At 38.2% G+C, this 72,089-nt stretch overlaps 2 protein-coding genes across 3 annotated transcripts in view; both read right to left on the bottom strand.

The window, feature by feature from the left end:
* Positions 1 to 20,284, bottom strand: part of hyou1 (hypoxia up-regulated 1) — a 42,002-nt gene extending 21,718 nt beyond the window's left edge. The window contains exons 1-14 of one of the 2 annotated variants that reach the window (XM_061898027.1): positions 20,097 to 20,284; positions 15,191 to 15,267; positions 15,005 to 15,098; positions 14,823 to 14,901; positions 14,526 to 14,680; positions 13,690 to 13,766; positions 13,411 to 13,592; positions 10,211 to 10,326; positions 5,895 to 6,081; positions 4,770 to 4,904; positions 4,330 to 4,412; positions 4,044 to 4,176; positions 2,325 to 2,509; positions 2,061 to 2,199 (exon numbers count right to left, since the gene is read on the bottom strand). In XM_061898027.1, coding sequence (XP_061754011.1) covers positions 2,061 to 2,199; positions 2,325 to 2,509; positions 4,044 to 4,176; positions 4,330 to 4,412; positions 4,770 to 4,904; positions 5,895 to 6,081; positions 10,211 to 10,326; positions 13,411 to 13,592; positions 13,690 to 13,766; positions 14,526 to 14,680; positions 14,823 to 14,901; positions 15,005 to 15,098; positions 15,191 to 15,260 — 1,635 coding nt within the window. In that variant the 5' untranslated portion in view covers positions 15,261 to 15,267; positions 20,097 to 20,284. Of the gene's footprint in view, positions 1 to 2,060; positions 2,200 to 2,324; positions 2,510 to 4,043; positions 4,177 to 4,329; positions 4,413 to 4,769; positions 4,905 to 5,894; positions 6,082 to 10,210; positions 10,327 to 13,410; positions 13,593 to 13,689; positions 13,767 to 14,525; positions 14,681 to 14,822; positions 14,902 to 15,004; positions 15,099 to 15,190; positions 15,268 to 18,278; positions 18,335 to 20,096 lie in introns of those variants that run through there. The other variant, XM_061898026.1, reaches the window with a different exon arrangement.
* Positions 20,285 to 26,721: 6,437 nt separating this feature from the next.
* Positions 26,722 to 64,582, bottom strand: vps11 (VPS11 core subunit of CORVET and HOPS complexes). The gene is made up of 16 exons (XM_061898025.1): positions 64,400 to 64,582; positions 63,704 to 63,852; positions 60,699 to 60,834; positions 60,445 to 60,608; positions 58,147 to 58,394; positions 57,753 to 57,948; positions 54,580 to 54,731; positions 52,078 to 52,264; positions 51,825 to 51,968; positions 50,792 to 50,992; positions 46,707 to 46,868; positions 45,025 to 45,158; positions 36,896 to 37,098; positions 36,607 to 36,778; positions 32,383 to 32,605; positions 26,722 to 27,429 (listed from the first exon to the last, which is right to left on the bottom strand). Exons 1-16 carry the CDS (start codon positions 64,539 to 64,541, stop codon positions 27,265 to 27,267), a joined length of 2,778 nt encoding a protein of 925 aa, XP_061754009.1. The 5' UTR covers positions 64,542 to 64,582; the 3' UTR covers positions 26,722 to 27,264.
* Positions 64,583 to 72,089: the final 7,507 nt, after the last annotated feature.

The raw sequence follows: 72,089 nt of genomic DNA, 5'->3' as shown, positions 1-72,089 counted from the left end.
ACTAGGGCCAATTTAGTGTTGCTGAACAACCTATCCCCAGGTGCATGTCTTTGGAGGTGGAGGAAGCCGGAGTACCCGGCGGGAACCCACACTGTCATGGGGGGAACATACAAACTCAACACAGAAAGATCCCGAGCCCAAGATGGAACTCAGGACCATTTTTGTATTGTGAGGCACATGTACTAACTCCTCTTCCACCGTGCAATCTGCTCCAATTAAATGGACAGTGATAACTAAACACTAGTAGTATTCTTATCATTGAGACTTGCTTTTCCCAAAAAGCCCGATTCTTTTCCTTGCAACATCCTTTCCAGAGTGCAAAACCACACAAATTATTATTATTTTTTTTACATTTTCATTTAGTTCTTGTATTTCATCTATTACTGTATTTCATGCACCCTTCATGTGCTCTGTGTACAGTGCAAGGAACATAGCCGTTATTTAGAAACTAACTCAGATGAACACTAAAATACATCACTGTTTTAGAAACAAAAGTAGACTGAGGAGCCTCTCTACAGACAAACAACTGTGGTTGAATAATGTGAAGTCACAGTAATTTTATACCAATGTTAAGCAATTATACAATGTCAACAATCCAAATAGTTAGGCCAAAGAAAATGGAGCCTGTGAACTTCCTACATTAAATCTGCTGTTGACTGCAACACACAAAAAAAAGGCAGTTAAATGATAAATGGGTTGTACTTGTATAGCGCTTCTCTACCTTCAAGGTACTCAAAGCGCTTTGACACTACTTCCACATTTACCCATTCATACACACATTCAGACACTGATGGAGGGAGCTGCCATGCAAGGCGCTAACCAGCACCCATCAGTAGCAAGGGTGAAGTGTCTTGCCAGGACACAACGGATGTGACGAGGTTGGTACTAGGTGGGGATTGAACCAGGGACCCTCGGGTTGCCCACGGCCACTCTCCCAAGTACATCTGGAGTAATCACAGCGCTTCACTTTTTCCAGATTTTGTTATGTTACAGCCTTGTTCCAAAATGGAATAATTTCCTTTTTGTCCCCACAATTCTACAAACAAATCCCCATAATGACAATTGAAAAGTTTGTTTTTAATGAAATTGAAAAAAAAATAAAAATAAATAAATAACATATGTACAAGTATTCACAGCCTTTGCTCAATACCTTGTTCACGCACCTTTGGTAGGAATTACAGCCTCAAGTCTTTCTGAATACGATACTACAAGCCTGTGCAGTTTCATCCATTCTTTGACTATTGTTCTTTGCAGCACCTCTCAAGATCTATCAGGCTGGAGAGGAAGCATTGTTTTCATCCAGTTTGTCTCTGCAAATTGCTGCATTCATCTTTATTTCTATCCTGACAAGAACCTCAGTTGCTGGCACAGAAAAACACCCCCACAGCATTATGCTGCAAAGAGGAATAGGCAAAAACTGCCCAAAGATAGGCATTCAAAATGACTTGAGGCTGTAATTAGTACTGAGCAAAGGCTGTGAATACGTATGTACATGTGATTTTTTTAATTTTTATTAAATTGCCCAAAAAATACAAATAAAACAATACATTTTCACATTGTCATTATGGGGTATTATCTGTAGAAATCTGAGAACAAAAATGAATTTATTGTGGAATGACTAACATAAAAAATTTGGAAATAGTGAAGCGCTGTGAATTTCCAGATGCATTGTATGGTAAATGGTAAATGGGTTGTACTTGTATAGTACTTTTCTACCCCATACTTTGACAGTATTTCCACATTCGCCCATTCACACACACATTCACACACTGATGGCGGGAGCTGCCATGCAAGGCGCTCACCAGGGCCCATCAGGAGCAAGGGTGAAGTTTCTTGCCCAAGGACACAACAGAAGTGACTAGGATGGTAGAAGGTGGGGATTGAACCAGTAACCCTCAGATTGCTGGCACAGCCACTCTACCAATTTCGCTATGCCGTCCCCCGTAGCTAATTACAGTAAGGTTTGTATCCATGTATTACAACTTGTGGTTATACTTACAGTAATAGTCAAATATTTATTGAATGTTTGTGAAATACTAGTGATCCAATTAGTCACAAACCCGATCGAGTTGAAGGATTCCACTTTCATCCATGTTGAAGTGGGCTTTTATGCCCTTTGACTCGGCATCGGTGTGCTTCTGAAAGCTGCTGCCCACTCCAGAGAGCTTGACTGTTGTCAGATTAAGTGATCCAAACACACTGCAATACAACATACATTGTTAGGGGTGACAACATATGTATTATTCAACATAGCATTCAGTATCAAATATAAATAAATACAATTTCAATGGGATCTGCAAGTCACAAAATAGCAGGTAAGTGACCTGAGGTCTTGCTGGGACAGGAAGTTGAGGTCTCCATAGTTTATGTTGAAAGCAAAATCATCCGTGTAGCGGTTAAATGTGATGACCTTTCGCTGGGGGTAGGGCGACATCCTCTGAAATAGGATGCGTTTGTTGTGTTTCAAGGCTTTGGAGCCTTCTTCCTCAACCTCACGGTTGAACTCCACCTGACAAAATGTAAATACTCTATGTTCAGGGTATTTTGTAAGAGTAAAAAAAGAAGCATGGCAAAAAGAAATGAAAAAAATCAACAGTCTAAAAAAAGGAATACAATTTGATTTCTGTGAAGCAGACCTGCAAACCTAGAATTTTTTTCCCCTAGCACCCCCTACCTAAAGTGGCCATGTCAATATTTCTATATTCAGTGGTAACTTGGGTGCCTCATATCTTACGAGGTGTTTGGAATACGAGCTGTCTCTCGGCTAATTCATTAATATATAATTAAAAAATAAATAAATAAATAAAAAAAGATGATTACGAGCCTACTCACTGCTAGTTGGCGTCAACACAATACAGGTAGTCAGTTTGTTGGCGTCAACACAATACAGGTAGTCAATAGTTTGCATGCAGGTTAATCAGGTTTGTCTATCAGATTGTGTTTTTGTTTTATTTGGAACAAACAGTTTGCTGTTCTTTGTGCTGTGTCATCCGAGCACTTACTGTAATATCCATATTTTGCCAAAGCAACTACCGCATATCACCACATTTTAGTACAGCAAATGTTTCTAAAATGTGCAAAGCATACCAGTAGTGATTATAGTAACAGTACAGCAACTACGAAATATTGTCATATAAGCTTTGACCAACTTAGTTGTGATCATGTCATGAATCGCCTGCTGATGGGATCATAGCGTCAGAAGTTAAATTTGTTCTTTTTCTCCAAGGTGTACACATTTTACAACCTGGAACTTGCTACAAAGCAATGAAAGCATGCAGTATTGCTTGGCCGGTGAAAAAAATCCCTCACTCACAAAGAAAATTATCTGATTGGATGTCTGTAACTCACTTCTGGGCTTGCTCTCGTTCCCTGCTAAATAAAGAGTGTTCCTAATTTAATATGACTGGATATGACTCACCAACATTTGTGGCCCATTTTTATGTTGACAAAACTTTGTGTCGTCGTCTCAGTTAATGTGCATTTGTTTTGGTTAAGTTTTAAAATACTGGTGACCCACTACAGTAAATCTCTTGACTTGATAATGTGGGTTTCCTAGAGCAGTGGTCCCCAACCTTTTTATAACTGTGGACCGGTCAACGCTTGAAAATTTGTCCCACAGACCGGGAGGGTAGGGGGGGTTCATAAAGAAATACAATTATGTGTGCTTACGGACTATATCCCTGCAGACTGTATTGATCTATATTGATATATAATGTATATATTGTATTTTTTTATGTTTATTTAATAATTGAATTTTTTTTATTTATTTTTTTATTTTTTGTGTGGCCCGTTACCAATCGGTCCGCACAACTGGTTGGGGACCACTGTCTTAGAGTACCACTTATTTTATTGCTTATTATTTCACTAAATCAAATACTAAATTGTTTTTCTAAAAAAAAATTTTTTTTTTTTTTAAAACAATATGTCTCTGTTAATTAACATGCCAAACGTACAAAAATCAGCAAGAGATAGTTTCTTCCCCCACTGTATGCGGATACTGTATATTAAGTAATGTGTCACATTATATATAAAACGGAACTCACCTGAATAGGGAAAACAGCTGCATCTCTGACCAAGAATGGTGTGACTTTGAAAGCCTTACTGAGAACAGCAGCCTGGTATACTGCCCCCATGGCTGCTGCCTCATCCGCATTGATGTTTTTACCCAACTCCTCTCTATAAGGATGAAATATGTGTTACTACTTAGATAAAAGTAACAACATACTATATTCTGCTGAATTGACAATTAAATTCTAGAAGTATTACATATGTAATTCTTTTGTAAAAAAAACTGTCAAATTTAAAGCTTTATTTCAGGTTGGCACTTACTTCCCAACTGCTTTGAGCAACACTTCCTGAACCTTGGGCACACGAGTTGATCCACCCACTAAAATCACCTGTTCAATTTCATCCTGTTGGCACAAAGTGGGACTGAGATCATTTCCCATCCTTAAACTGATGTTCAATATTCAGTTCCATTTTCAAAATATTAGAAACCCGGCAATTGAGCAACTATTTGTTGTCAGAAGACCGTTCTGAAGCTGTCAAACAAAGTGTTTAACTGCAAAGGCAGTTGACTTTTTCAGTTAAACGCTACTCTGACTGAAGGCCAAAAATTTGGACAAAATTCCAAGGATGCACATATTTTGCAGGGATGGGTTCAGACTAGAAATGCACAAATAATTGGAAGGCCTGCCTTCCTTTAATATGTTATTAGTCTATAAATACTAAAACTTGAAATTGCATCATGTGGAAGAGGATATACTGACCAGATTCATTTCTGCAGCAGTAAGGGCATCCTGCACGGGGTCAGGCACTCTCTCAAATAAATCAGCACAGAGCTCTTCAAAATTGGCTCTGGTCACCTTAGCTTTGAAGTCAATTTCATCTATCAAACCTTCCACCTGAAAGACATTTTTCCAGATTGATAGTGCTATTGTAATTGCTATATAGATACTCAGACGTAGATTTATTAAAAATGTAACTACCGTACGTGTATGAACTGTGACATTTTCTCCAACCTATTAAATACAAGCATTCCACTGATAAAGCTGTGGGTGTCTCAAACGTCTACAGCACGCTTTCCGTTAGCTAATGTCTGGACTTAAAATAGATACTTTATCAGTTTTTATTGAGTTGACAATTGTCAGTTGCAAAAATTATGTAAGTCATTTTTGACAGTGAGTTAACATTTTACTATTTCTTTTTATTCAATATGTATTGTAATACAGTAGTTAAATGCCCGTAGAGTGTCTTATCTTTTTGCAGTGAAGATAACCTACTGTAGGAATGCTATAATATAATTTAAGTTCAGAAGAGATGAATCTCATCCTATCGCTGCCAAAGGATCTGCCTCACCACACAATGCAAGAACATGTGCAGGTGGACGAGCAAGCCTGCAGAGTGCAAAATGCTTCCTTGACACAGGGTTATAATCCAGGCTTTAAAAACAACTTAAAACGGCAACCAACAAAATGTGTACCAGAAGAGCAGCTCAAGTACTCATGAGTCAAAATATGTGTAGAGTACAAAAAATGCATACATGTTGGAAGGTCTGCTATTCCAGCTGACTTTGGGTGAGGGATGGGGCTACGACTAGGCTGTACGGCTTTTGGTATCAAATTCCGGTTATAAACATATATGCGAAGTCTAAATGTTTCCCCCTTTCCACTGGTTTACAAAGCCATATTTCAAAACATGCATGTAGGCTAAATCGAGCCTCTGTCCAAACCTCTTACCCAAAGGTGGGATAGGCTCCAGCTAACCCATGACCTTGACTAAAATAAGTGGTTAAAAATGATTAAAATATAATAAATGGCAGACTACACATGACTGGACAACCGCCAAAAATGAACATGTTTAGTTGAACTGAAGCTTAAAGTTGTAAAACTCACCTGGGCCATGAATTCCATATTTGCACTAAGCACAGTTTTTAGCCTCTGTGCCTCTTTGAGGAGCTTGGCCATGGCACGGTGGCTTTCCCGCACATCTTTCTTTGTCTTCTTCTGATCTGTAAAAAGTTTAGCCAAATGATCCCGTAGACGCAAGTCCATCTCGAACCCACCCAAACCACGGTCAAACCTAGAGAACACAAAATATACAGCACAATCTGGGCACAGGTATTCCACTTTGTTAAATCCAACCCCCCCAAAAAAAAAAGCTATGACAGTTTCTTCATTATTTGTTGTAATTTCTGAAAAAAGGCAAATTGCAAAATAAAAATATGCAGTCACATGTGACCACATTGTATCGCATCAGGCATTCTTCAATTCTTGGGAGTCTTAAATAATGCGCCATAATAGATGTTTTGCAAAATTAATGCTTTCTTTTTACTTATACACTGACTGGACAATCTAAACTAACAGGTTTCCATGTGAATGCTGGTCTTGGCATCAACACAATATGAAGAATATTGTGGGTACATAATAGTACCGCTAATCTACAGAAGTGGTCCCCAACCACCGGGCCGATTGGTACCGGGCCGCAGAATATTTTTTTTTATAAAATTTTTTTTTTTTATTAAATCAAGATAAAAAAACACAAGATACACTTACAATTAGTGCACCAATCCCCCCCCCCCCAAAAAAACTCCCCTTTTCATGGCAAAAACTTCCCTTTTTCATGACAAAGAGAAAAAAATTAATAAATTTGTCGCGGGACAAATTATCAAGTGTCCGCAGCTACAAAAAGGTTGGGGACCACTGATATACAGTACCTTAAATTAGCATTGTTAATGCAGCAATAGAATTTTAAATTAGCATTGGATGTAGTAATGTCAATTAAAAGTACCATTAGGTATGGTATAATAAATATTTTGTATTTGTAACTTTTTGGGATTAAAAATACCTAAATAATACAAAATTAAATACAATTGTGGTCAAAAGTTTATACAAATTTGTAAAAAATATGTCATTGCGGTCTTGAGTTTTCAATAATTTCTATAACTCTTATTTTTCGTGATACAGTGATTGCAGCACATACTTGTCACACAAAACATTCATGAAGTTTGGTTCTTTTATGAATTTATCATGGGTCTACTGAAAATGTGACCAAATCTGCTGGGTCAAAATCTATACATACAGCAATGTTAATATTTGGTTACATGTCCCCTGGCAAGTTTCACTGCAGTGAGGCGCTTTTGGTAGCCATCCACAAACTTCTGGTTTAATTTTTGACCACTAGTCTTGACAAAATTGGTGCAGTTCAGCTAAACGTGTTGGTTTTATGAAATTTACTTGTTTTTTCAGCATTGTCCACACGTTTAAGTCAGGACTTTTGGGAGGCCATTCTAAACCTTAATTCTAGCCTGATTTAGCCATTCCTTTACCAATTTTGATCTGTGTTTGGGGTCATTGTCCTGTTGGAACACCCAACTGCGCCCAAGACCCAACCTCTGGGCTGATGATTTTAGGTTGTCTTGAAGAATTGAGGTAATCCTCCCTTTTTATTGTCCCATTTACTCTCTGTAAATCACCAGTTATATTGGCAGCAAAACAAGCCCAAAGCATAAGACTACCACCACCCTGCTTGACACTAGGCATGGTGTTCCTGGGAATAAAGGCCTCACCTTGTCTCCTCCAAACATATTGCTGGGTATTGTGGCCAAACAGCTCAATTTTAGTTTCATTTGACCACAGAACTATACTCCAGATGGTCTTAACATTGTCCATGTGATCAGCAGCAAACTTTAGAAGAGCCTTAAGGTGTTGCGTCTGGGACAAGAGGTTCCTTCTTGCACGGTAGCCCCTCAGTCCAAGGCAATGCAAAACAAGCTTCACTGTGGACACTTACACCTGTGTTCCAGCAGCTTCCAATTCATTGCAGACCTGCTTTTTGGTGGTTCTCGGTTGACTCTTGATCATCCTGACCAATTTTCTCTCAGCAGCAGGTGATAGCTTGCGTTTTTTTTCCTGATTGTAGAAGTGAAAAAACTGTGCCATGCACTTTACAGTGGGGCAAAAAAGTATTTAGTCAGCCACCGATTGTGTAAGCTCTCCCACTTAAAATGATTACAGAAGTCTGTAAATTTCATCATAGGTACACTTCAACTGTGAGACAGAATGTGAAAAAAAAATCCAGGAATTCACATTGTAGGAATTTTAAAGAATTTATTTGTGAATTATGGTGGAAAATAAGTATTTGGTCACTTCAAACAAGGAAGATCTCTGGCTCTCACAGACCTGTAAATTATTTTTTAAGAAGCTCTTCTGTCCTCCACTCATTACCTGTATTAATGGAACCTGTTTAAATTCGTTATCTGTATAAAAGACACCTGTCCACAGCCTTAAACAGTCCTACAATGGCCAAGACCAAAGAGCTGTCGAAGGACACCAGGAAAATAATTGTAGACCTGCACCAGACTGGGAAGAGTGAATCTACAATAGGCAAGCAGCTTGGTGTGAAAAAAATAAACTGTGGGAGCAATTATCAGAAAATGGAAGACATACAAGACCACTGATAAATAATCTCCCTCGACCTGGGTCTAGACGAAAGATCTCATCCCGTGGGGTCAAATTGATCATGAGAACGGTGAGCAGAAATGCCAGAACCACACGGGGGGACCTGGTGAATGACCTGCAAAGAGCTGGGACCAAAGTAACAAAGGTTACCATCCGTAACACACTACGCGAACAGGGAATCAAATCCTGCAGTGCCGAACGTGTCCTCCGGCTTAAGCCAGTGCATGTCCAGGCACATCTGAAGTTTGCCAGAGAGTACATGGATGATACAGCAGAGGATTGGGAGAATGTCATGTGGTCAGATGAAACCAAAATAGAACTTTTTGGTATAAACTCAAATCGTCATGTTTGGAGGAAGAAGAATACTGAGTTACATCCCAAGAACACCATATCTACTGTGAAACATGGGGGCGGAAACATCATGCTTTGAGGCTGTTTTTCTGCTAAGGGGACAGGACGACTGATCCGTGGTAAGGAAAAAATTAATGGGGCCATGTATCCTGAGATTTTCAACCAAAACCTCCTTCCATCAGTGAGAGCTTTGAAGAGGAAACGTGGCTGGGGCTTCCAGCATGATTATGATCCCAAACAGACCGCCCGGGAAACGAAGGAGTGGCTCCGTAAGAAGCATTTGAAAGTCCTGGGGTGGCCTAGCCAGTCTCCAGACCTCAACCTCATAGAAAATCTGTGGAGGGAGTTGAAAATCTGTGTTGCTCGGCGACAGCCCCAAAACATCACTGCTCTTGAGAAGATCTGCATAGAGGAATGGGCCAAAATACCAGCTACTGTGTGTGCAAACCTGGTAAAGACCTATAGTAATCATTTGACCTCTGTTATTGCCAACAAAAGGTTATATTACAAAGTATTGAGTAGAATTTTTGTTATTGACCAAATACTTATTTTCCACCATAATTTACAAATAAATTCTTTAAAATTCCTGGAATGTGAATTCCTGGATTTTTTTTTTCACATTCTGTCTCTCGTAGTTGAAGTGTACCTATGATGAAAATTACAGATCTGTCATCATTTTAAGTGGGAGAACTTGCACAATCGGTGGCTGACTAAATAATTTTTTGCCCCACTGTATACTTACGAACAAATGTCTGCACAGTTGCTCTTGGGACCTAAAGCTGCTTTGAAATGGCTCCAAGAGACTTTCCTGACTTGTTCAAGTCAATGATTTGTTTTTTCAGATCTGTGAAGAGTTTCCTTTGACTTTCCCCATTGTCACGTTTGTATAAGAGTCTAATGACTGCATGACATGAGCCCTATTTAAATGGGCTCAGAGAAGTCAACAGGTGTCGTCAATCATAATCACTCACATGAAGTTAGGAGGCCATGCCATGACGCTAATTTGATTTGATTGTAACGTTTTTACATCACCAACATTGATACTGTATGTATACTTTTGACCCATCACATTTTCAGTAGAGTAAATTCATAAAAGAACCAAACTTCATGAATGTTTTTGTGACAAACATGTATGTGCTCCAATCACTATCACAAAAAAATAAAGAGTTGTACACATTATTGGAAACTCAAGACCGCCATGACATTATGTCTTTCACAAGTATAACTTTTGACCACAACTGTACTTATACAAACGCTCTACGAATGTTTATGAAATATAATTGTTGCAGGACTGCAATATAGTCGGTCAGGCTGTGCACATGCATGTGTTTGTCAGCCATCCATCACCTATGCAAACATATGACAAGATAGAAAAAAAACTTTCCAGTTTTGGGACTCACCCAACACCTCGGATCTGCAACTGTGGCTGGGACCCAGAATCCTTTGTTTTTACAGTTTGATATGTGACAATGGTGGCAGTTGTGCTCCCTGAGCCCATATCATAAAACATCACATTCTAAAAAAAAAACCATTGAGACCTTCAGCAATTTGTTATTTCTTAGCTGCACTTAGGCCCTGTTCACATAGGAACACATGGGTTTTTTTACTTTTTTGGGGGGGGAGTGAAAAAAAAACAAAAAACAATTTCCATCGACGTGTCAGATCAATACATTGACGGGAGGGCAACTTGATCAATCTCATGATGTAGTGGTTAGTTCAACCACATTAACAATGACGAGGTGGCCTTGCCAGATTTGGTTACACTGTAACCTGTTTCCTGAAAAGAATCGTTGTCTGGCACCTAGACCGCCATTGCCATGTGGATGAAAGGCTGAAACAATATACCGTATTTTTCAGACTATAAGTCACGTTTTTTTTTTTGTAGTTTGGTGAGACTTGGCCAAACTATAGAAAAAAAAAAAAAAAAAGAAATAAAATGTTTTATTTTTGGGGGGTTTGGCCGGGTTTCACCCCCTGCTGGACTGTGGAGTAGACTGCGACTTATAGTCCGAAGAATACGGTAATACTTTTGAACTAAAATGTTCCCATGTGGACAGGACCTTACTTTCAGTTAGACAATGTTACAAAACAATTAATTGAATGAGAACAATGGTTTGTTTTCTCCATTTCTGCGACATCCCAGCATTTCATTCCTCTAACACCGGCTACGGTCTCTGCTCATGCGCTGTTCATAGCCATACTAATTGGAGGCCTGGCCTGCCAAAGCCTGTTGAAAGTAACCTGCGCCTCGCTGACTCCCAAGGCTATAACCCACCCTAGGGAATTAAAGGGGAACAGCACTTTTTTAGGAATTTTGCCTATAGTTCACAGTCATTATGAAAGACATGACTGATGATTTTTTTTTAATGCATTCTACATAATTAAACATATATACAGCGCAGCCAATGGGAGGTCCTCTATTACGCCCATAAAATCCAATAAATAATTCAAAAAGCACCTACAATACTTCATTTACATTTTGTGACTTCAATGTTAACCAAGCATTAGTGATATTGTTATTATAAGCGCTAACACAGAAACTTTAGCGGCGACGTGATCACCACCGTGTGTCCTTATGTTTACATCAAATGGTTTGCAGTTTCCTCGCTTCCCTGCTCCTTGGAAGTTTATTGTAGTTCACAAATCATTCCTCTCACCTGAAAAGTAAATGGCTAAGAATTTAATCCGACAGTTGGTACACTTTGACAGCCATTTAGGACCCAGTACTGGCGAAAACAACACAAAAACACACTTGGACCCCCCTAACTCCCCCACCCTGTTTCTCAATGGAGGAATATGAGATATTTTTAATCCAAACAGGAATGTATGAACATCCCAGCAGTCGGCCTCCTAATGACAGCAGACCTTGTACAGTAAGTGATGTTTTATTATGTTTGTTTGTTCTCATGAAGTCTGCAGTGAGTAATAATCAGTGTTAAAGAGAAAGCAAACAGTGATGCATTTTTTAAATTCATGTGCCGCATATGCTTAAAATGATCAAAATGTAAATATTAAATGTTGTTATAAATGTGCCTGCTACTACATTACATACGTACATACACTAACATATAGTATATGAAACTCTAATGGAAGTGTTTGGATGTTTTAATGGCAATATAGGAAGAACTGAGCAGCTCCCAAAGGCTCCACTGTAAGACTTTTGATCGCATTTATTTAATATCTGTAATGCATTTTTTAAAAATCCATCATTATGTCTCTCATAATGATTGGGAATGACAGACAAAATTACAAAAAAAGTGCAGTTCCCCTTTAAGGAGTGAAAGGGTCATTTTGCTGTTCTAGCTATTTGACCAGGGTTTGCACAAGTGCTTGTAACCCTGCCTGTAAAATGTCATTGAGGATTCATAAAATGAACTAGCGTCTTTCTGTACGTTTTGAAGCCGGATTGTAACAAAATTTCAAAACAAATGTTTTTGTAGCCTCCCAACGTGCCACTAACTTATAACTGTTGTAATGTATGCTGTATATTTTATGCTTTATTATTCTGTACTTATAATCCAATACCAATTTAGGTTGGTTTATGGACAGGTTTTGCAAGAATTTACTCATTTACGTGCAGTGTTTCCCATTCATATTTTTTTTTACTGTTGAGGATTACATTTTAAATATTTTACACTTTGCGTAACAGGAAAGTACACTTCACCTTGCAGATGATACATAGCAAATCCACAAAGTATTTACAGCGCTTCATATTTACCACATTTTATTTTGCAGCTTTATTCCAAAATGAAATAAATGTATTTTTTTCTCAAATGTCTATAGACAATACCCCATAATGACAATGTGGAAAAGTAAAAAAAAAATTTTGGGGAAAAATAAAAAAAAAGGCAATGAAAATACACAAAATCACATGTACTTAAGTATTCACAGCCTTTGCTTATTACTTTGTTGAAGCACTTTTGGCAGCAAATACAGCATTAAGTCTTTGAAAACAATGCCACAAGCATGGCACAACTATCTTTGAGCAGTTTCGCCGATTTATCTTTGCAGCACCTCCCAAGCACCATCAGGTTGGATAAGAAGTGTTGGTTTTCATCCAGGATGTCTCTGCACATTGCATTGTGAGACTTGAGGCTGCAATTGCTACCAAAGGTGCATCAACAGACTATAGAGAAAAGGCTGTGAATACTTATATACGTGTGATTTATGTATTTTTATAAATTTGCAAATATTTACAAAAATAATAATACTTCACATTGTCATTATGGGGTATTGTGACTATAATTTTGAAAAACAAAAATGAATATATTCCATTTTGGATGAACGCTGTAACTCAACAAAAGGTGGAAAAAGTGAAGCGCTGTGAATACTATCCGGATGCACTGTACATGCATCATAACCAATTATGCAAATTACACAATGTCATACTGACACAAGTAGATTGCTGATATATCTTTTTGAGTGTGGAACGCGGTCAGAGTAAACATTTTAATTATGTTCTGCGAGTACATTAACACAAAAGGGATCGACAATAAAATGCTAAATAAAGTGCTAAATAGTTCAACAAAGTAGCTCAAGTCAAAAGATTTAACATTTTAGAAACACCCACACACAAGTTTTAAGACTGCTGAAATTGTACCTTTCCTGTGCTGTCAATATCTTTCCTTCTGAAAACCCCGTAATTTAAGGCCACGGCCGTGTTGTCATTGATGAGCTGAAGGACCTTTAGACCTGCCAAATGTGCAGCCTGCATGACAGACCTGCGTTCTGCCTGGTTGAAAAATGCTGGCACAGTGATGACTGCATCTTTAATCGGCTGTTCTGCAAGTTGCAGAAAAAGTAGAGGGGGAAATTGGAGTAGATTGCATGTTAATATTTTACACAACAAAACACAGAATTGTGTTACAAAGAAACTGACCTGCAAAATCTTGAGCTAATCCACAAGAATAATTGAGCATCATCCCAAGGAGCTCTTCTGGCATGTACTGAAATTTCCTGTTGACATGTTGACAATGATGTTTACATTAGGGATGCAACGTTAAACGTTAATAGCCGCAGGAAAACTCCGGACTGACATGTTATTGAAAAACTGTGACTGATAACCGCACTGATAAATCTTAAGGACTGACATGCGCTAACATTAAAAACAAGAGACATTAATATTTTTCCCCATTAAAGAAATTATATACCCAAAACCCAAAAATCTACGTACACAATGCTGTCGAAGCAACGAAGATATTCAATTGTGTACATTGAACCTACAAGTAGTGCTCTCTTTGCACAGATTTATGACAGAGGTGTTTACACGATGCTTTCAAGGACCGCTGAACATAGGATACCACATCAACCGCCAGAAATTATTTTATTTTTTCCGCACTTTTCAGTTTAATACATTTTGAAGTGCTATAGTAAAAAACAATATTTAAAACATTATAGCCGCAGTAACAGATAAAATAGTAAGATTAAAACACAATCAGTGTTTTAGTCTGTAAGTTTTTTTTTGTTATTCAAAAAAAAATCTGGTCAAAAGATTGTGTGTACTTTTTGAGCACATTCAGCAATATGTCAATAACTGGGATAACTTTAGGTCACGATTACGTGAAATTACATTTTCATGTCATTAAATCCATTGTATACATACAGTAAATAAAAAAATTGTGTTTGCTACAGCTATATCCAAAAAAGAAGATTGGCAACAACAGTTTCTGAAAATATAAGATGGTTTAGCTAACCATTTCAAATTTCAAATCTTACTCTGAGTCTTTGAAGTAAACTGTATTTCTCACTGCATCGACTTGCAGCTGGTGCTCAGGAAACCGTTTCTGGTAAAGGGCTACCTGAGGGTTGTTGTGCTTCTTTCCCATGAGATTTTGCAGGTGTCGGTAGACAGTTTTAGGGTTCTTTACAGACTGAAATTGAAACAACCACCATTAATAGCATAGGTAAAAAAAAAACACAACATGCAACAACTAGTTAAACTATGATATTTTACTCTTTACATGCCATCTCCATATCTCTTACAAATACATGTAAGAATAATACAGAACATACCACTCCTAATGCGTTGTCACCAAAAAGTCTTTCATTTTCCTTTAGACATACAACTGCAGGTGTTTTCCTCCTTGACTCTCTAAAGAAAAATCAAACAGTAATAGATTAAGTCAAGACAAGTGTATTTTTACATGTGGGCAATACATGTTCTGCATTTAATAATGATGTTTATTGTTACCCACTTGTTGAGAACAATTTCCATTGGCACACCAGGTTTAACTATTGCCATTTTCATCCACTCACTCCCTAGATCAACTGACATGACTGCCACAGCATCTGCAGTAACACACCACGCATTAGTTTATCGTCAAACAAAAGGAAAATATATTTTACTGTACAGTTGCAGGTACAAAACAACCTAAGATTACCTATGTGAGAATGTAACATTCCAAGAAAAAGAGAGAACAAAGCAGCCAATGGAAGCCTTGTTCTTGCCATGGTGGGACTGTAATGATAAAACAAAAAAAAACATGTAATCAAGCAAGTTTTGATCACTGGCTGTAACGATATAAATTACATAAATTTAGCCGGCAATAGAGCTTTTAATAATAATCGCCATATTGTGATAACGCATGTTGAAGACACACTCTCGCAAATTTGACAGCGACAAGCAGCGTAAACGCAATGTAGTGCCCTCGCTAGTGAGATAGCGGCTTACTAATCCTCCTCCATGGTGGAACATAAACTACATTTCTTACGAGTACCATTATTACTGGAGGATAGAGAACAAGGAATAGCTAAATGTGCTGCACTACACATCATAGGACAGTGATATTGAACTGGCGGCCCGGGAGCCAAATTCAGCCCTGGAATGACACCAGACTGGTCCACCAGTTCAGTTCAATACATTTGGAAAAGACTAACATTTTTGCAGTTGATTCATAAAAACACTACAGCAATATCATATATATCATCTTTGACTAGCGTTTTTGCAGTGGGTTATATTCTTATGAATATACAAAATAAAAATAATGAAGAGAGAAGTCTGGCCCCCTTGGTCCTGAGCACACTGGAAACGTGGTTCTCAAAACAATGAAGTTGAATAGCCATGCCATAGGAGAATACAAGAATCCATACTAGCCACTAAGCTTGAGCTCTCAAATGTAAACAGGGGGGGGCGCAGAAAATATGAACAGGAACAATACCCAGTACAGCATGTATATGGTGGATGCGACAGCAATTACATTGCTATATTTTATCATCACAAAATCCTTTTTTAGCAAATTTTTACTTTTTGTTTAAAGAACATTAGAACTTTATACAAGAAGCCATGCTTACTGCTGAGCTTGAGCTCGAGCGTAAATAGGGTTGGACGGCCAATTGATATATATATATAGATATACTGTATATATATATATATATATATATATATATATATATAGATTATAGACTGTAACGATATTAAGAAAAAACTATGAATGATAAATGAGTTGTACTTGTATAGCGCTTTTCTACCTTCAAGGTACTCAAAGCGCTTTGACACGACTTCCACATTTACCCATTCACACAAACAAATTCACACACTAATGGAGGGAGCCGCCATGCAAGGCGCTAACCAGCACCCATCAGGAGCAAGAGTGAAGTGTCTTGCTCAGGACACAACGGACGTGACGAGGTTGGTACTAGGTGGCGATTGAACCAGAGACCTTCGGGTTGCGCACGGCCACTCCTCCATGGCACCACGCCGTCCCCTATAGACTGGAACTATATTAAGAATAGTATCAGATCAGTATTTTTTTTTATAATCACAAAATTCTTTTTTGAGTCGTTTATTTTCGTTATTATAAATTAAGACTTTAAAAAAAATCAGAGCCAATAGTTGTTTTTGCTTATGGTTAGTTATTTTGCACCATCTAAATTATTCTGCTCAAAATATTCTGTGATACAAAGATATTAAAAAATAACTACATGCTTTTATATTGTTAGACCGTCATCCTGTGTATTGTTTTTGTAGTTGTGATTTAAAAAAAAATGTAATCAGTCAATGATGTTGCAACAGAAAATCACCAGATATTAACACTAAATTACAAAGTAAATCAAAAAGGAGTTTTGATAAAATAATACAACTGGAAATGACAATATGTTACCGCATACGTCAGCAGCCAAATTAGGCAACTTGGTAACTCGTTTTGAAATGGATCTCTCATCATTTACATGCCAAACAAATGGTATAGGTTTAGATCAGGGAATGTTGTGAGTTTCTGAATCCCTTCAAGACACTTGTGATTAAGGGCTGTATAATTAAAATTTGATCGATTGAATTTGTGATATATATTGTTATCGCAGAAGGCTGCAATGTACAGGTGAAACTTAAATTAAAATACTGTGCAAAGTTTACCTTATTACAACAATTAGATTCACAAGGTGAAACTAATATATGGCATAGGCTCATAACAAGCAACTCAAGATATTTCAAGCTTTCTTTGATATATTTTTGATGATTATATGAAAAGCTCAAGTTAAAAATTCTCGAGAAATTGTGGGGTTTTATTTCAAAAACTGTAAGCCATGGTTAACAAAAATATGAATAACAGTTTGATATATCTCACTTTACATGTAATTGAGTTTATATCACATATTAGTTTCACATTTTAGGTTGAATTGCGGACCTGAATGGACTATTGCACAAAAGGCCATTTCACTCATCCCTAGCCATAACCATCCCGAATGTTAGTCAACGTTATTTGATCTGACTTTGCTGTACTGATGTGGTATGTAGAAATATACCAGTGCGCTATTCAAAAAGGAATTGGGGACGGCACGGCGCCGTTGGGAGAGTGGCCGTGCCAGCAAACTGAAGGTTCCTGGTTCGATCCCCAGTTTTTACCAACATAGTCACGTCGTTGTGTCTTTGAGCAAGACATTTCCCCATTGCTCCTGACGGGTTGTGGTTAGCGCCGTCCATGGCAACTCCCACCATCAGTGCGTGAATGTATGTGTGAATAAGGGCTGGGCGATAGATCGATATACACGAGATATCGCGGGTTAGTCTCTGTGCGATATAGAAAATGACTATATCAATCAATCAATGTTTACTTATATAGCCCTAAATCACTAGTGTCTCAAAGGGCTCGTGATATTCGAGTATACGTTCTCACGCTGTTGCTTTTAACTGCAGGCATTATATTACAGGCTCTTCTCACTCTTTCCAGTCTCTCCTTCTCACAGAGAGGAAGCGCACACGTCACATGCTCGCGGAGCAGAGAGGTAGCAGCATGGGTAACGTCAGCTGTGATGCTAGCAGAGCCCAGCGAGTGGCGATACGAGAGAAAGAAGGTGCGAATGAAGGAAGAATTAATTCCCAAGAAAAACAGCAGGGGGTCCATCGTCTGGCGGTTGTTTGGCTATAAGTGACAATATGTCGAACAGACAACCGTAATTTGTCAAGTGTGGGGCAAAAGCGTTGCTATAAAAAGTAGCATTACTGCTAATATGTAGCATCATTTGAAAAGTCACCTGCTAGAGAATGAAGAGTGTATACTCTGCATGTCAACATCTCCGTTCGGTGCCACACATCCACACCATCAAAATGCCGAGGCAAACATTTCCAGATCAACACCATATGAAAAAAATAGTCAAGAACAGAATTTAATAATGTCCATAGCAACCTACCACATTGCGAAAGATGAAACACCATTTGATTTCCTATTATGCAGCTCATTTTTATTTGACATTTAAAATGTCTCTGACAATCTTGCACTTTCTGTTTTGGAAATGACATGAACATTTCCCATCCATCCATCCATTTTCTACATCCATTTTCTACCGCTTATTCCCTTTTGGGGTCGCGGGAGGCGCTGGTGCCTATCTCAGCCACAATCGGGCGGAAGGCAGCCTACACCCTGGACGAGTCGCCACCTCATCACACACTAGGGCCAATTTAGTGTTGCCAATCAACCTATCCCCAGGTGCATGTCTTTGAAGGTGGGAGGAAGCCGGAGTACACGGAGGGAACCCACGCAGTCACGGGGAGGACATGCAAACTCCACACAGAAAGATCCCGAGCCCGGGATTGAACCCTGACTACTCATGACCTTCGTATTGTGAGGCAGACGCACTGACCCCCTCTTCCACCTTATGCCAATGAACATTTGTGCCACTGCTTAATAACTGTTTAATAAATACAGTTTTGGTCAATTGACTTAGTTTTGATTTCCTTCTCTGCATGAAAGTTTAAAATGAGCATATATCAATGCATCATGAAGAAGAATGTTTTAATGTAGACACAAACAATCATCATACTGGTGTGATTATATGTATCAAGTGGTAATTCAAGGCTATTATATGTATCAAGTGGTAATTCAAGACTAAGGCAAAATATCGAGATATATATCGTGTATCGCAATATGGCCTAAAAATATCGAGATATTGTTGTAAGCATTTGACCAATCTCGCGCACTTTGCAAATTTGGACGCGATATATCAGCAAAACAGTCTCCCAACACTGCGTAGATGGCATCAAGGCCTATTTATCCAAGCGTGAGGGTTGGGAAACGAAGGTGTTTGGCGAGGGAAGTGTGGATTCAGGCCGGGTGGCCTATTTCAAGTTCCAGGTAACCCTACATTATTATATTTTATAAATAGTAAACCAAGTTAAGGTAGTAGTTTAGTCAGTAGTTTAGTCGTGGATGTACACTGTATAGTGATGAATCCAATAAACATTTGATTTGATTTGACATTAAATTTGCAAAATGCGCCCATTAGTTTTGTGCTCACAATATTAAAAAAGGCCATATCCCCCAGCCCTAGTGTGAATGTGGTAATAGTGTCAAAAGCGCTTTCAGTACTTTGTAGGTAGAAAAGGCTTTTATGTTGATAGTCCACAACCACTTTTTGTGTATTTTATGAACGTTTTTCTTAAACGCTTCCGTCTCTTTACAAAGCGGAACATGTTAGTACTTTAGTGCAAAAATTATCATTAAAATACTTTTTCACATTCCATCAAAGCAATGACGCAAGACTGCAAACCGATGAGTAAAATAGTCAAGTTTTAAAATAAAGTGATTAATTAATTGCAACCTGGATACCACTTTCCAGTTCCTGGTTAAGCTGCTGCCACTGACCTGTGATGTTTAGCGGACTTGGATCAAACTTTTCTCTTAAACCATTCACTTCAAGTGTACAAAGCTGACCGCCTCTCTGAGTATTGAAAGTAATATTTAGTGACAGGAGGCTCCATACAATTGTGCAACGTTGTTAGCTCGCATTAGAAATGGTCTATTAGTGTTAGCTAGCAGTGGTGGAGTACACGAGTGTGCTCTGGCGTCAACTTACCTTTCTTTTGCCTAGCCAAAAGAGACCGAAACTGCCACTTCTTTCCTGATATTTGTTTACCGGTTCTCAGACAATATGAAGAACCTCTTACTTTCACACTTTATACGTCGCCCTTATCGCCGGCTTGCTCTCTGCATTGGGCCCAGAACGCGGCGTGCCCTCATTGGATCCTCCGACAAAAAAAACACTATATGCGTCAAGTCAACGTCAGCAAATATTCCGTTTCCGGTTATGCATTACAAAATTGAGGCTTTGTAAAGTACTAATGTAATAGAAATATATATATATATATATATTTATATATATATATATATATATATATACATCCATTTTTCTACCGCTTATTCCTTTTGGGGTCGCGGGGGGAGCTGGCGCCTATCTCAGCTACAATTGGGCAGGAGGCAGTGTACACCCTGGACAAGTCGCCACCTCATCGCAGGGCCAACACAGATAGACGGACAACATTCACTCTCACATTCACACACTAGGGCCAATTTAGTTTTGCCAATCAACCTATCACCAGGTGCATGTCTTTGGAGGAGGGAGGAAGCCGGAGTACCCGGAGGGAACCCACGCATTAACGGGGAGAACATGCAAACTCCACACAGAAAGATCCCGAGCTTGGGATTGAACCCAGGACTGCAGGACCTTTGTATTGTGAGGCAGACGAACTAACCCCTCTGGCACCATGAAGCCCATATATATATATATATATATATATATATATATATATATATATATATATATATATATATATATATATATATATATATATATATATACATATATATATATATATATATATATATATATATACATATATATATATATATATATATATATATATATATATATATATATATATATATATACATTTTCTACCGCTTATTACCTTTAGGGTCGCGGGGGGCGCTGGTGCCTGAGGTGGCGACTTGTCCAGGGTGTACACTGCCTCCTGCCCAATAGTAGCTGAGATAGGCACCACATATATATATATATATATATATATATATATATATATATATACATATATATATATATATATATATATATATATATGGGCTTCACGGTGGCAGAGGGGTTAGTGCGTCTGCCTCACAATACAAAGGTCCTGAGTAGTCCTGGGTTCATTACCGGGCTCGGGATCTTTCTGTGTGGAGTTTGCATGTCCTCCCCGTGAATGCGTGGGTTCCCTCCGGGTACTCCGGCTTCCTCCCACTTCCAAAGACATGCACCTGGGGATAGGTTGATTGGCAACACTAAATTGGCCCTAGTGTGTGAATGTGAGTGTGAATGTTGTCTGTCTATCTGTGTTGGCCCTGCGATGAGGTGGAGACTTGTCCAAGGTGTACACCGCCTTCCGCTCAATTGTAGCAGAGATAGGCACCAGCGCGACCCCAAAGGTAATAAGCGGTAGAAAATTGATGGATGGATGGATATATATCTATATATATATATATATATATATATATATATATTATATATATAGGCAAAATGGGATGACTTTTTTGACTTCCTGTTGCCGTGGGATACAATACTCAAATTAATCCACAAAACTACAATTTATGTGCAAAATCGTTATATTTCAAATTAAAATCATTTATCATTATCCAGGTCCGAGTCCATGGTTCTCGCCCGGAAAATGGTGGAGTGCCATCTCTAGGTTGTGGAGGAGACCCTGCCCAAAGTGGAGGAGTTCAAATACCTAGGAGTCTTGTTCACGAGTGAGGGAAGAGTGGATCGTGAGATCGACAGGTGGATCGGTGCTGATTCTTCAGTAATGCGGACGCTGTATCGATCAGTTGAGGTGAAGAAGGAGCTGAGCCGAAAGACAAAGCTCTCAGTTTACCGGCTGATCTAGGTTCCCATCCTCACCTACGGTCATGAGGTTTGGATTATGACCGAAAGGACAGGATCACGGGTACAAGCGGCCGAAATGAGTTTCCTCCGCCAGCTGGCGGGTCTTTCCCTTAGAGATAGGGGGAGAAGCTCTGTCATTTGGGAGGAGCTCAAAGTAAAGCCGCTGGTCCTCCACATCGAGTGGAGCCAGATGAGGTGTTTCGGGTATCTGGTCAGGATGCCACCCGAACGCCTCTCTAGGGAGGTGTTTAGGGCACGTCCAACCGGTAGGATGCCACGGGGAAGACCCAGGACACGTTGGGAAGACTATGTCTCTCGGCTGGCCTGGGAATCCCTCGGAATCACTCAGGAAGAGCTGGACGAAGTGGCTGGGGAGAGGGAAGTCTGGGCTTCTCTGTTTAGGCTGCTGCCCCCGCGACCCGACCTCGGCTAGGCGGGAGAGGATGGATGGATGAACGGATCATTTATCACTTCTTACCCACGGGAAAAATGTAAAAACTATGGAATATGACAGAGTCACATAATTGGCGTATTTGTATTCAGAAGTCTGAATCCACCCTGCATTTGTTTGTTTTGGTATTGTCATAATCTGTCTTCGTCTTGGGTGGAAGTTGAAGAAATGTGTATAAGGATTGGTTTGTTTATGTATGGAAGTCGAATTGTCTCACATCAACTTATGTATAACAATATGATAGTAATACATATGCATTTATTAATAAATATACAAATACAAATGTGATATACAAATAAATAAATAAGTTGTATAAATAAACGCGTATTTGTAAATATATTTTTGCGATTTGAAAAAATATATACAAATAAAATTTATAAATATAAAAATGTGACATACAAATTAATAAAAATATTTAATAAATAAATGTGTATTTGTGAATGTATTTTTGAGATTTGAATATAAATATGCTTGATTTTATATTTTTCTTTGTGTTGAATTCGCATATGTGGATCGCTTTTTTTGCTTTTGTGTCGATGAGACCTTCCTCCCACAAACCAGATGCACAAATAAATGTGACCTACACACTCCTCTGAATAACCAGCAGAGGGCACTGCAGCCAGAGCCACACATTGCACTGATAAGAGATCAGTATCTACATGAGACAAGCTCATTAAACGGCATTTATACAATAAAATAAACAGCTAGCAGGGTCTTTCAGATTAATTGGATGAATTAGCATTAGCTAACACAACGCTAACGTTAGCTAGTTCAAGCCTGATGTGCGTTCTCTCTGTAAAGATGTGGATTGTTTTTGTGCAGAGAACTTTGGGCATTTTGCATATAGTGCATATAATGCTCTGTGACCCAGACCGCTATGGCCGCAGTGCCCTCTGCTGGTTGTTCAGGGGAGTGTGTAGGTCACATTTATTTGTGCATCTGGTCTGTGGGAGGAATGTCTCACAAAAGCAAAAAAGTGATTCACATATGCAAATTCAATACAAATACAAACTCAAGCATATTTATATTAAAATCTCAATAATAATAATAATAAATAAACAAATACAGGTTGCTATGGTTGCAGTGCCCTCTGCTGGTTGTTCAGGGGAGTGTGTAGGTCACATTTATTTGTGCATCTGGTCTGTGGGAGGAATGTCTCACAAAAGCAAAAAAGTTATTCACATATGCAAATTCAATACAAATACAAACTCAAGCATATTTATATTAAAATCTCAATAATAATAATAAATAAACAAATACAGGTTTATTTATACAAATTCTTTATTTATTTGTATGTTACATTTTTATATTTATAGATTTTCTTTGTGTATATTTTCAAATCTCAAAAATATATTTAAAAATATGCATTTATTTATAAAAATTACGTATTGATTTGTATTTGTGTATTTATTAATATATGCATGTGTATTAATATCATATTGATATATATATATAAGTTGATGTGAGGCAATTCTACTTCCACATTTATGAAGCTTGATGTGGTTTCTGTTACTTTAGGAGAGTTCATTGACAGTCATGATTCAGTCAATTTAATTATAATACTCCGTAAAAGGTTCATTTTTTAAAGGCCAAAAATAGATATTCACATAGTATTACTTTCTTTACGACATTTATTCAGCATTTTTAACTTTAGAAAGTTATATGGTTGAAACTGATACTGATGCCAAAAAACACAACAATAGATGGGAAGTTCTCAAATGCTTATTCTGAAAATGTAATTTTGTTTATATTTGTTGTTGTGTTCCCTAATTGGAGTGTACATAAATGAAGGTGTGTGTGTTGCTGAGCCCGACCATGATCTGGACTGGGCCTGGTTTTAAAAACCCTTTTAATTAATCTAATTTAATTGACAACCAGGTCTGGTGAAGATAACGTCCTTTATTTAAATAAATAAAAAAACACAACAAAAAACACACACCCCAAAAAATTTCTTGAACAAAAAATAAACTAAAGTAAAATAAGAACAGTTACACAGAAACTTGCAATTAATGAAAATGAGTAAAATTAACTGATAAAGGTTAGTACTATTAGTGGACCAGCAGCACACAATATCCTGTGTGCTTCACGGACTGTATCCCTTGCAGACTGTATTGATTGTAGGAACAAGAATATTAATAACAAAAGGAAACAACCATTTTGTGTGAATGAGTGTGAATGAGTGTGAATGAGTGGTGAATGGGGGTGCGGGGAGGGGGAGGGTTTTTTTGGGTTGGTGCAGTAATTGTAAGCTTATCTTGTGTTGTTTATGTTGATAATGTAGTGAAATAAACGTGTATTAAAACGTTCATGATTGCAAATATAAGATTTTTTTTTTCAAAGCAAATACTTTAGTTAAAGTCGCTTTTTTAAAATACATACCTATTATTATGATAAACTATATCTTGACCAAGTGATAATTTTATTTACATTCTTTACATCTTTCGATTGACTATGTATTGATTGTACAAGTGATGGTCGTTCCTAAACGGTTTGGAATGTTTCTTGTCCTGGAATTACGTAACGTTGTCAAACTCTTATTTTGAAAGGACTCCGCACAGCATCCGATGAGCAACTCGGTGGCTTTGATGAAAGGCATTGCAGTGAACAACCGCCCTACATTTATCGCCCGCCCTTTAGGCTGACGCACCCTGCTGTGATTGGTCCACGTGTATGGAGGGTGTTTTTGTACCAAAATTAAATATACATATGCTGAGTAATACTGATCATTCAAATCGGAAATAAACGAATTATTTCGGACAGAGATTATGTTGTGTTGTATGAAATATATTGTTACACTTCACTGACATTATCTGTTATCAACAAATATATATATTGCAATTTTGTATTCATAATCAATCAGATCATTGATCCCCCAACTGTTTGATTGCAGATTTATTTTGATTATGTCGCTTTTATTGGTCTTTGTTTGTCTATATTGTTGATGTTCGGCATGCTACAGTATCATTGATTGAATGAAAGGCATTAGAATAAATTAAGTCATTAAATAAAATATTTGATAAAATTATTTAAAAAAAAAAAAAAAAAAAAGGAAAACAATTTAAGGTTCGATTTAGGATTATCATAGTCAGATTTGATTTGTTTGCTTCTGCTTACAGTTGACGAATACAAATAAAATATAGTTTTCACAAATCATGTTAGAATGAATGATTACACATTTGTATTTTTAATACAATTGTTGATTTTCTGTTATTTTTGCACTAGTCATTTTTTTCTTAAACAACTAAGTGTAGAACGCAAAAGGTCAGTATTTTATTTTTCTAAGTTATATTGTTGTATTTGGTTAAATTTTTTTTATTTATTAAATATTTGCCTAGTTTTTTAAAAATCATAATTACCTAAATAAGAGGGAAATTCACAAAAGGATTTAATAATAGTGACATTTTAAGTACAGTTTATCGGCATTGGCAATCAGTATCAGAGTTGGCAATCAGTGTTTTAAATGTTGCTTGTCAGTGTGCTACAACATCATTGCAATAAAATGCCTTTAAATAAAATAAGTCATTAAATAATAAAATATTTGAATACAAATTATAAAAAACGTCTGCCTCACAATACGAAGGTCCTGCAGTCCTGGGTTCAATCCCAGGCTCGGGATCTTTCTGTGTGGAGTTTGCATGTTCTCTCCGTGAAGGCGTGGGTTCCCTCCAGGTACTCCGGCTTCCTCCCACTTCCAAAGACATGCACTTGGGGATAGGTTGATTGACAACACTAAATTGGCCCTAGTGTGTGAATGTGAGTGTGAATGTTCTCCGTCTATCTGTGTTGGCCCTGCCATGAGATGGCGACTTGTCCAGGGTGTAAACCGCCTTCCGCCCGATTGTAGCTGAGATAGGCGCCAGCGCCCCCCGTGACCCCAAAAGGGAATAAGCGGTAGAAAATGGATGGAAAACAAACAAAATAATATAATTTAGGCCTTCTCCCAGGATTTTCATAGTCGAATCTGATTTGTTAGATTTTGCCCACAGTCTATGATTACAAATATAATAGAGGTGTCACAAATCATTGCTACATTGTAGATCGTTTTTGTGGTTATTTTGCACAAATGACTTTTGTCTTAAAAGACTTGTGTAGAACATAATACGGTAATTAGTTTATACCATTAAATATATGCCAAGTGTTTTATGTTATATATGCCCATATGTTTTATAATTACAATTTTCAAAATAAGAGGAAAATGGACAAAATGTTTTAGTTGGTAAATAGATAACAAATATTGTGGAAAGAAAAATATTGCTTTGATGAGTGTTTAGCTCTAAAATTTTAAAGGCGGTGAATAAAATATAAAAAGCCAAACAAGAACAAGCCAGTTTTAATCCTCAAAATGTATATTGCAACAAGTTCACTAGTGATTGACATTTTTTTGCATACTACTCCAAAAGGCTACACAAGTTGAAATGCTAAAACAGATCATGCAGTTCTACACCACTTAAAATTTAACTATGATCAGGTAAATAGTCATTGTTAAATGTGTACATTGGGGAAAAAATAAATAAATAAAAAAAGCACGATAAGACAGATTGGTTTATACAGAGCTTGTATTTGATCCAGTTCGATGTGCACATGGTAATGGTGTTGTGGCTGGTTAGTGCAGATTACAAGCAAACACAAGTCACATTTCTAATTGCAGTTCTGAGTGGGTTTTACGTTCAGAGGTCTTCTTTAGTCTAAAATATGTATTTAGTGAATCATAACCCAGGGTAGACAAGTGAGTCCATCGCAGGTAGAATAGATCATTAATAATAAAGCAGTGTGCTATGCAGCAAGACATGGTTGATTACATCATTATCTGTGACCTGGACATTAACACAAACATGATTCAGACCCCAAAGATATTTTCTAGCAGTTCCTCTTGGTGCGGATGAGAAGGTCTCTCTGTAGACCGACTTCTAGATTACCAACAGGTTTGCTGCCAGGTGGGTCCGTAAGAAGAGTTAGTTTGTTAAAAACTCCTCGGCCAAAGTAGTCAGCCACAACAGAAAATCCATCATGACAACTTCGTAGCTGAAAAACAAAATAAATTTTTTTTTACTCCAACACTATTCACTCAGTGCAAAAGTAAAGTACACATTGTAGTTAAACCAGTATGACAGAGATATTCAACTAAATTGGATTGGTGGCCACATTTCCAGAAAGCTAAGGATCTGGGGACCAGACTTCTCCCTTCATGATGAGTCTCATTTTGTATGAATGGTAAATGGGTTGTACTTGTATAGCACTTTTCTACCCCTTTTTAATGAGCCCAAAGCGCTTTGACAGTATTTCCACATTCGCCCATTCACACACACATTCACACACTGATGGCGGGAGCTGCCATGCAAGCTGCTCACCAGGACCCATCAGGAGCAAGGGTGAAGTGTCTTGCCCAAGGACACAACGGACGTGACTAGGATGGTAGAAGGTGGGGATTGAACCAGTAACACTCAGATTGCTGGCACAGCCACTCTACCAACAGTAGACTTTTGATTTAGGTCTATTTGTTTTGTCAGTTACATGAGCGCTCTGCTGTTTTTTTAAGGACCGACTTCAATAAAAAACTAGTCAGAGATAATAACTATGACAGCACTCAAGTGTTTTAAGAAAATGCTGCAAACATTTGAACCTCTAGCAAGTTTTTTTTCAAATGAACTCGCAGGCCGCCAGTTGAATAATCTAAAAGACGACGACCAAAATTGGAACCTTGAAGAACATTACAGGTATAACTAAAGAAGTTGAACAATTGGCTACTGACTGCATCTGAAGTAAACAGGCTACAGCAACACCTTACTTACATACTGTACATCACATTACAAAATCATTTGTACCTGCGCACTTGTCATTTACATAACTGGAGGTGTTCCACATGACAGAAGTTTCTTCTTTTTGGCAGTTACACATTTTCTTTCATGTGATTTATGTAATTAAGCTGTTGCTGTAGCTTGTTTACTTAGGATGTAGTCAATATGTTCAGTATGTTCAACTTTGTTTATACTAGCAGTAGTTTTCTCTTTTTTTAATCAGTTTAGTTATTAAGTTCAATCAAAAAAAAACTTATCAGAGACTCACATTGTTGCACAAGGCCCTTAAAAACAGCAGAGCACTCCTGTAACTCTGAGAAAATGAAAATATCTATTTATTTTCAATTGGTTCTCCGGAATTTACAAAAAAAAGACTACTGTACTATTCGGATTATAAATCACAGTTTTTTTTCATAGTTTTATCCGGGGTTGCGACATATACTTCGGAGCGATTTATGTGTGAAATATTAACACATTACGTAAAATATCAAATAATATTATTTATCTAATTCGCGGAAGAGACGAAGAAAATGTCAGCAATCGTCACACACACGTCAGCAATCGTCACACACAGGTCAGCTGATAAGAATTTGGCGGGGGAAGGTCATGGCAAAAGATAATTTTATCGTTGGCGGTAACTTATAAAAACTGAGAAGGCCTGAACAAAAATGGCAACAAAAGGGAAATCATGTAATGCAGATTACAAGCTGGACGAAGTGAAATATGCAGCAGAAAACGACAAGAGGAAGCGGTGCATACCTTTGGAGTTGGCAGAGTTGTTTAGAAGCGACATCAAGGAAGAAGATTTCATGGAATTTATCGATTAGGAGTGACAGATTGTTTGGTAAACGTATAGCATGTTAGGCACCTTCTCAGTTGGTTATTTATGCGTCATATAAAGTAACACTTATTCAGCCTGTTGTTCACTATTTTTCATTTATTTTAAATTGCCTTTCAAATGTCTATTTTTGGTATTAAATCTTATCAAATACATTTCCCCCAAAAATGCGATTTATACTCCAGTGCGACGTATGTATGTTTTTTTTCTTCTTTATTATGCATTTTCGGCCGGTACCACGTACTCCGGAGCGATTTATAATCCGAAAAATACGGTAATAGGGCAGGGGCGTCGCCAGACATATTTCATTGGGGCACGTGCCCCACTGTTGATCTGCAGTGCCCCAGTAAAAATTTCACCAATAAAAAAAAAAAAACGCTTCAGAGTTTTAAGTCTACATAACATAGACAACAGCGCACATACTACTTAGTATGGTAATTGATTGCTACTATATTCACTCCACGAATCAGTGAGCACATGGCTACTTAATACTGTAATTTATTCACGTGTGGATCGAGACTTCGTTGAGAGAGAGAGAGAGAGAGAGAGAGAGGGGGGGGGGGATTCGAATCACTGCGTGAGGTAGGTAACGTTAGCCAACAACAATTTGTTAATTACAATATTTTGATTTTGATTTGACTCAAACTGTAACTCCTAGATGGATTTAAGAAAGTTATTCGCCCGCAGCCTTGAAGAAGTAGCGAGGAATGAGAGATGTAAGTGAAGTCCTAGCTAGCTAGGCAACATCATTGTCTCAAGTTGATGCTAAGTTAGCTAACGTTATTCCTTGTATCAAGACAAACATATTCATTTGCTGTACGAGCTGTCGGGGGAATTTCCAATGAACATGAAACATAATGTTGCTTATTGTCTGCTGGTTCTGCATCAATGATGATTTGGACTAAGCATGTGTGAGTTGAGTGCTTCTCACATGGTTTATCTTCAGGAAGAAAAACATTTTTCCATATCATCAAGTCGTGAGCCACATTTTTAAATCATTCAAGTTTATTTCACAGAAAAATAGCAGAGTAGACTTGTCTTGTTAATCGGTGTGACTTTGACTAAAATAATCTTGTTTTATCACCAGAAAAATGGCTACAGCTAAAGCATCTGGTTTTGTTTCCAGAAAAAATAGTAACATTGCTGTATTTGTTTTCAGAAAGATGGCTGAAAATATCGGGGTTTGTTGCCCCATTTAGATTTTTTTTAAATATATTTCCATGTCTGTCCTGAGTCCTCCTCCAACTTGTTAGTCGGTTTGCCTTTTGCTAAAATACTCACTAATAGTCACTAGAAAAATGGCTAAAAATTTCTGGTTTTGTTGCCACAATTTGATTTTTTTCTCCCTAAACTTTTTTTTTTTCATGCACACATCTGACTGCGACTCACTGAAAATGACACACAATCCACTTTTATGTCACGACCCACCAGTTGGGAACCACTGGTCAACTGTATAACAGTTACTGTAATATTTCCATGTCTGTCCAGAGTGATTGACCACTTTGCAAAAATGAAAAGACGTTACAGTTTACTTCTCAGAAAATGATTCCCTAAAGAGACACACAACAGTTGTTCATTTATTCTACTAATTTTGCTTTATTGTTTTGTGTATATTTTATAGTTTTGTGTATCTGAAATAGGATTAGCCACATTGCCATAAATGGAAATTAAATAATATAAAAGAACCCAGAGATGGAGGGGTGCTTTATTTTTTGTTTTACTTTTGTAGATGTTAAATTTGCAGATGATTACTGCAATATATATTTCAAAAAGATTCATTGCTCTTCCTTTTTGCTTTTACCAGTAGCCCTTTAGAAGTCTGGAGTAAAAGAGTGCACAAGTAGGTCAAATGCATTAGTTAATTTCAGGTGGTTAATCAAAGATCCATACAACATAATCTGATATGATTTCATAGTTTAAAGCACCATTTATGTATTTTTTCTGCTAAATAAGTGCTAAAAATGTTTTTGCTTGCGCGCTTTGCACGCTCACATCAATTATTTGTGCCCCAGTACAGTATTAGGTCTAGTGACACCCCTGTAATAGGGTGAAAGGAGAGGTCTGCCCTGTGGTTCTGAACCTTTGTAGAAATAAAGTACTATCTAATCTAAATGTGCCCCCCAGAACAATTTAGGTGAATATCCAAGGTTTAGGTACTATATACTCTTTTGGGCAGATAACTGTGGAGGTCAAAATGAAAACTGGACGCTGTACACGGCTCTTGCCCAATGTGCAAACGCAGAATGGGGCCCACCCGAGATTGTGATAAAATATCTGGAAAAAGGGCACACGTTCATGAGAGCTGATTCAATCCATGGCTCAATCGGCAAGAAAATGAAAGCTCAAGAAAACATCTATACGTTTGATGACTTTGTAGATCTTTGTAAGACAGCATCAAGATACATTGGTTTTCCTTTGCTTTCTCAAAATCAGCTAGAAGTGAGTTACTAGGTTTTGTCTTTGGACGGGAGAGCAGATGAAAGCGTGGAAATGCATGCAGGTCTACAACATCTTTGTGTGTGGCTGGGACAAGGAAATTGGTATAAAGATTCTCCCGGATAAATCATGCATTGTTTTTGCTCGGGTAAGGTTGCGTTTCTTGATTTTACATTTTGTCTACAGCCATGTTTGTTGCCTTGTTGTTGTTGTTGCACGCACCGTTTACAAGTACGAGTGTTTTCCTCAGTCTTTATCAAAATAAAACTATCGATCACAACGTTGTGTACAGTGTGTACTAAAAAGCTTAATTCATAGTTGCTGCCTTTGGTAAAAGCTTAACTATTTTAGGTTTTGCACACATTTGATTTCTTTTATTTCGACTGGCTGAGTTGTTAGTTTACGAAAAACTTGAAGCAAAAATGCATTTCAAGAACTCTGGAATAAATTAAAACACAAATAATATCAGGATAATACTAAAATGGGAAATACTAAACGTTAAAACTATATCAAACAAGCCTTTAACAAAGTGATCACTTCAAACTTGTGTTCTTTGACTCCCTTGGTCTATAGTGCGTGCCATTTTTCTCATCATTTTTTGTAAAATCTTGCACTCTTTCGCTCCTCTTGATTACCCCGCAAGGAACTCTGAATAAACTGTTATCCTTTTCACAATTTGAATGGTTCTAACAGCATAAAACAACATAAGTTAGGGCAATATTCTTGGAGTTTAGCAAACATACCGCCCAGAACGCCGTGACAACAGACACTAGCTGGCCCACCACTTCAAGCCTTGCATAGTTAATAAGCCGGATGTGACGTCACTTGAATACAACCTATTGTACACTTTTTTTAAACTTATTTTTAACCTTACACTATAGGTCTGATATAATGGTGTTACTATACCTGTCTGTTGAAGTGGTCATGGAGGTCTCGCTTCTGGTCCTGAGCACGCAGCATGTCCATGACTTTGCGGTTTTCTGGAGTACAAGTTGGGCACTCAGCTTCGCTCTCTGCATAACTTTCAAAGCAGTGTTGGTGGAAGGAGTGGCTACACAGGAAATGGACGGACGGGAGCTCCAGGGGACTGTTGCACATGTTACACTTTGTCTTCTGGAAGATTTTTGCACTGTGTGGAAATATATATTTTGATGAAAGTAGTCAGTTCCTGACTTGCATGTGCATCATGAACAAGTAGTTTGTCAAACAGTACTTGTAGCAACCGAACCACACTTGAATCTTTACTTGCGCCTCACCTTAAGGGGCTGTTTGCAACATTTACACAGATTCCTTGAGGGCGCCAGTATATCCCCCTCTCTCACAGCTTCTCGTACGTAATGACGTAATTATGAACGTATGTAACATATGCATGCGTATTAGCTTTAGGTGTTGTTAGCTAATAATAGCAATTTGGATAGCTAGTAGAGATTCGCGGTTTGCGGTCTCATCCGCGGAGCCTGCGGATAAACCGCGGGTCGGGCGGGTGACATGACGAAAAAATAGATTTTAATTAGATTTGGGCGGGTGGCGGTTGAACCATTCAGAAATATTTGATTTACATGGTTCTGGGATCAGTATCCTTTACCATTCAAAGTGCCATTTAGGACCCGTGTCACAAAGCGAAGACAATAGGAGACGCAAACATTCTCTAGAATGACTGCCGGCAGCCACCCAGTTAATAAATTTTAGGGCGTGCTATGAAGCCGTTGGCTTGGTCGCCTTCTACAGCATGTACGATCTGCTTGTCAGTCCAGCAACGTGTTGTACACACGCACACGACTGCAAGGCATACTGGGTGATACAGAGTACACTAATGGTTGTGATATAAACTATTTTAACACTCTTAGTAATATGCGCCACGCTGTGAGCCACAGGAAACAAGAATGACAAACACATTTCGGAAGAACATCCTCACAGTAACACAACATAAACGCAACACAACAAATACCCAGAATCCTTTGTATGCATGACAATTCCTGACTAATTTATACACCCAGCTAGCAGCAAAGCCCGCTAACCCGCCCCCCTCAGGCAGTGTCACAGATGCAAAGGATTCTGGGTATTTGTTGTGTTGCGTTTATGTTGTGTTACTGTCAGGATGTTCTCCCAAAATGTGTTTGTCATTCTTGTTTGGTGTGGCTTCACAGCGTGGCGCATATTAGTAAGAGTGTTAAAATTGTTTATATCACAACCATCAGTGTACTCTGTATCACCCAGTATGCCTTTCAATCTTGTACTTGTGATTGCGGAAGCTGCATACAACATGTTGCTGGACTAACAATCGGTTTGTACATGTTGTTGAAGGTGTCAAAGGCAATGGCTTCACAGCACGCTCTTATTCTTGTCATTAGGATGAACGCCATTGGATATTCGCGAGAACTTTAGCGGCTCCTATTGTCTTCTTTACTCTGTGAAACGGGTTTAAATAGCTCTTTGAGTTGTAAAGGTGGCCGACCTCTGTTGTATTTCAACGGGCGGGTGGCGGGTGGATGCGGTTCTGATAAAATGTTGGTTCGGGTGGACGGCGGGTTGATGACGTCTTTGGTGATGCGGTTGCGGATTATATAATTGCCTATCCGCGCATCTCTAATAGCCAGCGTTAGTTGTCATAATTACACGTCCCGACGTGTAATTGTGAAAAATTCAGACAATCGTCAAACAAATGTGTTTCGTTCAACCACTAATGGTAACATAAGCTTGCTTGTGGTGTTCTTGTTATATTTTTTTGCTTTGAAAAATGTTACTGTGAGGAAGTTGCAAACAGCACCTTTAAGGCTATTTCTTATAGCGGAAAAAAGGAATGTTGTGGTGACTAACTCACCAAGGTTGCATACAATTCAAAACATATGTCATTGGTCATTGCTAATACAACATATTGTAATTCTTGTAAATTAATTCATAACAACTAATCAATCTAGAAAACGCTTACAAGATTGGGTATCATTCACATAATTTTTAAGTAGTACTATCCCAGATATTGTTGCTATTTCATCATATGTAATTTCAGCAGTTATACTGATATTCTTTTTGTAGGTTCACCCACTGACAAAGAAATGGATGGTCTATATTTTTAATGGTAGGTTTAATGTAACATCGAGAAAAAGAATATCTTTATAAAAGATTTAAATCATTTTGTAATTCGATAATTGATTTAAGTATTTGATCCCCTATAAAAAAAAAAACTTGTTTGCAATAAGTAAACAGGTCTTTTCTTGTAGTTGATTATCAGGGTTGCACACATCTCAGGAGGAATTTTGGACCACTTCTCTCTGCAGGTCTTCTCAAATCCTTAAAGTTTTGAGGCTGTCGCTGAACAACTCAAAGCTTCCGCTACCGCCATAAATGTTTTGTCAGATTTAGGTCTGGAGACTGACTAGACCACTCCATGACCAGAATGTGCTTTTTCTTAAAAGACCAATTTGTTGCCTTGACTGTGTCTTGTCATTGCCATGCTGAAAGACCCATCCATTACCCATTTTATGCTTGGCTGAGAAAGGAGGTTGTCACCCAGGATTTGACAGTACAAGGCCCCATCCATTCGTCCCTCGATGCAGTGAAGTTAAACTGTCCCTTTAGCAGATAAACACCCCCAAAGCATGATGCTTCCAGCTCTAAGATTGACGGTGGTGATGGTGTTCTTGGTAGTCAAAGGGCGAATTCCTCTTTCTCCAAACACGATAAATAAAATTCACTTCAAGGAGCTTGATTTGGGTCTCATCTGAAGACATGACCTACTCCCAATCATTCCGGTGTCTATTGGTAATATACAGCAGGATGATAGGCACTGCAGGATTTTAATCCATTAGGGCGTAGTGTGTTACTCTAGGTCAGTGGTTCTCAAATGGGGGTACACGTACCCCGGGGGGTACTTGAAGGTATGCCAAGGGGTACGTGAGATTTTTTTTTTTAATATTCTAAAAATAGCAATAATTCAAAAATCCTTAATAAATATATTTATTGAATAATGCTTCAACAAAATATGAATGTAATTTCATAAACTGTGAAAAGACGTGCAACAATGCGATATTCAGTGTTGACAGCAACATTTTTTTGTGGACATGTTCCATAGACATTGATGTTAAAGATTTCTTATTTTTTTATGAAGAAATGTTTAGAATTAAGTTCATGAATCCAGGTGGATCTCTATTACAATCCCCAAAGAGGGCACTTTCAGTTGATGATTACTTCTATGTGTAGAAATCTTTATTTATAGTTGAATCACTTGTTTATTTTTCAACAGGTTTTGAGTTATTTTTATTAATTTTTTTTCCAAATAGTTCCAGAAAGACCACTACAAATGAGCAATATTTTGCACTGTTCTACAATATAATAAATCAGAAACTGATGACATAGTGCTGCATTTTACTTCTTTATCTCTTTTTTCAACCAAAAATGCTTTGCTCTGATTAGGGGGTACTTGAATTTAAAAAATGTTCACAGGGGGTACATCACTGAAAAATGTTGAGAACCACAGCTCTAGGTGACTGTGGTACCAGCTGCTTTGAGGTCATTCACAAGCCACTCTATAGTTCTGTATTGATCCCTCATTTTTTATGATCATTCATACCTCATGAAATCTTGTGTGGAGCCCTAGACCAAGGGAGATTGACAGTCGTTTTGTATCTTTTCTATTTTCTAATAATTGCACCAACAGTTGTCTCATTCTGACGCGGCTTCTTTTTCAATAGTTTTCTCACCCATTCTGGCCTTGTAAAAGTCTACAGTCTTTTCCCGGATGTCCCTAGACAGTTCGGTGGTCTTGCTTTTGATGGAGAGGTAGATATCTGATTGACTGACTATGTGGTCAGGTGTATTTCATACAGGAAACAAGTTGAGATGAGGAGTACTTTTTTAAAGTGAGAGGACATGTCTGTGTGGAGTCAGAATTCCACAGGATTAGTCAGATTTTGTTGTCAGTAGGCATACTTACAAAATCCGTGAGGGATCAAATACCGTAATCATCTCTGCCATTGTAAATACTTACACTACATTCGATAATTTGGATTTTCCAAGAGTGTACCTATACATAAAACCTAACAAAAAAATATAAATCTCGCTCCAAGAAATCACACAATCAAGATGGAACAAAGTATTTGGGAATTTCCCATAAGTCAATTCGTGTCAACCCACCTTGTCTTAAGGTCCTGGATCTCAGAGCGCAGGTGGGCAGTTTCCTCACGATATTGGTGGATTTTACGTTCATCGTCTTCAATCTGTTCACTTTCTCTTTGCATCTTATTGATTAGGTAGTCTTTGATGACCGAGAGGGTTGCTGTAGAGTTGTGTGCTAGTGTTTGCACTACTATAAATAAATACATACAAAAAAACAAGATGAAATTATCTTCCCCATTCGTTTTGTTAATCTTGCAGTTAACAAACAAATATAATTTTGCAATTATTACTGAAGAACACAAATTACCAAGTAAAGGAGGCATCAAGTTGTTCTGGTCAATGTGATGCAAAACTTCACTGATGTATGCCTTGCAGTCTTCTTCTTTTCTTGCAAAGTATCCCAGGGCTTGTTCCCACAGGCAACCTTCCTGGTCCCCATAACATTTACAAGCCTCTACCACTTTGTCATATACCTCATTCTGCATGTGATAGTGCATAATCTGCTGGTATCTGCAGGACAAACAAGAATGAACACAAACCTGCTTAGTTTTGAGACTGTCCAAGACAATTTGTATAGTCCTGTGGGTTACAGCACCGAGGTTTTATCAGAAGTGAAACATTTATATTGGGACACACCTACTTTAAAACATATCAGTGTGTCAATCACTCTGTGACTAAATGCTACACCTTTAATTTGTAATCCATCTAATCAATCTGCTCATAATTTCAGGATTAATTCTCCAAGTTTGGCTGCACCTTATTTTTTTTAATTAATGAAACTTGTAATACTACAGTGAGAGGTAATTAAGGTTGTAATGATAACATGTCTTCTGAAAAGTCCACGATTTTCGATACCTAAAAACTTGACCCATGTACTTTTGTTAAAAACTGACCTGAGAGAGACAATAGGTAGAACATGGACGCATGGATGGATGTTTCAAACTGTCAAGTATTAAAGATCACTGTGCTTCAACATCTTTTTGCACAGAATTTAAATAGCAGAATCAGCTACCAAACGGTAACTATATATTCAAAAAAAGAACAGCAATGGCCAATAGCCTCCAAGTATATCAAAACAATACTATGCTTGCAAAATAATGTCATAAATAACAATAGTCAAATATTTTACATTAAAAAACGAGTAGTATTGGCGTGGAGCAGGACAGTAATTTCACGGCGGCCAGAACCACCATGGCTTCTTGTTGCCCCTCTGTTTGGCCGTGTGCCCCTCGAAAAATGATATGCGCCATGGCCACATTGGCCACGGACATATATTTTACTCTGCGCGATTTTCATGTCATTACCGCTTCTTTGACCAGTGGTGGGTTTAATTCTGCCTCGTATGAACCGCCAAAGTGCTAAACAGCACAAAGAATCACCGGGCCAACACACCCAGCCGCATGTAATCTGAATTTTTGAATATGTCCGACTTTTCAAAGCCCACGGCATTGAATTAAGAAGTCGGATAAGCTAAGGTAAGAAAGTTTGATACATTTCTGAAAGCATAAGAGAATTTCTCAACATACAGTACAATATGTTACACACTGTTCATACATAGCAACGCAGTGCAACGGGTTTTCAGTTTTGTGTTCATTGACTGTTTTTTATTCATCATGAAAAATCAGATGTAATTTATTAAGATTATTTATTATTATATTGATGCTACTTATTAAGAAATAAACAACTCTGTAAAATAAACATCTTAATGTATTTATTTGAAAGTAATGCATCTTAATAATGTAAGCATCCTTAACCTTTAAGCTCCATTAATTATGACTGCAAACTCAAAATAATTCAGTGGTTTTTTTGGGCCTTCCAGCCCTGACTTTGGCCTTTGTGCCCTCAAAAGTTTGACGACACCTACGCCTGGGAAATATATCGATATAATCGATATATTCGAGATTTTTGTTGCAGACGATTTAAAAAATTTAAAAATAATTTTTTTCTCCTCCTACTCCGGAGGACATTTTGCCCCTCAGGAGATTACATAGCTTGCGTTGTCCCCTTACTTCCGGCACACATAGCAAAACATTGCTAATACTAACGCCAATGAGAGCAAAGCGTTTGTCCACTAAAAAGAAAAGTGTTGTTAGTATTTTGTTTTTGCCACAACAGGCATGACAATTTTATGCTGCAAAGTTTGTTTAAAAATAGGCATCAGCACAACAAACATTTTCCAGTTTTTGAAAGTACCGTAATCTCCAGCCGAGTGTGGGAAATACAACTCTTAACGAGTCGAACAAGACGCCGCAACAAACAAACTGCGTGCTAAAAATCATTTTGTTATGGCGAAATAATTTACACCAGGTTTGTATGATTACGCCATGTATGATGTGAAAGAAACACAATGTGTAGAGCGATCACTAAAGCAGTTGCTTTACACACCACCAAGATGTTTGAATGAAAAAGGCTGCATTTACTTCATCAGCTTAATGAAACAAACTGCAGTCCTCTCAATGTTTTCCGTCATTATTTATTTGGACACAATGTTTAACACTTCATAATTATTTACAGACTTATGTTATTCAAGACAGAAGCTTGAAGTTTGCACTTTATTGATCTCAACATTGAAGATTGTTTATTAGCATGCAAAATGTGCAATGCTACATTTTATTTAACAAACGTATTCTATTCAAGTATAAGTATTGATCCCCAAGGGAAGCTCTTGATTAAATTATTGGAAATTTATTCCATAAAAAATAAAATTTATATTTGGTCTAAATATAACATTATACAATGAAATGCTAAGAGTAAGATGCAGTGTGTGCGGTGTTAGTTCAAAACTACTAGTTTTAATTAAATAAAAGCAAATCTTGTTTTGAATGAATTCTTTCATTTATATTCAATGTTTTTTTTAAAACGGAGGGGGGGGGGAAATCGAAAAAAATCGTGAATCAAATTTTGAGTGAAAAAATCGGGGATTTTATTTTTAGGACATATAGCCCAGGCCTAACGACACAAAAGGACAAGTGGCATTGCCCCTAAAATGACCAAATTCCAGGCCTTGCGTGGAGCATTCAAGTAAAGAAAACAAACAATATTGTTCTTAATGTTCTTTCATTATGGTGGTAGTGTGACACCATCATGTAATTTGTAATGAAAATGGCTAGCAAAAAAAAAATAAAAACATATATTTTGAGAAAATCTTTGTGTTTTCTTCTTTATTAGTATCAACATTTCAGCTTTTTTTTCATTACATAATTCCTTTTTGCGCATTTTTTCGGGTTTTATTTTGTTAATTTGATTTCTACAATTTTACCGTTTTATCAGGAAGGCAAAGTGTTGCCAAACGACGTAATAGTGTCTCTAAACTGTGTCTGCTCAGCACTTTAAGTAATGACGAACGTTATGTGGGAACTTTGTTTAGGTTTTCTGCGCATGTAAAGCACACTCCCTGGGCTTGTGGTAGCAGATCTGTGCTCTTACTTGCGAGGCAAATACTTTCATAACCGCTTGTATTTTATTAGCAAATAAATGCAGGACACATGACACGCTGCAATCTGTCATTTCCTTCTCTCATTTCAGTTTTTATGCGAACATTAGATAAAGTGGAAACACAGATGGATTTCTTCTACTACGTCATTCTCTGGTGAAGCAGGTGTGTATTAGGTGTGCTGTGACGCGCATGTTGGAAGTTACGACGCATACGCCACAATTCCATTATAATTTGTTAATGAGCAAGGAATAAATGAAAGCACCAAATTTTAATTTGCTGCAGGCTGACACAAACAAATAAAGATATGGGAAACACTGGTTCAATTTTTTTCAAGATTTTCAGTTAAGTTAGAACTAACCTGCGCCAGGCTGGATAATCCCTGTACACATAGCAATTTTCTTAGATTAATACACAACTCACATAATAGTTTTCTGCTATGACTATGACTACATCAGAGTTAGACATGCGTTCTACTGAGGTGGCAAATTATGATGCGTTCAGTTTATCGCGGCACCAAGTAGACAATCTGAAAATTCCCGTCATATCAATTCCTAGATATGGTCGTAATTATTTTAAGTGCACTGCGCATAATAAACGCAACATTATTAATATTGCTACTACGGATAAATTTTTATCAACAACTCCTTAAAACAGCCCACTACCTATAATATGGGCTTTCTAAACATCAGATCTTTGTCTCCCAAAACGTTATTAGTTAATGAGGTCATTAGAGACAACAACCTTAACGTCATCGGTCTTAGCGAAACCTGGCTTAAACCAGACAACTTTTTTGCGATAAATGAGGCATCTCCTCCTAACTATACGAATGTGCATATTGCCCGTCCCCTTAAAAGGGGAGGGGGGCTCGCACTAATATACAACGAAAACTTTAACTTAAGTCCTAACTTAAATAATAAACATAAATTGTTTGAGGTGCTTTCTATGAAGTCTGCCACACTGCTGCCTCTGTGCCTGGCTGTTATCTACCGCCCCCCAGGGCCATATTCAGAATTTATCAGTGAATTCTCAGAGTTTGTTGCTGATTTAGTGACGCACGCCGATAACATAATTATAATGGGGGACTTTAATATCCATATGAATACCCCATTGGACCCACCGTGCGTGGCACTCCAGACTATAATTGATAGCTGTGGTCTTACACAAATTATAAATGAACCGAGGCATTCGCAGCGGTAATACGATAGACCTAGTGCTTGTCAGAGGTATCACCGTTTCCAAAGTTATGATACTCCCGTATACTAAAGTAATGTCCGATCATTACCTTATAAAATTCGAAGTTCAGACTCATGTTCGGCAAGCTAATTATAACAATAACTGCTATAGCAGCCGCAACATTAATGCTGCCACAACGACGCCTCTTGCTGGCCTATTGCCCTCGGTAATGGCACCATTCCCAAAGTATGTGGGCTCTATTGATAACGTCACTAACAACTTTAACAACGCCCTGCGCGAAACCATTGATAGTATAGCACCGCTGAAGTTAAAAAAGGCCCCAAAAAGGCGTACGCCATGGTTTACTGAAGAAACTAGAGCTCAGAAATTATTATGTAGAAAGCTGGAACGCAAATGGCGCACGACTAAACTTGAGGTGCACCATCAAGCATGGAGTGATAGTTTAATAACTTATAAACGCATGCTTAACTTAGCTAAAACTAATTATTACTCAAATCTCATCCGCCTTAATAAAAACGATCCAAAATTTTTGTTTAGTACAGTAGCATCGCTAACCCAACAAGGGACTCCTTCCAGTAGCTCCACCCATTCGGCAGATGACTTTATGAAGTTCTTTAATAAGAAAATTGAACTTATTAGAAAGGAGATTAAAGACAATGCGTCTCAGCTACAACTGGGTTATATTAACACAGATACGACTGCATATACGGCGGATACTGCAAATATCCAAAATAGTTTCTCTCGTTTTGATGAAATAACATTAGAAGAATTGTTACAACGTGTAAATGGAATAAAACAAACAACATGTTTACTTGACCCACTTCCTGGGAAACTTTTCAAGGAGCTCTTTGTATTATTAGGTCCATCAGTGCTAAATATTATAAACCTATCAATTTCCTCGGGCACTGTTCTCCTAGCATTCAAAAACGCGGTTATTCATCCTCTCCTTAAAAGACCTAACCTCGATCCTGACCTCATGGTAAACTACCGACCGGTGTCTCACCTTCCCTTTATTTCGAAAATCCTCGAAAAAATTGTTGCAGAGCAGCTAAATGAACACTTAGCCTTTAACAATCTATGTGAAACCTTTCAATCCGGTTTCAGGGCAAATCACTCTACTGAGACAGCCCTCGCAAAAATGACTAATGATCTATTGCTAACGATGGATTCTGATGCGTCATCTATGTTGCTGCCCCTCGATCTTAGCGCTGCTTTCGATACCGTCGATCATAATATTTTATTAGAGCGTATCAAAACACGAATTGGTATGTCAGACTTAGCCCTGTCTTAGTTTAACTCTTATCTTACTGACAGGGTGCAGTGCGTCTCCCATAACAGTATGACCTCGGACTATGTTAAGGTAACGTGTGGAGTTCCCCAGGGTTCGGTCCTTGGCCCTGCACTCTTCAGCATCTACATGCTGCCGCTGGGTGACGTCATACGCAAATACGGTATTAGCTTTCACTGTGATGCTGATGACACCCAACTCTACATGCCCCTAAAGCTGACCAACACGCCGGACTGTAGTCAGTTGGAAGCGTGTCTTAATGAAATTAAACAATGGATGTCCGCTAATTTTTTGCAACTTAACGCCAAAACAACGGAAATGCTGATTATCGGTCCTGCTAGACACCGACCTCTATTTAATAATACAACTTTAACATTTGACAACCAAATAATAAAACAAGGTGACTCGGTAAAAAATCTGGGTATTATCTGCGACCCAACTCTCTCCTTTGAGTCACACATTAAAAGCGTTACTAAAACGGCCTTCTTTCATCTCCGTAACATCGCTAAAATTCGCTCCATTTTGTCCACTAAAGACGCCGAGATCATTATCCATGCGTTTGTTACGTCTCGTCTCGATTACTGTAATGTATTATTTTCGTGTCTCCCCATGTCTAGCATTAAAAGATTACAGTTGGTACAAAATGCGGCTGCTAGACTTTTGACAAGAACAAGAAAGTTTGATCACATTACGCCTGTACTGGCTCACCTGCACTGGCTCCCTGTGCACTTAAGATGTGACTTTAAGGTTTTACTACTTACGTATAAAATACTACACGGTCTAGCTTCATCCTATCTTGCCGATTGTATTGTACCATATGTCCCGGCAAGAAATCTGCGTTCAAAAGACTCCGGCTTATTAGTGATTCCTAAAGCCCAAAAAAAGTCTGCGGGCTATAGAGCGTTTTCCGTTCGGGCTCCAGTACTCTGGAATGCCCTCCCGGTAACAGTTCGAGATGCTACCTCAGTAGAAGCATTTAAGTCTCACCTTAAAACTCATTTGTATACTCTAGCCTTTAAATACACCTCCTTTTTAGACCAGTTGATCTGCCGCTTCTTTTCTTTTTTCTCCTATGTCCCCCCCTCCCTTGTGGAGGGGGTCCAGTCCGATGACCATGGATGAAGTACTGGCTGTCGAGAGTCGAGACCCAGGATGGACCGCTCGTCGGGACCCAGGATGGACCGCTCGCCTGTGTATCGGTTGGGGACAGCTCTACGCTGCTGATCCGCCTCCGCTTAGGATGGTTTCCTGTGGACGGGACTCTCGCTGCTGTCTTGGATCCGCTTTGAACTGAACTCTCGCGGCTGTGTTGGAGCCACTATGGATTGAACTTTCACAGTATCATGTTAGACCCGCTCGACATCCATTGCTTTCGGTCCCCTAGAGGGGATGGGGGGGTTACCCACTTCTGAGGTCCTCTCCAAGGTTTCTCATAGTCAGCATTGTCACTGGCGTCCCACTGGATGTGAATTCTCCCTGCCCACTGGGTGTGAGTTTTCCTTGCCCTTTTGTGGGTTCTTCCGAGGATGTCGTAGTCGTAATGGTTTGTACAGTCCTTTGAGACATTTGTCATTTAGGGCTATATAAATAAACATTGATTGATTGATTGATAAGATAGCAAAATAGCTCGCCAACGAAAAAGAAAGAAAGCAAAAACAATACTGGAAAAAGCAGGTATTTATGTGATTTTTTTGCATGTTGGTATCAGAGCATTGATACTTTAGAAACCTTACAGGAGATGTAATTATACTGTACAACATAATTCTAGTTGTCACTCTGATGTCCCACTAATGTGGGAGCAATCAACATTTTGATGGGGTAAAATTAAAACACTTTCCTGGTCTATATAACATGTAATGGTGGTTATTTGATCAATATTTTGCATAGATTATGTTTTACAGACCATTTTAAAGCCGCTTTTTGACTGTCTCTTCAGGATGCACTGTTTTATTTACATGCCTCCACTTCGAGTGTCTTCTCCCCGTCAGCCGTGCTTTAGTGTATAGTGCTTCCATAGAGTCTATTGACAATTGTAAGTTAGAACTACACGCTAGTTTGTCTTAGAAATAGCAACAGCCAAGGATGCCCGTGCATGTACGAGCCACAACAAGAAAATAGAGAAATTTAATGAGCTTATTGACAAGTATGTCGGACTAAAATGGCAGGCTCACGCAAAGCATTTCGGATAAAATGTCAACATATATTGTATAAAGAAATCCGCCGACATCAACAATGGGGAAAACGTCACAAATTTCAAACGGCTCGTTTGGATGATTCTTTTTTTTGCTTCTTCAACTTGCCTTTATAGTTTGATTGGATTTTTCACTTATGCAGATCACAAATAAATAAAAGCACAAACTAATGTTAACAAATGTTGGTTTTGCATAATAAATGCCTTTAAAAACTGCTTTTTTACTTTCTATTTTGGAAGAAAAAGTTGGAAAAAAAAAGCATACATATAATGTATGAAATGTTATGATTGTTAAAAAAAATGCAAAATTAACAGATATTTACTCACAGTTTGCCCTTCTCATACAGGTAAAGGACGCCCTCTTTGAAATTGTGCATCTGACAGAGGACCAGGGCTTTATCAAACACAGTGTTGTCGCTCCTTAGTAGTAACAAGGCTTCATTTTGCAGGATCTTTTTTTTCTGCAAAGATTTAAAAAAAATAAGATAATAAATAAGCTTCATTGTATACCAAACCTAAATTCTTATACCAAAGGTTTTTTTCTTTCCAACTGCCAAATGTCCACAGTAATGTACAGGTTAACCCGGGTTATCTCAGGGTACCTTACTATACGATACACGGTTTACTATACCGATACAATATTATTGATGTAATGCTTTTACTACACATCAAAAATACATTACATACTTATCCATCTTAGGTATAGCCACACTAAAAAAGCCAAAGTGTACATGTAAAACAGTGACTTGACTCACCCTGGAGAAATGATGAAGGAAGTTTATAGTAAAAACAAAAACAAAACAACAAAAAAACAGTACACGGCAAGAATTAATCAATCATCGCATAGTAAGGTTCAATATTGTGCTAGATTTTTTACACTATACAACTTCGACTTTTTTTCATTGCCTGCTGTTTTTGTTGAGTGCTTCTAATCACCGGAATTCTGGACTAATTCAGAATGCTTTACTACAAAATGACAAATATAAACAAAATGTAATAATGATAAATGAATTAAACTATTAATAATTATAAAATAAAAATAAGACTAATAAACTAATAGAAAGTGTTAATGTCATCAACAGTCATCCAAGCTTATTAGTTTAAAAAAAAATCTATTTTAATTTTAATAATAACCAGAATAATTAGATCCCATTGTACAGTGCTGTTTTTTTACTGTTATATTATTGTTTTACACTTGTTATGTAAACTTACAATTCCTATAGTTCAGTACACGGGCTTCATTTAGTAGTATGCCAACGAATCCCTTAATGAAATATTCAAACAGTGTCACTGTTCAAACTGTTTGTGATGTTAAAGTGGCCAAAACTATTAAATATACTTGTTAAATAAAACCTGTCTTGTTTTAAATGAATATTTAAGCTTACTTTCAACTGTATTTTAATGTTAGTCATTATGGTGGTACTTGGAGAGCCAAGTGTTTTCTGAGGTGGTACTAGGTGAAACAAGTTTGAGAACCACTTCTATAGTTTATTCAACAAAGACAGTAAGAAGCAAATCTGAACGCTAAATAGTCACTGAATGACGCTCTTGACAAGGGCACTTACTAATTGTAAGTGACACGTTTTTATATATTCACGTTTATCTAACTATTTACCAACTCAACTCAGTTATTCAATTAATAGGTCAGAACGTACAGCAAGAAAAACATATAGAGTCCTGTGAAAATAATCATTTAATAGCTGGCAACACAAGAACACCTAAGATAAATTGTTGTGGCCCATGTGTCAATAAATGTTATGAGCACAATTGTAATGGGCATGGAATTCCACAGAGCTGTGCAATTTTCTTTTACCCTAAAAGAACCACAGCTTCCCAGTGCTGACGGCACTCGTGCAGCTCCAGATCATGGCGCTATCCACACCAGGCTTGTTTGCAGACAAGATAACTATCATAGTACTCACTTATGTTGCCAGCTATTTATATAATTGTGTCTGTGTGTTAAGTAATTAAAAAAAATATAATAAATAGAAAAAGAATACTCCTCTGACCTCAGGGTGTTGTTCATGTGCCCAGTCTTGCAATCGGAGCTCAAGCAGAGTGTCATAAACCCCTTGAGGAGAACGAGAATCCACCTCAATCATATGCTCCAGATAGGCTTTGAGTTCTCTGGGGTTGTTGGCAAAAATTGGGATGAATTCCTCAGAATTGGCCTGAAAACAAAACAAAACAAAACATAAAATTGAAAAAGAATCAAACAGGTGACCAAAAAAAAGGGAAACATAAATATAGTAATTGGGCAAAGAAGCAAATTCAGTGTGGGGTGGGTGTAAAAAGGTATTGTTAATATCTACCCCTATTGTGATTTACTGGTTTATATTACAATATTAGATTGAAGTTCATTTACATAAAATGATTAGGGCTGTCATTTTTGACAAGTTAACTCTTGTGATTAATTACAAAACATGATGACATTAATCATGTATATGCGCAGATTAATTATCCAATTTATTTTGACTGCTCACGCGCCTCTATTTTAACCACGGATGGTTACCTGGAAGAAAGTGTAGGTGGTGACCCGTCAGTGATCAGGTTAATGCATCACATACAGTGCATACGGAAAGTACTGTATTCACAGCGCTTCAGTTTTTCCAAATGTTATAATACTGGAGCCTTATTTCAAAATGGAATAAAATATTTTTTTGTTTTCAAAGTTATACAGACAATACCCCATAATGACAATGGGAAAAGTTTTATTGCAAATTTTACATAAATAAAAAATTTACATTTCTACAAGTATTCACAGCTATTGCTCAACACTTTGTTGATGCACCTTTGGCAGCAATTACAGCCCTAAGTCTTTTTGAATATGATGCCACAAACTTGACAGACCTATCATTGAGCAGTTTTGCCCATTCTTCTTTGCAGAACCTCTCAAGATCCATCAGGTTGGATAAGAAGCGTTGGTTTTCAGACGAGATGTCTCTGTACATAGCTATATTTATCTTAGTCTAGTCAGGGAGGTGACTATGAACCCGATGGTCACTCTGTCAGAGCTACAAAATTATTCTGTGGAGAGTGGAGAACCTTCCAGAAGGACAACATCTCTGCAGCATTCCGCCAATCAGGCCTGTGTGATAAAGTGGCCAGACGGCAGGCATTTCTTAGTAAAAAGTTTGCAAAAATGCACCTGAAATAGGGCTGGGCAATATGGCCTTTTTTTAATATCTCGTTATTTTGCGTTAGCCTTGAATTAACACTTGATACATATAATCACAGCAGTATGATGATTCTATGTGTATACATTAAAACATTCTTGTTCATACTGCACTAATATATGCTCATTTTAAACTTTCATGCAGAGAAGGAAATCACAACTAAGTCACTTGACCAAAACTGTATTTATTAAACAGTTATTAGCAGGTGACTTTTCGAATGATGTTACATATTAGCAGTAATGCTACTTTTGGTAGCAACGCTTGTGCCCCACACTTGACGAATTAAAGTTGTCAATTTGACATATTCTCGCTTGAAGCAGAACCACCGCCAGACGATGGAACCCCTGCTGTTTTTCTTCGGAATTAATTCTTCCTTCATTTGTTACCAGATTCGCACCTTCTTTCTCTCGTATTACCACTCGCAACACTCCGCTAGCATTGCAGCTAACGTTAGCCACGCTGCTACCTCTCTGCTACGCGAGGGCGTATACGTATGTGACGTATGTAAGAAAGTGCGCTTACTGTCTGTGAGAAGGAGACACAAGAAGGAGTGGGAAGAGCCTGTAGTGTAAAGCCCGCAGCTAAAAGCAGCTGCGTGAGAACATATACTCGAATATTACCATGTTGTCATTTTCTATATCGCACAGAGACAAACTCGCGACATATCGCGTTTATCGATATATCCCTAACCTGAAATTTTGTCCGACCATGAGAAACAAAATTCTCTGGTCTGATGAGACAACGTTTGAACTCCTTGGTATGAATGCCAAACATCATGTTTGGAGGAAACCAGGCAGTACTCATCATCAGGCCAATACTATCCTTACAGTGAAGCATAGTTAGAAGTCATGGGCATGTTTGTCAGTGGCAGGAACTGGGAGAAAAAAGGAAATTTTAGTTTTTGGTCCGGCCCTTACTGACTTGGGACCATTGCAAAATTATGTGCGTCCCAAAGTCAACAGCCTTGGCGTCACTATAGACAGCGATTTTAAACTAGACAAACAAGTCAATGGCGTTTTAAAATCGTGTTTTTATCACCTTCGTCTTTTAGTAAAGGTTAAACCGTTTTTATCTTTTAACCTTTTTGAACAAGTCGTGCATGCTTTTATTTCAAGTCGCCTGGACTACTGCAATGCACTTTATGCTGGCATTAGCCAAAAAGCTCTCTCCCGGTTGCAGTTAGTCCAGAACGCGGCAGCACGACTTTTAACAGGGGCCAGGAAACGCCAGCATATAACCCCAATTCTTCAGAGTTTGCACTGGCTCCCTGTTCATTTTAGAATTGATTTTAAAACATTGCTGTTTGTTTTTAAATCTTTACATGGACTGGCACCTGAATATATCTCGGACCTCATCCAAATTTACATCCCTGCGCGCGCTCTGAGGTCCGAAAGCCAGCTCCAGCTCGTGGTGCCCAAGACCAGACTTAAGACCAGGGGAGACAGGGCCTTCTCTGTGGTCGGCCCTAAGCTCTGGAACACTCTGCCGCTCCATGTTCAAACTGCTTCCACAGTGGAGTGTTTTAAGTCTCGTCTTAAGACCCACTTTTATTCTTTGGCTTTTAACACTACGTGAGTTGTGTGGTCCTCTGTCCTCTGTGTTTTTTATACACTTTTATTTTTATTTTACTGTTTTAATTGATTTTACCCTTTAAAATAGTTTTTAATCATATTTGTTTTTATATTGTTTTTATTGGTTTTATTTTTATTCATTTTTTGTTTTATTCAGTCATTGGTGGAGCATAATATTGTTTTTAACATGGCTGTGCAGCACTTTGGAAACGTTATTGTTGTTTAAATGTGCTATATAAATAAAGTGGATTGGATTGGATTGGGAGACTAGTCAGGATACCAGGAAAATGTATGAAAAAATAATGTATTCCATTTTGGAACAAGGCTGTAAGAGAACAAAATGTGGAAAAAGTGAAATGCTCTGAATACTTTCTGAATGCACCGTACGTTAGTCAAAAGATGGGTGAGGAGAAGCCCACTGATGTGCTCTGTGCCAAATTTCAATTTTATACATTTATACTTGGGACTTCAGATAAAACCGTTTTGAGCAAATAAATAATGTATATTTAGTAAAACATTTTGTGTTCGACATTTTGACAAACTATTTGTCCAAAAATATTTTTTAAGTTTATTTAAATGATGCAGGCAATTAATTTACTGATTAATCAACTTAATCACAAGTGTGGATACTGATTATTTAAAAATGTATCTTTTTATAATTTGATTGCACTAATAATTAGATTATTACAGTGATTGACTGCAGTATTTTATTTGGAATGTTTATTATCAAGTTTTGAGACTTCTGCATGTATGTGATTTGAACAAAAAGGATTTGAGATGAGGTCGTGGGGGTGCTGAGCACGGGACAAGCAGTAGAAAATGGATGGATGGATGGAATTGACATGCCTTATTTAATCTTACTTCAAAAACATGCAGGGCAACACAGCAATGCAACCTTACTGGGGGAGTTATAAACAAACTAAAACAAAAACACTCTCATGTCGTTATGAAAGAGGTAAGTTTCAAAAACTTATAAGTGAGTTACAATAATTTAGAAATCAATCAATCAATTCCTTTACTGTCATTGTCATAACAACACAAGTTATACATGTCAACCAGATTTTGTTGGAGCTGCATAGCGGCATAGAAAGTGCATTGATGTGCGGGCTGACAGTGGTTTTCAGTAGCATTGTAAAGAAGAGAGATAAGGGGCGTGCGTGGGGGTGCGAAAAGTCAGATGTCTGAAGAGTGTTATGTCGTTGAAATCAACACAACATAAGGTATTATGCACATTTGTAAAATCAGTTATTTTTTGATTCATGTTTTTTTACCCTTATATTCCCAGCAATCTGTTTAAAATAAAATTTTTATGATAATGCGAGCGCAAACTGAAAAGTGCACACAGACCTTTTTGAGTTGTTTTTTCTCCAAGTGTCTGTCTGTTTCAGCGGTGTCACCACTTGGTTGGTAGTTTGTGCATAAGCCTTTCAGAAGCATGGTTGTACCTTCAGGAATGTGATGCATCAATGTCTTGCCATATCGCTTCATGTTGCTTTCAGCTTGTTCAAAAGGAAGACGTCCGATGTAACGCAGCCCTTCCTCATAGTTCTGCGTTTGGAAAGGAAATATGTAAAATAAGTAACTGAGCAACAAATACCAAGTAAAAAATACCTGTGTGGCTGTACACAAAAGATTTGCATGCAATGTAACATATTTACTGGTTATACAAAGAGCAGGAAAATCAGAATATACGTAGCATGCTGATAAGACTCATTCCTAAAAATATTATTTGCAAGTATTGGTATACAACAGGGTCTTCAAGTAAATTATTTTGGTAGCCACATTTCCAGAAAGCTAATATAACTGAAGAACTTGAACAGATAACTACAGACTGCATGTGAAGTAAACAAGTTACTGCAATACTTTAGTTACATCAATCAATCAAGGTTTACTTATATAACCTTAAATCACGAGTGTCGTAAATTAATCATATTAAAAAAAAATTCAACTGCCAAAAAGGAGAGTACTTAAAAGGGTTGCCTTGAGGAATGCCTCAGTTGTAAATCACAAGTTTGGACTCTAGTGTTCTATGTTTGCTGGTCAGGTATCATTAAAATGTCAACGCACGCATCTGCCTATGTGTTTACAGTGGTTCCTCTATATACCAGGAGCACTGTAGTGCTTTGCGGAATTTGCTGCAAAAATGTTGGTTTTGAATCGAACTAAGGGCGGGGTATGGTGTTATTTCAGGGCCGGAATTGGACCCCGGGCCACCATTTGAATGGGCCTCGTATACAGTGTTTCTTATTTTTATTGTACATCTTTGCACAAGTACGAAACACAGCTCATTTAGACTTCATGTACCACAAACCTGTAAATGTAGCTATAAACGACATTTTAATACAGTGATAATTTTGATTAATATTTAAATCTATTTTACCTTGAGATCTTCGAGTTGAATCTTCAAATACCATTCATGGTGCATGTGCTTCTCTGCCAAGAAAACAGCATGGCTGTGGTAGCCAGCCTGTCGTAGAACCTTAATGGCAATCTCAACATCAAAATGAACCTCGCTTTCACTGCTCTATTTAAAGTACAGCACATTAGAATACAATTAGGAACAATACAAGTTTAATCTCTCATTTCCTGTAACTACAACACATTTAGACTGTGCTGCTTCCGTTTTTATTTACCTTAATGAACTCTTCCAGCTTAGAACTGTCCTTCAGTTTGGTGTAACAGTTCAGCAGTAGTGTGGTGTGGTCTGCATTGGCCAGTGACTGCCTGTGCAATGCTTGTAGGTAAGATGTCAGGTTGTGGATTCTCTGTGCATCCAAAAATTTCCTAATGACGTAAGATGGCTCCAGTTTTCCAATTGTTCTGAGAAATGCAAAGAGGAATGATTACAATGTATATGTAATGCATTTAATTTGTACATCTACAGAACAGGTGTCAAACTCCCCCACGTCATTTTGTGGTCTCTCAAAGCCTTGATGAAGTACTTCATCTTTCTTATTAAATTTATTTGTCCTTTTAATTTCAACAAAAAAAATGTATGTACTGCATGAAATTGCATATATTATCTGATCATTCAACAGTAGGATTCCGTATTACAATTGTTTTGTAAAAATACAAATAAATACCTAAATATCTGCTTGTCACCTTGACTTACAATTTTAAAGGAAGTTATGCATCAATTGTTGTACTGTCAAATTATTTTTTTTATTTTATTTTTTTTCAACAGAGTAATCACACTTTTGAAGAGGGACTATTCGTGATTAATCACAAGCTAATGCTTGCTTAATTTAAATAAACTTAAAAATATTTCAGTCCGTTTCAGTTTATTTCAAACATGCATACAATATTACAATGTAATGCATTACATATTTCCAGTTGTTTCATTTCAGGATGTCCGAAAAGGAGTAGGAAGAAACAGAGTTTAATTTATCCTAGCCCTTTTCATAACATCAGTTTTATTCCATTTTTTGTTTTATGTTTGTAAGAGAACAGTGAATGAATAAATAAACAAATAAATATACATTAATATAAAATAAGAAAATAAACAAATATTAAATTTATATACAAATATTAGACATATAAACATACACACAATATTAAAGGTTCTCACATATAAATAGTTAAGTAAATTATAGTTTAACTAGGAGATTAATGACATTTTCCATTTTTTTCTTTTTGGTTCAGGATGTTCATCATAATTGTTCTTCTTTGTACTTTGAGAACACTTGCAATTTGAACAGTCTCTTAAACTGAATCACACAAGTGCTTGGTTTGATTTCCTTGTGTAATCCTTTCCATAAATGAATTCGATTTACCGATATGCTCAAGGTCTTAAATGATGTGCATGCATACAAATGTTATAAATTAGATTTTTCTCTAAGGTTATAATTCTCCTTTTTTGTTGAGAAGAATTGTTGTACATTCTTGAGTCGCAGGTTATAGTTTGCTTTAACATAATGGTGGCTGTCTTCAAATACACCAAATCATTGAATTTCAATATTTTGGAATAAAAAAAAAAAGGGTTTGTATGTTCTCTATATCCCACATTATGTATTAATCTAATTGATTTTTTTGTAACACTGTTACTGAATGAAACGCACATTTTTAGGTGTTTCCCCATATTTCTACACAATAACTCAACTATGGAAACACCAGTGAGCTGTAGAGAATATGGAGTGGTACTTGATCCAATACATTTTTTTCAATTCATTATTAACGTGTTTTTTGCTACTTTATGTTGAATATTTTTACCTGAGACTTCCAGTTCGTTTTATTATCTATTATTACACCCAACAATCCTTTCAATGTCTACTCTATTTGTATTTGTGTTTGACTTTCTCTCCTCCTGTTACCAAGTAGCATTATTTTTGTTTTAATGAGAATAAAGGATAGTCGTTTTTTTTCAAACCATCTTTTTAATTTGTTATTTTCTTCTATTATTATTTGTATTAGCGTCTGTGTGTTCTCTCGAAAAAAACACAGTTGTGTCATCTGCAAATAGTACTAACTGTAAGTCCTTTGTAACTTTACAAATGCCGTTTGAATAAAGATTGAACAATTTTGGTCCCAGCATTTGGAAACAAATACAATTTTATGGTCAGAATTCACTGTCAATGTCATTTAAAGATAAATATATTTGAGGCTACATAAATATACTTCATTTAATTGCTCAATTTTTGTAACAGTTTTATATGGTGTCCAGTCAGGGTTTTTTGGAGTGACATTTGTCTCTTTACTCATCTTTGCACTGAATTGACCTGATCACTAACCGTATTCAACCTGTACCACCTTTCAGGTATAAATCCAAAGTTAAGCTTCGGGGGGGGGGGGGGAAGGGATCAAACCTGTGTATGTACATGATTATTGCAATAATTTTGTGATGAACTTATTTTTGACAGCCATCATCAAAACGTATGTTAAAAAAATCTAATAACCAAATGCATAAAAAATTGTGTAATAATATAATGAGGCCCTTAAACATTTATATTCTTATGTATTCACTGTTACTAGCAGCCCTCTGAAAGCACCTAAACTGCGATGTGGCCAGCAATGAAAACAAGTTTGACACCCATGGTCTACAATATTTGGTGAAAAAAAACAAATATATAAATGGGGGGAGGCACTCAACACAGATTACCACTACCAAGCACAATTGACATGAGGATTGATACAATTACCGAATGTACTGCTGAATAGCACCATCATGGTCTCCCTTCAGGTAAAGGTGATCGCCATACTGTCTGAAAATCTCTGATAAACCATCACTGTCCAGGTGCTGGCTTTTAGCTAGGTTTATGGCCATTACAAACAAATTCTTCTTAAACAGCATCTGCAAAGAAAGACAATTGGTTTCAGAGTTTTCTGTACCATTATGTTAGAGAGGCACGTAAGTAAGACCGCCCATAAAACGGCACATTCTAAAGAAACAGTCAGAAAGTGGCTGGAAAATGGTCTGTAAAACATTATCTATGCAAAATGTTGACCAAAAACACCACTACATATAGACCACATGATAGTGTTTTATATATAAAAAATAAAAATCCTAAAATACAGTGCATCCGGAAAGTTTTCACAGCGGTTCACTTTTGCAATGTGTTATGTTACAGCTTTATAGCGAAATGGAATACATGTATTTTTGTCATTACGATTGTACAGACATTACCTCATAATACATAACAATGTGATTCTTTTATTTCATTTTGGTTAACCATTCCTCTTTGCAACACCTCTCAAGCACCATCAGGTTGGAAGAGAAGCGTTGGTTTTCATCCAGGATGTCTCTGTAAATTGCTGCATTAATTTGTCAAAGCGATTCTGGATCACCATCCGCCGCCTCAGGAGGGGGAAGCGGTGTACTGTCAACAATGTATATGGTGGGGATGGTGTGCTACGGACCACAATGCAGGACGGTGTGGATCGGTGGAGGGATTAATTCGAAGACCTCCTCAATCCCACCTCCACGTCTTCCTATGAGGTGGCAGTGCCTGGGGAATCTGTGGTGGGCTCTCCTACTTCTGGGGCTGAGGTTGTCAAGGTAGTTAAAAATATTGCTCTGTATCAGGGTTCCAGGGGTGGATTCGATATGCCCTGAGTTCCTTAAGGCACTGGAAGATGTGGGGCTGTCTTGGTTGACAAAACTCTGAAGCACTGCGTAGACATCAGCGGCGGTGCCTCTGGATTGACAGACCGGAGGTTCCTCTCTTTAAGAGATGAAACCGGGGGGTGTGTTCCAACTATCGTGAGATCACACTCCTTAGCCTTCGCTGTAAGGTCTATTTAGGTGTACCGGAGAGGAGGTTACGCCATATTGTCGAACCTCAGATCAGGAGGAGCAGTGCGGTTTTTGTCTTGGTCGTGGAACTGTGAACCAGCTCTGTACTCTCGGCAAGCTCCTTGAGGGAGCATGGGAGTTTGCCCAACCAGTCTACATGTGCTTTGTTGACTTGGAAAAGACCTTAAACCTTGTCCCTCCAGTAGCCTTCTGGGGAGTGCTCAGATAGTACGGGTATGGGACCGTCTATTTGTGGCGGTCTGATCCCTGTCTGATCAGTGCCGGAGCTTGGTTTATAGTGTTGGCAGTAAGTCGAATCTGTTTCCAGTGAGAGTTGGACTCCGCCAGGGCTGCCCTTTGTCACCGATTTTGTTCATAACTTATCGACAGAATTTCTAGGCGCCGTCAGGGCGTTGAGGGGATCCAGTTTGGTGGCTGTATGATTAGGTCTCTACTTTTTGCAGATAATGTGGTCCTGATGGCGTCATCTGGCCAGGACCTTCAGTTCTTACTGGATCGGTTCACAGTCGAGTGTGAAGCAACTGGAATGAGAATCAGCACCTCGCCCGGAAAAGGGAGAAGTGACATCCCTGGGTTAGGGAGGAGATCTTTCCCCAGTTCAAGTACCTCAAAGTCTTGTTCACGAGTGAGGGAAGAGTGGATCGTGAAATCGACAAGAGTATAGGTGCGGCGTCTAATTCAATCAGTCGTTGTGAAGAAGGAGCTGAGCCGAAAGGCAAAGCACTCAATGTACCGGTTGATCTTCATTTCCATCCTCACCAATGGTCATGCGTTTTGGGTTATGACCGAAGGACAAGATCACGGGTAAAAGCGGCCGAAAGGAGTTGTTTTCGTCGGGTGGCTACAAATAGGGTGAGAAACACTATCATTCAGAAGGAGCTCAGAGTAAAGCCACTGCTCCTCAACATCGAGCGAAGCCAAAGGAGGTGGTCAGGATGCTCCCCCAACGCCTCTCTAGATAGAAGCTTAGGGCATGTCCGACTGGTAGGAGGCCGCGGAGAAGACCCAGGACACGTTGGAAAGACTTTTTCCCCGGCTAGCCTAGGAACTAGCCTAGGAACACCACGGTAGAGGGAAGTCTGGGCTTCCCTTCTTAGGCTACTGCCCCCTTCTTAAGCTACTGACCTTGGATAAGCAGAACAAGTTGGATGGCTGAATGGTCTGAGATTCTTTCAGGTGCATTTTGACATACATTACATAAAGAAATGGTTTCCGGCTGGCCACTCTACCACACGGGTCTGATTGATTGATTGTTGCAGAGATGGTTGTCCTTCTAGAAGGTTCTCTTCTCTCCACAGAGGAATTCTGTAGCTCTGACAGAGTGGCCATCAGGTTTCTTAGGTCACTTCCCTGACTAAACTAAGATGAATGCAGCGATGTACAAAGACATCCTGGATGAAAACCAACACTTCCCTTCCAACCTGATTGAACTTGAGAGGTATTGCAAAGAGGAATGGGCAAAACTGCCGAAAGATAGGTGTGCCAAGCAAGTGGCATCGTATTCAAAAAGACTTGAGACTGTAATTTCTGCCAAAGGTGCATCAACAAAGTATCGAGCAAACACTGAATTATTATGCACAAGTGATTTTTTTTATTTAAAATGTTTAATACATTTGCCAATTTAAAAAAAGAAGAAATTCATATTGTCATTATGGGGTATTGTGTGTTGAATTTTGAGGACAAAAATGTATTTATTCCATTTTGGATTAAGGCTATAACATAACAAAATGTGGAAAATGCGAAGCGCTGCGAAAACTTTACGGATGACATGTATCCCCTTAAGCACTTTTGCCTAACTTACGTGGAGTAGACGAGTCTGCAGGCTGGATGGCAGAATACTAATAAGAGTATGATTAATAGCGCATTAAAACGTCAGAATAGGGCCCTTAACAAAGAAGACAGACTCACGGCAGCCACGTCATGGTATTGTACCCTGTGTTTTATGAGGAAATGTGCAAATTCAGCCATTTTTACTTAAGAAAAATTAAATTAAAAAAAAGATCGGAATCGTATAGTAAATAAATTTATGACAGTTCAATGAATGAATACTAATATTACCTCAAGTTTGGTCTGTGTGTCCTTCTCCTGAAGAACATACATTTTACCATCTCTGGTGAGGATATAGAATGAGCCCCACTCAGCCACTACATCAATGACATCGTTAAATGCGGCACTAAAGGCAATGAACTTGTTGTCCAAGTCGTAGATGGTCAGAAGCTGTTTGTCTGATGGAGAGCTTTCCCTGCTTCCAAACCTGTGTAGGGAATTAACACAGCAACCTGATTGAAAAAAATACATGACTCGCGACAATGCTTTAAGTGAACAATGACAAGAAATAAGGTGACATCAGAAAAGAGTGAGAATTATTAATGGATATTTTACACAGGATTAGCTATTGCTCTAATAATTGCATTAATAATTACAAATAATTTTCATCGTTCAGTGTTCTTACTTGTTGGGTGACTTTGTATTCCTTGTAAGTAAGAAAAGATATCCTCGATGCCAGTGGGCCAAAAGTTTGGTTCCATCGAAGGCAAAGCAGGGCCCTCGTTCGTCTGGCTGGTACAAATACACACATTCATCTCCCGCCACTATAAATTGAGAATCCTGCGAGGGATCTGTGAGGGAGGAGCAGCGAAGAGCACACCCGTGTGTATCCAGCTCTACTTTTGGATACTCTTTGCTCGACAGTGTGTAGCACTAAAGAAGAAAGAGAAGGTGGTCGATATCAGCATTATTGCCACACTGTTATTGTCAAGAAAAAATGAGCATGTCACAGGACTGCACAATTTGAAGTCCTTGAAAAATGTATATCACAACATGTTTGTTTTCACTTTGACAGATATTTTTTAAAAAGGCGAGAAACACTTTTTATTTCAACAGACTCTCGCGCCGTACCTGCCTTCAAAACGTTAAAGACCGACTGCACGGTTTCTATCTTCACAGTAAAAGTGCTGTTTCATCCTGCCTGCACTAACAAAATAAGAGTTTCAGAAAGCTGGGGTGCACAAGCTGGGGAGCTATGGGGTTAGCCGCCAATGTATTTCTTGTGAAGCGTAAAAAATCGACTTTGGAAGCTGGACAAATAAGATGACAAAAACCAACCACTTTCATGTGGCATCGGACAGAAAGGAGGACTTGTTTACTCCTCCATTTGAAAATGCCAACGTTATCCGCAATTCTGTCCGATTCCAATCAATGCAAGTCATCCAAATCAGGTAATACACTAACTTAAATGCTTGTCTTCATGAAAAAAAGGAATCTTTATGTGTTTAATAATGCTTGTATTATCATTAAACACCTTTAACTTGTCAACAAAAACATCTCTTTCATAAATAAATAAATATACATTATATATATGAATGAGGCAGATACCCTCAACTTGGTCATTTGAAAAGTAGCTCGCCTGCAAAAAAAAAGTGTGGGGCCCCTGGTCTACATCATGCTCTTAAACTAAACAAAACCCTGTTAAAACCATACAGTGTTTGTAATGTAATCATAATATATAATACAATGAAAATAACTATCTAAAAGATACACACTTTCATTTCTCATTACTGTAGAATTGTTCACCACTGTACTGTAATTGGAAGGTAAATAACTTTGTTATAATAAATAAATAAGCAAACAAATAAATAAAATAAACTCTTATTTCTGTAAGCTTTAACTTTGGACTGCTCCATCGTGTGCAAACTTTAACACAAAAAAAATATTGAACATCTTAAAGTGTATTTTTTTACCAGGTGGAAAAACGAGGTCTGACATTGTGTAAAATTTTGTGTATTGCTATCACGTGATCAAGGCATCCTCGCTCGTTCGTCCGTGTTGATAGGCGTGTATTTTCCATCCAATTTGAAGCTGAAATATTACCACAACTGGACATTTGGTGTGATAATTATATTTTTTTCCCACTAATTGTTGTTACATTGCGGCACTTCTCACTGGGTATGGAGGCTGTCAGTATCTTTAGAATCAATACTGTTACCTCTAAAAGTTGTGTAGCACTAACTTTTGCGGGTGTTAAATGGGATACTTGTTAACGTATGTGCAAGTTCGTACACATATGCCTCGTGACAGTCGACAGATGACGGTGAGACTTGTGCAGTCGCCAATCATGTGCAACATTCTACACATGCGCTCTGGGCTGAGTGAATCGTGTGTTATAATACGTATTTAATAATGTACATTTTTGAAAAAAAAAATTCTCATATTTTCGGAGAGGGCGGGCAATGGTGGGTTTTAATCACAATCAAAAGGGAACGTTTCCAGAAACAAATCGCCTGTAGTAACACCCAGAAAGTGGGTTATTAATGTGGCTGTGGAGCAACATTTACTAAATAGCATATACAATATATATGATCTCTCCATCCATCAATCCATAGCTGGAGCCTATCCCAGCTGCCTTTGGCGCAGGGCAGGGTACACCCTGGACAAGACGCCACCTCATCACAGGGCCAACACAGATAGACAGACAACATTCACACTCACATTCACACACTAGGGACAATTTAGTGTTGCCAATCAACCTATCCCCAGGTGCATGTATTTCTATACCACAAATAAGTGTGTTAAATGCAGATTAAAAGCATCAAAGTTCCCCTTCAAGTAAAATCAAGACAATTGTCACTTAAAAGTGAGATTGCGAGATATCATCAACGGGAATCACAATTTTCTTTTTATGATTTTTTTGTGCAGCCCTATCATGCCGTAAGAATAACAGTGGACATGTTTTAGCAGTTCTCATACTTACATGGACTTTCTCAAGAGTAGCAACGAACAGGTGCGTGACTTTTGCAACTTGGCGGAAAGCAAGACCCGTGACTGGGATGGTACCTTCATGCAAAGTCAGAGTTTTACTGTGACGATCTCGAGTGATGTCACCTTTGGTTAGAACCACACTGCCATCTGTGAAACCTTGTAAGAAATACACAATTAATTTCAGTTGCAGCGGGAAAGCTACGAAACTGACGCAAGCCAGAAAACAAGTGTTTCTCGGCCACATACCAATGGCCATGAAGTTGAGGTTCTCATGTACACTGAGGCAAGAGACTTCTGCTGGTTTGTTGCCTGGAATTGCAGGAAAGATTCTTGTGCAAAGAGGATTCCCGCTGTCTCTTTTGTCTAAATTCCACACCTTTACCTGTTAAACAATCAACTTGTAATAAGATGTAGTATGTTTTTTACCATTCCGTAAGTTTCACTTTAAAGCCTTCTAATTAATTGGGAAGTTGAACAGCTACACACTTTGTGTTGACGATTCACCGGTTTTACTATTAGCCGTGATTTATAACGTCACAGTTATTTACTCGCAAAGGCTCCACTACACCGCGTGGAGCCTACATATAGCCTAAAATCTATATTGCCATATATATTACAGCCTCCTGCGATAACAATGTCTATTGCCGTATATTATCCGGCACATCAGTGATAAGAGAACCATTTCAAAATGGGTTACCAACCCTCCTAATTTAGCTGTTAACGTATGCAGTAACATATAGCGTCATTTCCAGTTCTATTATTTTTTCAGAACAATTGTTAATTCACCAGCTAATTTAACAGTAATATCTGGTTTCTTTCTGTTGGAACATCATGGACTTACAAATGTTTTGCTCACAAATATAAGTGAAGTATATTTTAGTGAGGTATATTTATATAGCGCTTTTCTCTAGTGACTCAAAGCGCTTTTATAAAGTGAAACCCGATATGTAAATTACATTTAAACCAGTGTGGGTGGAACTGGGGGCAGGTGTGTTAAGTGTCTTGCCCAAAGACAAAACGGCAGGGATGAGGATGGCGGAAGCGGGGATCGAACCTGGAGCTTCAAGTTGCTGGCACGGCCACTCTACCAACTGCGCTATGCCGCCCAATAAATAAATTAAAAAAAAAAAACCAAATACACAGGATGGTTGTCCAACACTATCAATAAAATATTGAAATTAATGTATTTCACTACATACAATATTTTGAGCAAAATAAATTCAATTGTGCAAAATATCTAACTAAACATAAGCAAAAAACTACTATTGATTCTGATTTAAAGTACTAAAGTCTTGTCAGTAATAACAGAAAATAAACAAAAAAATACTATTTTGTGATAAGAAAAAATATTGATCCAATCACTGTGGTATCAACCTTATAATGATATTTACTATACTTGGTATTGTTACTGACGATATTTGTATCAATGGGCCACCCACTTCTGTCTACATTACCTTAACGGTTAGCATAGCTTTTTGCATAAAGCTCTAAAGTCCTGTAAAGAAAAACAAAAAAACGACCGAAAGCGATTTGATGATAATAAAAATGTGTTATCTAATCGCTATAGTATCCACTGTTTACATTCAAGATTCGCATGGCTTCTTGTGTCGTCCTATGGTGTGGAGTGCAGCTTGGTTAGCGACTCCTTGTCCTCTAGTCCTTCAGTGATAAAGCTACTTGTAAGAAAAGTAATTTATTTAGCTCTATCGAAATCCAAATGTATATAATGTTTATTTGTGGATCAAACGGAAGGTCCCTTGTTGGGCTCTAAGAACATGACCCCCTCCCACCCTCCACGTTTCCAACCCTCCTACCTGAGGATGGCCTCTGAGGTATGCGGTCAGCTCTAAGCTTGGCTCAGGGAAAAGGACGGCCCTGCCTTGCATAGTCAGTTGGGATGTTAGTGATTTTATAGCTAAGATAATCCTATTGGTAGGGCATGGAACACAAGCTACGGGGTTGATCACCTGTTAGCCTGCCGCCTTAGATGAGGGTGTTTAGTTAGTAAAGGCCGAAACACCAAAGGAGTCAAAAGGAACACTACTGAGGATGTGTCCCAAAATTTACATCCCATCCCACTCCAAATCTCATGTGAGAGCACACCATCTATTGGCACAAGGGACAGTCTTAAAATCACGTCCCGTGTTTTATGATTCGTATATCTTTTATATTGTGCAACCCTAGCACACATGCATGTTCTGACAAATGTTTGAGACAAAACTAGAAGGACTCTGACCTGGAAGTTGGGCAGCATGTTGTCACTGGCTAGTAAATGCATTTTTAAATGACTGAAAAGCCTTAACAGCACAAACATATTTACAGCATATATGAATGGCAGTGGTGTTTTAATACATCAATATTTTTCTTAGACGGGGCAGTGATTCTTAAACTTCGGTACACTTGCTCTATCTAGTGCAGTGGTTCTTAACCTTGTTGGAGGTACCGAACCACACCAGATTCATATGCGAATTCACTGAACCCGAGCCGTAATCATAAAATGATTTTATTATATTAAAGAAATACTAGTTAAGGTATATATTAGAAACAAAAAGTTACAGGAATGTACACATGACCCCATGTTTACATCTATTTGTGCAACATGTGAATGTTTTAGTGGGAACTAAATACGATATCTGAAAGGGGTACACATTATTTCCAAAGCAGGACCCCCCCACCCATACATATAATACTCGTACACAGTTCATGAAAAACAATATGTTAGTCATTTTAAGTGGGCCAAAACACTTAAATTACAAAATAATATCATGGAAATGACTGCTGTCATTTTGTCAAATTGTTATTTAGCTCACACATATGGAAAATTAGAGGGAACATTTTCGGGGGGTATCCATAATACGGTGACAGGGAGAAGTTTTTTATTTACACGATGAGTCGGGTGTGTCTTGACCTCCGAGGCGGAGGCTCTGCCGAACCCCTGAGACCGACTCACCGAACCCCAAGGGTTCGATCGAACCCAGGTTAAGAACCACGGATCTAGTGGCATGCTAGAGAAGTCTGTAAATATGTACTGTATATGAACCAACATTGTTGATCATGTTTGTTCATTGTGTGGCCAAAAATATAAATTAACTTGTTAAATATAACGTCTGCCTTGTTTTAATGAACACTTAGGCCTACTGCGCTGTCATTAGGGAGGCACTTGGAGAGCCAAGTGTTTTGAGAGGTGGTACTTAGTGGAAAAAAAATAGACAACCACTGCTCTAGACGCCATGCCAAAACGCCATACTCACAAGGGGGTTAATTCCGTGTTCGTCCTGTCCCACTGTTACAAGGATACTGTGTTGTTTCAGTTGGAAGAGATGTGTTACTCGCAACTTGTATGCCTGGAAAGTTGACAGCTGCAATGACCGCGTTAAAAGCCAGATGTTGCCATCCATATGTAAAATGTGGCTAAGGACAACAGATAGATTTGCAGTAATGGGTTGTACTTGTATAGCGCTTTTCTACCTTCAAGGTACTCAAAGTGCTTTGACACTACTTCCACATTCACCCATTCACACACACATTCACACACTGATGGAGGGAGCTGCCATGCAAGGCGCTAACCAGCACCCATCAGGAGCAAGGGTGAACTGTCTTGCTCAAGGACGCTACAGACGTGACGAGGTTGGTACTAGGTGGGGATTGAACCAGGGACCCTCGGGTTGCGCACAACCACTACACCACTGCGCCACGCCGTCCAGTACGTGAACTTTTAGCTGCGTTATAGCATATGTAACATGCAGCAACTAATATTAGACACCCCGACAATATAAGTACTAAACTGCGCTAAATAGATTCGACTAGTCGCCATGATTAAGTTGCAACAAGAGTTTCATAATCAAACCTCAATCATGACTGTTTTTCTTCTTATCGCTTTAGGTTTAAATAGCATCCGGCCTAGCATAACATTAGCCGAAATTGCAAAGCAAACAGCTGAAGGATATCTCCAAGGACGATATGACCACGTCCGGAGTCGCAAGCAGATATTCCTTTGGGAAGATCGAAGTTTTTCCCATGATCTAATCGATCCAATACTTCGTCTTTGTCGAAAAATGCGAATTTTCTCCACTGCAGGTATGCTGCCATTGTTTTGACGTTTCCGGGTAAAGAGTGACTGCGATCATGTGATAACCATAGACATCTTATAAGTAGACGCGGCATCGAGCGGTACCGCCTACTGGTGCTGACGAGACGCGGGGCTGCCATCTTGGAGTGGTGATCCACTCCACTTAGTGCAATTCATTTGACAGGAGCAATGAACTGTCAGCGCATTTAATTCACTTTACTGAACACCACTGATTTTAACGCGTTTTTTTTTGTCATACGGGTAGCTATGATAAGTACACATCTTCTGGCGTGTTTTTGTGTTCATAATTTGCTTAACAGTAATAAAATATTCTTATATGCTATACGGCAGTGGTTCTCAACCTTTTTTCAGTGATGTACACCCTGCGAAAAAATTTTTTTTATTCAAGTACCCCCTAATCAGAGCAAAACATTTTTGGTTGAAAAAAAGAGATACAGAGGTAAAATACAGCACTATGTCATCAGTTTCTGATTCATTAAATTGTATAACAGTGCAAAATATTGCTCATTTGTAGTGGTCTTTCTTGAACTATTTGGAAAAAAAGATTTAAAAAATAACTAAAAACTTGTTGAAAAATAAACAAGTGAGTCAAATATAAATAAACATGTCTACACATAAAAGTAATCATCAACTTAAAGTGCCCTCTTTGGGGATTGAAATAGAGATCCATCTGGATTCATGGACTTAATTCTAAACATTTCTTCACAAAAAATTAAATCTTTAACATCAATATTTATGGAACATGTCCACAAAAATCCAGCTGTCAACACTGAATATTGCATTGTTGCATTTCTTCTCACAGTTAATGAACTTACATTCATATTTTGTTGAAGTATTATTCAATAAATATATTTATAAAGGATTTTTGAATTGTTGCTATTTTTAGAATATTTAAAAAGAAATCTCACGTATCCCTTGGCATACCTTCAAGTACCCCAAGGGGTACGCTTACCCCCATTTTAGAACCACTGCTATAAGCGACCAAACGTCCGAGATCAAAACTGGGAATATAATCCTAGAGAAAGGTGAAAAAATGGTCAGCTATTTTCAAATTGAAGAAACAATATGATTAGGTTATATATACATGCGTATATTCTACATTAACAATGTATGAATACATTAGATTCCTATATATCTTAGGGCATACTTGCCAACCTTGAGACTTCCGATTTCGGGAGGTGGGGGCGTGGTCGGGATGGGGGTGTGGCTGGGGGCGTGGTTAAGTGAGGAGGAGTATATTTACAGCTGTTGTGTGCGCAGTTGTGCACTGCACTTTCTAAAGTAGATGTTATTGTCACATATGCATGATTGATTGATTGAAAGTCTTATTAGTAGATTGCACAGTACAGTACATATTCCGTACAATTGACCACTAAATGATAACACCGCATTAAGTTTTTCAACTTGTTTAAGTCGGGGTCCACGTTAATCAATTCATGGTACAAATATATACTATCAGCGTAATACAGTCATCACACAAGTTAATCATCATAGTATATACATTGAATCATTTACAATCCGGGGGGTGGGATGAGGAGCTTTGGTTGATATCAGTACTTCAGTCATCAACAATTACATCAACAGAGAAATGGACATTGAAACAGTGTAGGTGTGACTTAGTAGGATATGTACAGCCAGCAGAGAACATAGTGAATTCAGATAGCATAAGAACAAGTATATACATTAGAAATACATTCGATTATTTACATTAGGTTATTTATAATCCGGGGAGATGGGATGTGAATGTAGGAGGATTAGTAAAGGGTTGAAGTTGCCTGTAGGTGTTGTGGTGCATGTACAGTAGATGGCAGTATTGTCCTGTTTAAGAGTGTCACATGCTGTTTACTGCAGACAAACTGCCTTACGGTAGAGTGGTAGACGTTAACGTGACTGCTGTTGTTGTGTGTTGTTATTGCGCTGGGAGGAAGTTAATGAAACTGCCTAAAAAAAAAAACACATAAGAAACCAAGAACTCACCCTTGATCATTCTACAGTTATAACGTCATTGAGCAGACACACTCTCAGACACGTCACTCAGGTCCTCATGGAGCTGGAGGGGGCGTGACCCCCAGCTCTGTTTGAATTTAGGGAGATTTTCGGGACAAAGTTTGTCCCGGGAAGTTTTCGGGAGAGGCGCTGAATTTCGGGAGTCTCCCGGAAAATCTGGGAGGGTTGGCAAGTATGTCTTAGGGACCTATAGACTGTCTTTCAGTTGCTGCAGTAGCAGAGCGTTTATTCTGTCTTGACACTTTGTATTGATATTTTGTATTACATTCTTCCCGTAAATGATAAAGTTTGCACTTCAAGATGGTGGCCAAATTTCTCGCGTCACAGCAGCCAATGCTTACCATGAATTGATTAACGTGGACCCCGACTTAAACAAGTTAAAAAACTTATTTGGGTGTCACCATTTAGTGGTCAATTGTACGGAATATATACTGAACTGTGCAATCTACAAATAAAAGTTTCAATCAATCAAATAATCAATCAAGTGTCTACTTATAAGATGTCTATGGCATTGATGCGAGAAAATCGGCCGCCATCTTGAAGTGGTGATGAAGAGCGGACGAGCAGCCTAAACTGAAAGTTCAGCGTTTTCCTGCTCAAATGAGCGGACTGTTGAAAATAGGAATCGGAGGATTACTTTTCACAAGTAAGGTTTAACATTAACATACTATCAATCAATCAATCAATCAATGTTTATTTATATAGCCCTAAATCACAAGTGTCTCAAAGGGCCGCACAAACCACGACGACATCCTCGGTACAGAGCCCACATAAGGGCAAGGAAAAACTCACACCCAGTGGGTCGTCAGTGACAGTGACAACGATGACTATGAGAAACCTTGGAGAAGACCGCATACGTGGGCAAACCCCCCTCCCCCACCTCCCCAGGGGACCGAAAGCAATGGATATCAAGCAAGTGTAACATGATATTGTGAAAGTCCATTCCATAGTGGATCTAACATAACGGTGAGAGTCCAGTCCAAAGTGGATCCAATCTACTGTAGTAGCGAGAGTCCCGTCCATAGTGGAGCCAACAGGAAACCATCCCAAGCGGGGGCGGATCAGCAGCGCAGAGATGTCCCCGAACCGATACACAGGCGAGCAGTCCATCTTGGGTCCCGACTCTGGACAAGCGGTCCATCCTGAGTCCCGACTCTGGACAGCCAGTACTTCATCCATGGCCACCGGACCTGTGTCCTCCCGCCCCCTTCCTCAAGGGAGAGTGGGACAGAGGAGAAAAAGAAAAGAAACGGCAGATCAACTGGTCTAAAAAGGGGGTCTATTTAAAGGCTAGAGTATAAAAATGAGTTTTAAGATGAGACTTAAATGCTTCTACTGAGGCAGCATCTCGAACAGTTACCGGGAGGGCATTCCAGAGTACTGGAACCCGAATGGAAAATGCTCTATAGCCCGCAGACTTTTTTTGAGCTCTGGGAATCACTAATAAGCCGGAGTCCTTTGAACGCAGATTTCTTGCCGGGACATATGGTACAATACAATCGGCAAGATAGGCTGGAGCTAGACCGTGTAGTATTTTATACGTAAGTAGTAAAACCTTAAAGTAACATCTTAAGTGCACAGGAAGCCAGTGCAGGTGAGCCAGTACAGGCGTAATATGATCAAACTTTCTCGCTCTTGTCAAATGTCTAGCAGCCGCATTTTGTACCAACTGTAATCTTTTAATGCTAGACATGGGGAGACCCAAAAATAATACATTACAATAATCGAGACGAGACGTAACAAACGCATGAATAATGATCTCAGCACCGTTAGTGTACAAAATGGAGTGAATTTTAGCGATATTACGGAGATGAAAGAAGGCCGTTTTAGTAACGCTTTTAATGTGTGACTCAAAGGAGAGAGTTGGGTCGAAGATAATACCCAGATTCTTTACAGAGTCACCTTGTTTAATTGTTTGGTTGTCAAATATTAAAGTTGTATTATTAAATAGAGGTCGGTGTCTAGCAGGACCGATAATCAGCATTTCCGTTTTCTTGGCGTTGAGTTGCAAAAAGTTAGTGGAAATCCATTGTTTAATTTCATTAAGACACGCCTCCAACTGACTACAATCCGGCGTGTTGGTCAGCTTTAGGGGCATGTAGAGTTGGTGTCATCAGCATAACAGTGGAAGCTAACACCGTATTAGCGTATAATGTCACCTAGCGGCAGCATGTAGATGCTGAAGAGTGCAGGGCCAAGGACCGAACCCTGGGGAACTCCACACGTCACCTAATGTAGTCCGAGGTCACATTGTTATGGGAGACGCACTGCATCCTGTCAGTATGATAAGAGTTAAACCAAGACAGGGCTAAGTCTGACATACCAATTTGTGTTTTGATGCGCTCTAATAAAATATTATGATCAACGGTATCGAAAGCAGCGCTAAGATCAAGAAGCAGCGACATAGATGACGCATCAGAATCCATCGTTGGCAATAGATCATTAGTCATTTTTCTGAGGGCAGTCTCCATAAAGTGATTTGCCCTGAAACCGGATTGAAAGGTTTCACATAGATTGTTAGACGCTAAGTGTTCATTTAGCTGCTGTGCAACTATTTTTTTGAGGATTTTCGAAATAAAGGGAAGGTGGTAGTTTACCATGAGGTCAGGATCGAGGTTAGGTCTTTTAAGGAGAGGATGAATAACTGCTCTTTTGAATGCCAGGGGAATACTGCCAGAGGAAAGTGATAAAATGTATAATATTTAGCACTGATGGACCTAATAATACAAAGAGCTCCTTGATAAGTTTCCCAGGAAGTGGGTCAAATAAACATGTTGTTTGTTTTATTCCATTTACACGTTGTAACAATTCTTCTAATGTTATTTTATCAAAAAAAGAGAAACTATTTTGGAGGGCAGTATCCGCCGTATATACGTATCTGTGTTAATAGAACCCAGTTGTAGCTGGGACGCATTATCTTTAATCTCCTTTTTTAATTAGTTCAATGTTCTTATTAAGGAAATTTATTAAGTCATCTGCCGAGTGGGTGGAGCTACTGGAAGGAGTCCCTTGTTGGGTTAGCGATGGTACTGTACTGAACAAAAATTTAGGATCGTTTTTATTAAAGGCCTACTGAAATGAGATTTTCTTATTTAAACGGGGATAGCAGGTCCATTGTATGTGTCATACTTGATCATTTCGCGATATTGCCATATTTTTGCTAAACGGATTTAGTAGAGAACATCCACGATACAGTTTGCAACTTTTGGTGCTAACAGAAAAGCCCTGCCTTTACCGGAAGTCACAGACGATGACATCACATGTTGATGGCTCCTCACATATTCACATTGTTTTTAATGGGAGCCTCCAACAAAAACAGCTATTCGGACCGTGAAAACGACAATTTCCCCATTAATTTGAGCGAGGATGAAAGATTTGTGTTTGAGGATATTGATTGCGACGGACTAGAAAAAAAAAAATATTACAAAAAAATAAGTTTAAAAAAAAAAAACGCAATTACATTGGGACGGATTCCGATGTTTTTAGACACATTTACTAGGTTAATTCTGGGAAATCTCTTATCTTTCTATTGTGTTGCTAGTGTTTTAGTGAGTTAAATAGTACCTGATAGTTGGAAGGGTGTCTCCATGGGTGTCTTGACGCGCAGTGTCTCAGGGGTGTCAACGACAGCTATGGACGGCACAAGCTCAGCTTTTCTTCGGTAAAAACGTACTTTTTGACCACAATTTTCTCACCGAAACCTGCTGGTTGACATTTTGTAGGGATCCATGTTGGCTTGACCGTGCTCTGATCCAAAGGAAAGTTTCACCTCCAGGAATTTTAAACAAGGAATCACCGTGTGTTTGTGTGGCTAAAGGCTAAAGCTTCCCAACTCCATCTTTCTACTGTGACTTCTCCAATATTAATTGAACAAATTGCAAAAGATTCAGCAACACAGATGTCCAAAATACTGTGTAATTATGCCGTTAAAGCAGACGACTTTTAGCTGTGTGTGTGTGCAGCGCTCATATTTCCTTAAAACCCGTGACGTCTTGCGTACACGTCATCATTACACGACGTTTTAAAGACGAAACTCCCAGGAAAATAAAAATTGTAATTTAGTAAACTAAAAAGGCCGTATTGGCATGTGTTGCAATGTTAATATTTCATCATTGATATATAAACTATCAGACTGCGTGGTGGGTAGTAGTGGGTTTCAGTAGGCCTTTAAGGCAGATGACATTTGAGTAATATTTAGCTTTAGTTTAGATAAGCATGCGTTTATAAGTTATTAAACTATCACTCCATGCTTGATGGAAAACCTCAAGTTTAGTCGCGCGCCATTTGCGTTCCAGCTTTCTACATGATACTTTATATTGAATATTATATATATATATATATATATATATATATATATATATATATATATATATATATATATATATATATATATATATATATAGTATTTAAATACTATTGGTCGTATTTTGTGAAAACAATATTACCACAGAGTTGAGAAGGAGCAAAGATCTTCAATAGTACTGAAATTATAGCCACTAGCAAACAAGAGTATGGCCATAATAGAATTGCTTGTCAATTAAATTAATTAAACTTAAAAATGTCATACTTGAATAACATAAAGTTCAAATAAATGATGAAGATAAAGATTGTAAGACAAAATTTGGTTTTATTCTAAATCCAGTGAAACAGATTGGTGGTTTTAACTGAAATAAATAGTTTCAGGTGTTTAAATATGCTTATGTTTAAGTATTTGGCAGACGCTTTTATCCAAAGCGACATACATACCATTAATTGGTTTACGTGGACCCCGACTTAAACAAGTTGAAAAACTTATTCGGGTGTTACCATTTAGTGGTCAGTTGTACGGAATATTACTGAACTGTGCAATCTACTAATAAAAGTTTCAATCAATAAATACATACAAAATACATATAAAACAATCACTGTAAACATGATCATTTATGGGAAGAATGTAATACAAAATATCAACACAAAATGTCAAGACAGAATAAACTCTATGCTGCTGCAGCAACAGAGATACAGTCTGTAGGTCCCTATATAGATATCTAATATATTAATATGTTGTTTATGTAGGATATACGCATGTATATGTAACCTAATCATATTTTTTCTTGAATTAAAATATAGCTGACCGTTTCGTTCCCCTTTTTTGGGATTATATTCCCAGTTTTGATCTTCGACATCTGGTCACTTTAAGCATACAATAATATCCTATTACTGTTAAGCAAACTATGAATAATAAAACATGCCAAACCATGTGTCATTTATCATAGCTACACGCATGACAACAAACTGCGTAAAAATCAATGGTATTCAGTGAGGTAAAATGAATTAAATGCGCTGACAATTCATTGCTCCTGCCAAATGAATTGCACTGAGTGGAGCGGATCACCACTCCAAGATGGCGGCCTCACGTCTCGTCATTGCCAGCAGGCAGTAGCGCTTGATGCCGTGTCTACTTATAAGGTGTCTATTGGTCTGCCGGAAACACTATTTTTGTTACGCCCACAGGAGTGACGACAACGGAAATGAAGCCTGTAATGGAACGCCCACCGTGG

This window comes from Nerophis ophidion, linkage group LG04 (genome assembly GCF_033978795.1).
Source record: "Nerophis ophidion isolate RoL-2023_Sa linkage group LG04, RoL_Noph_v1.0, whole genome shotgun sequence".
Lineage (NCBI taxonomy): Eukaryota > Metazoa > Chordata > Actinopteri > Syngnathiformes > Syngnathidae > Nerophis > Nerophis ophidion.
This window is presented reverse-complemented; position numbering and strand designations above follow the sequence as displayed.

Coding starts and splice junctions, on each gene's coding strand:
- vps11 (XM_061898025.1), bottom strand. CDS start 64,541: ATGGCAGCATACCTGCAGTGGAGAAAATTCGCATTTTTCGACAAAGAC. Junction 54,732..57,752: donor ACACACAGACCAAACTTGAG/GTAATATTAGTA, acceptor CTTTCTTTGCAG/ATGCTGTTTAAGAAGAATTT. Junction 51,969..52,077: donor AGCTGGAAGAGTTCATTAAG/GTAAATAAAAAC, acceptor TACTTTAAATAG/AGCAGTGAAAGCGAGGTTCA.